General features: G+C 39.6%; 2 protein-coding genes across 2 annotated transcripts in view; one reads left to right on the forward strand and one right to left on the reverse strand.

Annotated features, from left to right (window-relative positions):
• Positions 1-33,306: 33,306 nt before the first annotated feature.
• LOC122158066 (toll interacting protein) lies at positions 33,307-59,494 on the forward strand. The gene is made up of 6 exons (XM_042814419.1): positions 33,307-33,384; positions 40,998-41,147; positions 44,370-44,552; positions 46,645-46,797; positions 47,975-48,065; positions 56,001-59,494. The coding sequence occupies exons 1-6, from the start codon at positions 33,352-33,354 to the stop codon at positions 56,213-56,215; spliced, it is 825 nt and encodes a 274-aa protein (XP_042670353.1). The 5' UTR covers positions 33,307-33,351; the 3' UTR covers positions 56,216-59,494.
• Positions 59,495-65,033: 5,539 nt separating this feature from the next.
• LOC122158391 (mucin-5AC-like) overlaps positions 65,034-70,478 on the reverse strand; it is a 43,579-nt gene continuing 38,134 nt past the window's right edge. Inside the window, exons 32-41 of the mRNA XM_042815063.1 lie at positions 69,802-69,936; positions 69,376-69,593; positions 68,738-68,909; positions 67,705-67,748; positions 67,203-67,310; positions 66,993-67,088; positions 66,442-66,564; positions 66,049-66,094; positions 65,463-65,574; positions 65,034-65,247 (exon numbers count right to left, since the gene is read on the reverse strand). Of these exons, the coding sequence (XP_042670997.1) occupies positions 65,034-65,247; positions 65,463-65,574; positions 66,049-66,094; positions 66,442-66,564; positions 66,993-67,088; positions 67,203-67,310; positions 67,705-67,748; positions 68,738-68,909; positions 69,376-69,593; positions 69,802-69,936 (1,268 nt within the window). The remainder of the gene's footprint in view (positions 65,248-65,462; positions 65,575-66,048; positions 66,095-66,441; positions 66,565-66,992; positions 67,089-67,202; positions 67,311-67,704; positions 67,749-68,737; positions 68,910-69,375; positions 69,594-69,801; positions 69,937-70,478) is intronic.

The following is a 70,478-nucleotide window of genomic DNA, read 5'->3' on the forward strand; positions in this document are numbered from 1 at the left end:
TCCTAAGAAGCCTAAATAGCCTCTAATAAAAAAAAAGGGATTTCAGTAGTGCAAGTAGATGTTTTAAACTTTTACAATACTCTCACATTTCAGGCATGTTGCAGTATGTATTATGTACTGGAGAACTTAAACTACTTAGCACTGGTTGTTGAAAGATTCCATCTTTAACAGCTCCTTGTGCAAAGATTCCATCTTTAACAGCTCCTACACTAGTCCACTGCGGTTGAACCTGATGATCTTCGAGGTCTTTTCCAACCTGAGAAATTCTGTGATTCTATGATTGTTGTTATATTTATTTTGCATATAACAGTTTTCAGCAGTCTATATATTCTAGTACATCATTTCAACTTTCACCCAAGAAATGAAAAAAATGGAGCGTTAGCTCCTTATCTACATGTGATCTTTCCTTCGTGCAAGGCTGAGGTAAAAGCATATAAAATGTTTAATAATAAAACAGATAAAAGCATTACTAAGACTTTAAAAGGATGCTGGAGAGATAGAGAGGCATTTATATTTAATCTAAGCACTACACACGAGTGACCAATTTTGCCTTTTCTTTACGTAAATAACAAGCTATCAACACTTAAGTACTATACCTAACAGCCATTTAATATGTCCTTACCTTTCATTGCCTACAGATCCTTTTCTCAGAAAAGTCCCGCAATTTGGGGGCCCATCCTCTGCATATTGACACACTTTAGGCTTTCCTGGGTGACAAATTCAAATTCACTTCTTGAGACATTAAACCACTGATAAATGCTCAAGAACTTCAAAAATAAAGAAAACTGAATGAGACACCAGTTTTAAAAATCCTGGAGTTGCATGGATCAGTTCCAGTTGCAAAGTCACTATTCAGGAAGAAGCCTAGAAACAGTAGAGCTCAGCGACCAGAGCATTTGGTGCTTGAGGAATAGAAAATAGGTATATGAAAACAAGAACACTTTCTGGCCATTGTTTTGTGCTTTGGAGCAATTCCATCCATTCAGCTTCCACCATAAAATGTCATCAGCCCAACTGCAAGCTGATGGACTCTTCTGAGTGACTGTTGAGCAGCTATTGTGAATGCTATATTAGCACTCTAACAATATGCAGCAAATTTGTATGACGTCAGATACTATGAAAAAAAGCAAATTTTCTATAGTTTAAAACAGACATTTCAGTGAAGTAGTCAATCAGCCCAGGTTTAGCCAATAGAAAGGCTGAAGATGCATTTCAAGCAGACAGACGCATATGAAATGCATGTTTACATTGCACAGATATATGCTGTGTGTCTACTTGCCTAGCCATGCAGTTAATAGGCAGACACTCAGAGTACTTGCATGAATGTAGACAACACCAACAGCCTCATCCTACTCCTCTCCATGGCTGGAAGTCTAGTAAGGGGAATACATATTTGTAAGGACCGCGTAGCTCCCCAGCTCACATGCAGCCTCTGGATCCTAATCTCCTCAGTTGCTGGCACCTTAACATATAAGCCCACCTGGCTGCAATCCTTCTCCGGTTTCAGGTATAGACTATTACACGTGCATCTGGCCAGGATTTTACAGATCCTAATAGCTGGACCTCCACGCTCACTCTCCCAGTCTCAAGCTAATCTCACTGGAATTTACATGAGACTGAATTTTAACCTCCAACAGCCTATGATTTGCTACATATAATATACACATGCTATAGTGATATGCTATGAATCCATTACATGTATGTAATGCTATAATGACATGATAATAGCAGGGTAGTAAAGTCTTTGGCTACAACAAATGAGAACAAGCCCAAATGCAGCAGCCACAGTTACAAAAACAAAAGAAAAGAGATGCTTACCTTTGAAAGACATCAGGTACACAGGGATCTCCAGCAAGAAATAACTTCACCTCCACTGCCAACCCTAAAATGAGGTCTGGGAAGGGGTGGATCCTGGCCCACCCCTTCTGGTCACTCAGGAACATTGCATACAGCTGAGATCCCCTGGGTTGGCCCTGCCTTCCAGCCAGGTGCTCAATCACTGCCTCAGGCTATAAGTTAGTATTTCTGCTACAGCATATCAAACGTTTTTATAGACAGAAGATTTATACTCTCACGTGAAAAAAAAACATGAAGCCCTTACTCAAGGCAGTGTTAGAAAGGAATTTAGTAACAGGTCCAGCTGCACCAATCATGGACAGGGCATATCCATACATGAGTTAGAATGAGCCAACAACAATTTGTATGCAACTGGTCCTTTTTATCTACTTACACTTTTATTTTCCCACTCTTGCTCTCTTGCTTCTCTCCAAATCACCCAACCCCATTTTTTCCCACCATCTTTGATTCCTTCCCTAGACTTCCCATAGTCCGTCCAGTGCAATCCCAGTCTGCTTTTTCCTTGCATCCCATACTGTTTCCCCACAATGAAACTAAACCACAACCACCTCAGACCATACGGTGATTGGAGAGTCCTTGATTTGAGTTTCTGCCCTCCCTTCGTTTTACCACATAACCTAACATTGAGAACATTACTGTGTAGGGTAACTTGTCTTTTAATTACAAGAAGCACATGTTTCTCGGTTACAATAGCCTGCCATTTTTACTACTTCTTACATAGTTGTAGAAATGACACTTACAGAAAGTACCCTAAGGTGTGCCATACCTCTTCAAAAATATCCTGTGCCTGGCACTTGACACGTAGCAGGAGCTAGCAAAGTGCAGAGATCTGTAGCTATTTAGCACACCTGAAGATTAAGGAGAGTACATCCAGCCCCAGGTTCCTGCAAAATGTGAAAAGAAGTTAAAGGTAAATACAGACCAGAGATTGATGGCAATGGCGAGATGATTAAAGGATCCCTCACTCCATAGAAACGTATATTCCCAGGTATTTGGTATAAGAAGAGCAAAGAGATTGATGAGAAGAGAAAGTGAGACTTTGCTTTTTGTATTCACAGCAGTCTCTCAGAAAACAAAAGACATTACTCAAAAAAAGAGTGCCAAACTATACAGTAGGCAAATAGAACAAAAGAGCCAAGAACCTGAGGCCACTATGCACCAGTGAGCAGATCTCTATCTATTCATCACATTGCCACACTTAGCAGTGGCAAGTGCAAATGATAAGCTTTTAAGGAAAACAGCCCACATGAGGTTGTTTCCTGACTTACAAAAAAAGCTGGGGTGAAAACTGCAAGGCAGATGAAGGTTGGCAACAGCCAGCACACCTGACAGCTGAGCGTAAAGCAAAAGGAAGAGTTTCGATGGTAAGGAAAAGTACAGAAACAAAGAACAATTTGAAGGGTAAGAAGAATGTTGCTCATCAGAAGGCAAGGAGCTACAGGACTCTTCTACCACCAATTGCACAGAAAAGATGTGAGAGGTTGTTTTGAAGATTTGCATGCTGAACCTTATTTATTATTGCATGATTGGTCAAAATACCAGTTTCATATCACAAATGAAAAGCAACATTAGCAAGTATTAGCAAGTATTTCCTAACTATGTCAATAATTTGTTTAGTTGAAAAAACAAACAACAACAGCAACAACAGAAAAAAAAACCACCCAACAATAACAAAGGGAGAGGAAAAAGGAAAGGAAAGCAGAAAAGAGGAATTAAGAAAACAAAGTTTTGAAGTTTCCATGAAACCATTCAAGTATCAGAAGGTCACAGTTCCTAGCTCCATAGGTGATGCAGCTTTTCAGAGAAAAAGCCAGCCTGTTGGGAAAGCCTTCAGCAAAATAAAGCAGTGCACAGATGAAAGTTACCAGGATGACCAAAAGTGAAAAGTGAAGATCTTTTTTTAAATCCCCACCCGCTGCTGATAAAAAAATGCTGAAACAAAACTACGACATCATAGCGATTAAATGATTCAGCTGGAACAGGAAGAAAGTGTTACAAACTGCTTGAATAAACAAACTTTAGAAAGTAGGACTCTGTCGCACAGGTTTTGCTTTTGATTTACAGGGGAAGCTTGGGCAAGTCACTCTGACCAGGAATTCCCAAACCAACTATTGAGTTTACATGTTATACATATTTGCTACTCTGCTGCCAGAGGCCCGTTACTAAAAACTTCAGAGCCCCTGCCCTTTTAAACATTGCACCTGTTTAAATTAGCTAAACTTAGATAGCCCAAAATTAGAAGATCTGAGGTCTCATCATTTGCCCTTAGTTTCATTTTATTCATTTTCTCCCTTTTCAGGAAATATTTCTAACTTGCCTACTGTAGTCTTTACAATGAGATCTTTAGAAAGGATCACTGAAAAGTTTGAGCTCTTCAAATAGTTTCTCAGAAATTATTTTCTACGTTTGTTTTTCACCTACCTGGAAATGGGAGCAAAACCCACTCCAATGGCTGAACTGAAGAATGGTCCTTGCTGATATGGTCAGTTCTCTGCTGAACTTCTGAACGTTTTTGCTGAAAAACCAGTAAGTTTTTCAGTAAGTAACCATGAAGAATGGTCCACAAAACCCATGCAAGTAGCAGCACGTGCATTAGAATGAGTGCTGCCTTGAAATTTCTAGTACTAAGGTGAAAGTTATTCTCTTAGAGAAGCAGTAAATCAGATCACCTGCTCTTTTTTCACTGTAGTTAGTAGGTCACACACACTTAAGGATAGATTGTGCCCACTAGGCATGGGCCTGCTGCAGACACAGCACAGTGTGTACTGTAACAAGAGAGTCACATAAGTTTTGGTTTTTTGTGATTTTTTTTTCCTCTATCTTTCCTACCATGAACTTCTTACATCTGCTCTCTACATCACTTCTTTTTGTGTGTTCAGAACTTTGAGAAATGCTGAGAATATGGGTAAGAATAAGGATGCAATGCTATACCTTTGAGAGCTTTTTAGAAGGAAATTTCCAAATATCTTCCCTACTTTCTATATATCAGAATATGATTTAAAGTTCCTAGATAGGGATTCACTATTAAAACCTCAAACAAAAAACCTGCAGGATTCCCATGTGGTTTGCCATTGCTTAGGAAAATTTCTTTTCCTCTACCTTTTTTCTTTTCATAACTCCTAAGATAGAACTAGTTGATTTCAGAATGGCAAATATATTGTAGCAGAAATGCTAAATCATAGCTTAAACCAATAATTGAGGACATGGTGGGAAGGCAGGGCCAATACAGGGGAGCTCAAGTGCATGCAATGCAATTGAGTGACTGGAAGGGGTGGGGCCAGGAGGCACCAATTCCAAGAGCTCATTTAAGGGTTGGTAGGGAAGGTTAGTGGATTTTGCTGGAGATCTTTGTGTACCTCTGAGGCTTGCTGAAGGTAAGTTGTTTGTTTGTTTGTTTCCTTTTTTTTCCTGTGCATATAGCTGTTGTACTTGAGTCTTTATTTTCTGTAGTTTGGGACCCTGCTATTCTTGTGTTACACATGTGAAATGCAAAATTAAATGATTATATATATTCTGGGAAAGTTCTGCTAAATTTACATTTATTGCAAGGCGAAGTCTCCTGAGCTTCCCTATGGCAACAATTGCATGACACTTGTTAATAAAAAGATTTGGTAATTCAATTTGTGCCTTCATAAGGTTGTAAACATCAGTGTTAATGAAAATTATGTGGATATTCCAATGAGTAACGTGACCCCTGATCAAATTAAAAGTGTCTGTAAGAACAGGAACAAAACAGTGTCTGTACAGTGTCTCTTTCCACAGAGCTTCAAAAGGTGTTCCTAAATACTAAGAGTAGTTTCATAGCTTTACAACACTGGGTGTTTTCAAACCCCAAGTATTTCATTAGGTAACACCATCTGTATTTAAAATGTTAGACTCAAGCTATGTTTTCCAGTGTGAAAGCTGAATACCAGTGCCTGAAGGAAAGCTTTATAGCATCGATTAACTGCAACCATTTGTAGAATTGACAAAGAGCTGCATAAAAGGTTTATTCTGATTTTCAGATGCAAGTATTGTGCATCATTTTTATAACATGCGAGTCAACAATGACGTACTTCATTACTGCAGGTCAGAACAACTTCACCCCTGTAGATAAATCATAGCAACTGGTACTAGTAGTCCTAGGACTTGCAATGCACAGGAGAAGAGAGAACATAGAGGAGATATGTTATTGGTTTTTCCATTTTTCCCACTTCTAATAAGAAAAAAAAAGCCTTAAATGAAGAGTATGAAAATTGCATGAAAATAATTAGTAATGAAAGTTGAAATGCAGGAAGTGTGCAAAATACCTGAAATGAACTTCGATAGGGATAGTGTTATGTATCTCTTGAAAGTCTGAGGACTAGGTCTGATTGTGTATAAACAGGCTTTTAAAAAATATTTCAAGTAAAGTAACATCAGTGGTGGTACAGTTGTGACCTGATCTTAAAATTGTTTCAGTTTTGATTAACATTTTTAATTAAAAGTACACTTTAAAAAAGGGAATTCTTACTGCATATATGTTTTCATGTCAGCAATTTACAGATCATTAACTTTTATGGTACAACTTGATATAGGGGTCCAAACCTGACTAAGAGCTGAACACACATGAAATGATCCTTCACCTAGCAATGACTCTCTCCAGTTTTCAAAGGTAAAGATGTGGTAAGAAGAGAGAGAATTATTTACCTATCTACAATTGAAACAGGGGTTTTTTTTTGTTTGTGTTTTCTTTTCTTGATTTATTCTCAAAAACTATGAAGTCTTGGAACGTACAAGGGGAAAAAAAAAACTTTCTCCTAAAATTTTGTGACTTAGTGTAGGTTCTAAAGTCAATACGATGTATCAGTGATGTGAAAGCAAGCCTGACTCTCGAAGGAGGCAAGAAACCAATTTGCTGTAAAACAAAGTCAGGAGGAAGCTGAAAGCCAAAAAGGTGAAGATGCTGTCCTTATTCTCACAATGGAAAAAATGTGCTGGCTATTGCAACAGTTGAAGCTGCTTCTTACTTGTAAGCACTCTGCAGAGAGCCCAAGGTGACAGACGCAGGGGTGCATAGTAAGCCAAAGGAGAATATGACTTACAAAGATAGGGAAATATTTAGATCTGTTGACAAACTACTCTGAATCCTACTGTTTGAGAGATTCTTCTGCAATATGTACCTATTTATATATGACAGACTTCTGGCTAGCTTTTTGACAGCTCAACTCTGTGTATGATCTTAAGTCAGATGTCTGAATATTAAGATCACTTTAAAAAAAATTTCCATCCCACCTGTAAAGATTTGTGTAATTACATGTCAAAAACTTCCTGCCTTCTCATGCAGAAATCATGTCAGTAGCTCTGCCAGCATTAGTGATGGTACAGTGCATTTAAGCTATTCCCAGCTTCCCTTACAACTGCAGAAAAGAATATGCCATGTTACCTTTGTGTTCTGAATTTTCAAAAGCATGGTCTTAAAAACAAATACACATGACAAACTTGAGACATGGAGTCTCTTAGGTGGTTCTCTTGGCTGGCCAATAGTTTTGGATCTCACAAGAAAATAGCAAATGATCCCTCATACAGTGGCACCTGATTTAGTTTCTGGAGAGTGCAACACATTCATGAAGTCTGGTGCTTCCTCTATGTACATCAGACTGCTTTTTTCCTTCTTTTGCATCTTAATCCACTCCCTTATTCATAAGGCACCTAGTGCAAATGTATATGACCTCCCTCTAGTGGTCACCGTGGCAAAGTTTTAAGTCTGCTGAAAGCAGATGGGGCAGGTGGGTTCTCATCTCAAACTGCAGGCAGGTTTTACAGCAGGTAACATTGGGAAGCTGGCCTTTGCCTGACTGCAAATGACTGACACTGACTGTGTTCTCCTAGCCTACAAGGGTAGGGTATGTGCAGAGGAGATACAGGCAATGACTCCAGTACTAAAACAGGACAGAACGTCCTCTGGCTTATGCCTGTGACACTCAGGGAGTGGAGCCTCTTCAAATGACACCTTCAAAATTCTTCTGGGTCTTCTCTGTTGATTGCTAAGGTGTTTGCACAACATATTCCTGTGGCTACAGAACTCGCTGTCAATCACATTGCTGCACTGGCAATGTGAAACTGGCAGCTTTTATCGATTCTAACTCCTTTCAGTATATGTGTAATGTATAGCTCTAGATGAATTCTGTGAAAGTCTAGAAATATACACAGACAAGCTCAGTTCTTCAGCTAGTGTAAGTTAGTATCAGTACCACTGACCTCACAGACCACATTATTAGAAGTGAGAACTTATTAAGCTTTCTGTGTCCCTTTGCTGAAAGAAACTCCTCTGTCCAGTAAAAACATAGAGTTCTTAGAGCAAAGTCACCAGTAAATTCACACATTAGTATACTTTGTTTTACAATTTGAATGGCTATTACCCACAGTTCCCTGAAATATTTCAGAAGAACGTGTAAGTGTTCTTTCATGGTGAGTTTGTTAATCGTGTGGTAACGCGTGGCAGAAGACTTGAACAGAGGCAGTTCAGCTTTCCTGGTGGGGCTAATGCCAAAGCTGTAAGCCAGTATCTTGGTCCTGATGCTGTAAACAAGTAACTTAGTGACTACATCTTATGAACAGTTTGTATGCATTATTCTGTGTAACTCTACATCTGTGACGAAACATGGTGCATGAACAGGCACAGGCAGGATTACAGACAATACACTCAGCTAATCACTATCGAAGCTTTTGCAGTTCCCTGTAACAGCTGGACTAAGCTGGTACAAGAAAAAGCTGTAATGGCCTTCTAGCACAGATGAGAAGTCAAAACTGGGTTTACCATTTTTGGGAAGAACGGGTCAAGGCTATGGGACAGAATTGCATCTGAGGGTTTTCTTACTTCCCTTCAACTTCTATAGTCTGCAAATAACGAGGCTTTAGCTTTCTTATATCTGTCACTGTGGAGACCGTAGTTCTTTTAACTGTACTATGCAGCTCACTACCCAACTTCGTGATCTAAGGGGAAATATCCCTTTCAGCCTACCAAAGACACAGTGTGGTTGGCAACACAAGGACAAGGAACCAAAATGAGAATTAATCACCAGAAATAACTGCAGTGAAACTTTTTTTTTTCTCTGGTGGTGTCCATTCACAGTAGGGTTCCCCTTGCTAAAAGAGGTATTTTTTTGTCCATAGTAATATCAATTTCTGAGAAACTTGGATTGTTCTAGAGCTAAAAGTTCTGCTTACAATGCATGCAGACATTTCATGGGAAGCGTTGTGCTGTGGAAGTCAGATTGAGAGATGAAAACAGAAAAAAAATTTCCTTTAAAAGAATTGTTAATTCTTTTATTTTTTTTCCACATCAAGCTCTTAAGGTAATGAAAATTAACATTACATTGTATATTTTCAAAAGAAGTCTGTGACTTTTAGGTGTAATGACATCTTGTGTCCAATGATGTTTTTAGGATAGGACAGAGAGAGGTGCAGCTAGTATATGGTGCAGAGTCTGATGTTTGGGCTGTAGATGGTGGTGTTGCTTTATGGGAGTAGAAGTTCAGTGAAAATGGATGACTTAAAGGGGTGTAACCTAATACCCAATACAATCAGCTTGGCTGAGTTTTGCATTTGTGGAAATTCCACTGATTTTTTTGTATACAAATTGAAGGATTAGAACGTACAGTTCTAGTCTCTCCATGAACCTGTGCAGCCACTGATCTCACTTAAGGGAATTTTGACATGCTTTCGGGATTAGAACTGGTCTGTAAAAATGTCTGACTTCATCAGTAACCACTGATCTATGTGGCAGAAAGAGGCAAGCACTGAAGCATCTGGGTTTGCTATGTGAAAGAAATGGCATTTCCAGCTCCAGTCCACAAACTGGTACTAAAGTGGCTTCCTTGTATGCAGTCAAATGGGAAAATTCCAGGGTAGACCGGAGTCCTTTAGTCTTTCTAGGAAGATTATCACCTTCACTGTGCGTTAGTCTGAAGGCGCCTTAAAGAGAAACTGTGTGAGAAGGGTGAAGTTAGAGATTTTGAGGGTGAGAAAGTGCTTGGAATCCAGAGAATCAGGGATACAATTTCAGTAATGTATTTAAGGATGAACTTTGAATGAAGTGGTTAGAGCAATTTCTTAGAGCAATTTCCAGACAGGGACAGTACTTAGATGCCACTCCAGGGACATTCATTTCAGATGTGGTGCTTAACCTAGGTTTTACCTCCTCCAACATGCTCTGAGGATGCCTGCATTGCTCCCAGCTCTTCTGGGGATACAGAAAAGAAAATATGAGGATATCCGTACGAGGAGCTGTCAGTCTTTTAGGCTGTGATTTTGTTTCTTTTCCCCTGATGACAGAGCTTGCTGTGTCCTCCTGGCAGTCACTATTCAGCTTAATCATCACTTAAATTGCAAGTTTGTTACTCTCCTGAGTCTTCATGCCAATGAACAGTTTTATAGTTGCTTTTCCCTGCTCAGGCTAAGACATTTAAACTCCTTCATTTTCCTTTGATTGATCTCCTCAGATGCTGACACATACTAACTCGACTCAGGCTTGTCACCAGCCTAAATAATCATAACAATTGCTGACCTTCATTTAATGTCTTCAAAGGGGGGATTTTGGTAATTTTTTGCTATCTGAAAAGTTGGAAGTATCTGTTATTTGTTAGGAAGGTTATTCAAGTCCATTTCAGAAGTGTTGCAGATGATAGATCTCTAGTAGAATCCTGTTTTTAATTAATTTAACTTAATCTACTTAATGGATTTACTTGTAAGTTACCAGAAAATTCATTCAGGGCTTATGTGCTGTAAGTTTGGGGATGATACATGGAGTCTTTTTACACAGTGCATAGAGGCTGAGTTCTCATTTTTTAAAAATAGCAGTGTCTGAAGATTGTACTGAGCAATGTATTTGCAGTGTTTCCCACAAATAGCACTAGATCCATCATAATGTTGAGAAGCCAGACAACTTAAATTTGGGAAGTTTTGGGAATTTAAGCTGATTATAGTGTAACACAATCCCGATTCAGTTTTTCCAGGTAACCATAACACTTTTAGTGCTTGAGTACTTTGTTAGCTAACAAACATTAATTTTATTCTCATTGCTCATAGGCCATAAAGTTGGGTATTTACTGAATATTAATCAAATCCTTATAAAAATACAATTATTTCCCTTTAGGTTTTGCTGACTATGGCACCCATTACAGTACCATGCCAGTACTTCATGCTTTTCTCCAGCAGCATTTATTTTTATTTGCGTTCTCCAGATGGAAATTGAGACAGTGATTTAGATGCAAATTGTTTATTCATTTTGTGTTGGGCTTTATAAATTAAATAGTTTTCACTGATGCTAATTTTAGCTGCTAGTACTTAGCACATCTGATCAGATACTTAAGAAGTAGGAAGTAATTTATGAACCCATATCAAACATGTGACTTCTTATCTTGCAGCATGCTATCTGAGGACTGTCACAGGGAAAAAATATGGTTTTCTGGGGTATTCTTGATTTCCTTAGGCATGAACCCATTCCCTCTTCTTCATAACATCCACTACTTACCTTCTAGCCTAGGCAGCAAATGGGGGAACATTTTGAGGAACCAGGTAAAAGCCATGAGATTCAAACTGACACATATATAACGAACAAAGAATTGCTGTTTACTTATAAAGAACATAGAGGGGTTATTTATTAAAGATATTAAAACAAGACAGATCTCTTAACTCCCCTGCCACTATAGTGAAGGGTTCCAGTTGATGGCAACTTGAATGAGAACCAGCAGTGTGCGTTGGCAGCCCATAAAGCCAACTGTACCCTGGATGCACCAGGCTCAGCCCTGCCACCAGGGAAGGGAAGGGATTGTCCCACTTTGCTCTGAGCAGTGTGGCCTCACCTCCAGCACTGGCTGCAGTTTGGGTGCCAGAATATGAAAAGGGTATAAAACTGTTAAAGAACTTCCAAAGGAGGGCTACAAAGATGGTGAAGCTGCTAGAGTTCAAGGAGTGTTTGGACAATGCTGTCACACATATGGTTTGAATTTTGGGTGGTCCTGTGTGGAGCTGGTGGTTGGACTCAGTGTTCCTTGGGAGTCCCCTGCAACTCAGGGTATTCTGTGGCTGATCAGCTGCATTGCCAAAAAGGGTCCAAAGTCTACTTGAATTTGTATAAAATATTCTTTGAAGTAAAATTAATTGATTTGCTTAATGTGGCTTTGTTCTGTCAGTGAGAACTTAGCCCAGGAATACTCAACTCTTGACTACCATGATGTTCAGAGGAGCATTGAATGTCCAGGTAGACAATAGGTGAGATTAAGGCTAATTAGAGAAGAAAGTTGGAACAGTTTCTGTGTTGCTGTGAAAACGGGAACTATGTTTTAGTGGAAAAATAGGATAGATCTAAGTAAAGTATGCTTGAATTAAAGAAGCAACAGCAACAAAATGCCAAGCAGTAAGTTCAAGTACCAAGTACTTGAATGTTGGTGTGGAGGGGGCTGCTTGTTTTCTTTTCCATTTTGCATGTGAGTTCAACAAGGAAGAGTTGATGAAGAAAACTAAGACAAAAGTTGTTGTGTATGAAATAAATGGCACTGTGCATACTCATCTGATTGCTAGTGGTTTATATCAAAGCCTAATATTGTTTATTCTCAAGCGAGATGTGGCTTAATATTGCATGCAATTTTAGTATGACTGTCTTTGTATTTATTTGTTTAATGAAACATGAATCTTGAGACCTTTTCCAATGTTTCTTCTGAAGAAGAAACTCTGTGAAGTGGAAGGTGAATATTCCCACTGATATAATGGGATCACTTATTTGTTAAATTTTTTCAGAATTAGAAGTATTACATATCAAACGCCATATCAAAGACAACGTGGGGGTGCAAGTAGTCATAATAAAAAGCTCTTCAGATGGAAGTAATAGGCAAACATTGAGCAATTATGCAAAACATTCAAGATCTGTGTAATTCATTGCATGGAAATCATGCTTCCTTAACTCTACCTGCTTCATCAGAATATTATTCTATACTGAAATTGTCAACATCTAGCCAGTTTGAATTTTGCTATGGCTGTCCTTTTCAGCGGATGTGATCTGGATCCACAGAAGTTAAATGGGTATTTTTTGGGTGAAAATGGATTGGGCCCAGTGTACTGATTGGACCCATTGCTTGCTCATTTCAATACAAGCAAGCCAAACAGAGCAGTTTGTATACCCCATTCTCCTGTTTATCATCTATAAGCGTGGTGCTTTCATCATGGCATGATTCATAACTCCCTAGAGTAGGTCTAAAGAATATATCAAGGTTACAGCATGCCACTGTAAGAAACAAGTTTGGCCACCCTTCATTTGCAGCAATTGCAGAATGCCCCCAGTGTTGTAGCTGATGGCTAGAAATTGTAGTGGGGCAAGCCATACTTGTTTTCCACGAGGAGAGGGACTCAGGATGGAGCTGAGGCAGTTGTGGCAACCAGCTGTTTGTGTATATGGAATGAGATCCCATGATGCTGTATGAAACCCACTGCAACTGCTTTGTGCCAGAGAAGCATTACGTTTCCTCTTGCCCTAATGCATGAAACACACAGCAGAAATGACAGGGATATAAGTTCATAAAAGTTGCTGCACAGAGAGGCTTATGCTTTGCTGTTCATTTCTACCCTGTGCACTACAGGTATTTATAAGTTGTAGTAAAACTGCTCTAACAAATTCCCTTTTCTTCTACAAAATGCAGACACTGTCCAGGTATCTGCAGCCCTCACCCTATCTCTGTGAAAGACATTCAATCCATGACCTCTTTTATTTATAGTCTGACAATTCCCTCTGAAGCACCCCTAGAAATCTCCATCAGGACAGCTGCAAAAGAATCAAGGGGCAGTCCCTCTGGTAACCATATCTCATAAATTTAGAGATTTTTAGATTGATTCTAGCATTTTTAAATTCCATCTAAAAACCTAGTAGCAGCTGCTACAGATCCAGAATTATTGGTATAATACTTTTATCATGATGCTACTTTAAAAATTGCTTGTAGACTTCTTTCTCTGCTTCAGTTTCCCAGGGGCATTAAGGTAAAGCCCCATGCAAAGGGTAACGCAGCTAAATAATCTGGAAGTGATGGAAGCAGGGATTACTATGACAGGGGTTACCTCTGAAAGAGTCACACTCTTCGTCATGTGATGTAGAGGAAAATATGGATAATAAATCTGATTGAGGAAAGCTTTAGCATCTTTCTATTTTACCTATGCAGTAGAATTCAGCTGGCATCTTTCCACGCTAATGAGGCCATCATGTGGGACACTTTCATGGTGGCTATGCTGTGCTAGGAATCTGGCCCAGCCCTTAACTGGCGTAAATCAGCTCTGTTGTCTTGGCAAGTACTGTCGTTCTCAAAGCCTCTCATAGCTTCAGGAATCAAACTACCATCCTCAAATTTATATGTATGTTTCGGGACAAAATGAAAGTGCTTCTCTTAATGCCTATAAATCCCCTGTCCTTACCCTGCTCATTATTACAATGTCTTGAAATTCAGCCAGAATGCTTAAGTAACTGAAGAATAATCTCCAGAGTTTAAGAGATCTGCAGCAAAAACAATAGGCAAGTGATCCCTAGAGTAAGAGGCTTTGTGATTCTTCTTTTACTTATGTAAGTCCACAGCAGCTTCATAGAAGTTACAACAGCTGAAGAATCAACAGAGAAATTACTGCTAATTGCATCTTATAAAATGAGGTTTTTTAAATGTAGAGAATTTGAATGTGGATGGAAAGAACTGAGTTTTCTCACATAAGGCTGGCTTATCCTTCCTGTTACCTGTTGATCTGCCCTTGTATTTTGTTGCTTTCTTTTCCTCTGCTCTCTTCCTACATAGGGAAAAGATTTGGGCATTAGTCTTTCAACGAGGGCACTGTAAAATCTAGAAATGATAGGTACAGACTTTTTTTTCCCCTTTAAAATGAGAGCTTTTTCAATTTCATCAAGTGTTAAACAGACAGCTTCAGAGCTACCAGCACTATTTCTACAGACAGCAACTTGTTGCCCCTTTCTTGGCTGTTAGCTGCTTCACTATTTCTCTGCTGAGCTGAGCAGATCCGTAAGTCCTGGATTTGCCCAGGCTAAAGATTACATCACACTTAAGTGGTACTACAGTTACAACATTTTCTTCTCCTCCCTTCTCAGCTTTCACGCGCGCTTTCTACACAACCTCCTTTAGCTTTCAAAGTCTGCTGATTTCTTGCTTCTGTTTTAAGTAGAGCAGCCCTAAGCATCTTTCTTTCCATAACTCATTTATTTCTTAAGCAGTCAGATTTCTTTCCCCCTGGATCTTTTCCAGTCTTCATTTTTGGTCTGTCATGGCTTTCAGACAGTCTACGTGACAAATCCTCTCTCACTTTGCTCCCCTAAAATCTGGCTTTTGATGCAGTTCTCAGCCATGTCACCTCTGGGCTTCCAGTCCTGTAACTTAGAAGATATAGCATGCAGCAAGCACAACTGAGAATAATCCCTAAAATGGACTAGATAATACTTCTCACTATTTCCTCCCAAGGCAAACACATTGATATCTTAAGTCATATTCTGAAAAAAATATATACATATATAAATTTATTTTAAAAATATACTGAAGCTCACCTATAAAGTTTCGGATGGCTAGTATTATATACTATAATATATATATATATAATTATATTATTGCCTCAGAGAGCAAAAACTGGGGCAGGATTTGCTCCTGTTGCTGAAAATTTACAATGATTTTTTTTCTGAGCAATGGCAGGGAAAATCATTCTTCAACTACATAACAAAACTTAACTGCACTCAAAGGAAAGCTATTAATCCTGGAACATGCTAGTCTTATGCTGGTGTAAGTAACTAGCATAAAGATGCCTTCTCAGGTCAGAGGATTTACAAAAACGCATTAAAAACCCCAACCTTTTCTTATTGCTAAGGCAGGGATCCCCAGTAATAATTTGAAAATAGGGGCTAGGAGTCTGCCTCCATGCATCACACAGTTGGCATTTCTAAACTTGTTAACTTGAGGAGCAATGAGAACTAAGAAGCAAAGGAGCTGGGAGGACTCTGCTGTATTTCTGGCTCTGGCAATGACATAGTATGTGACAATGAGGAGACTTTTACTTCCATGAGCCAACATTTCCCTTTTTACCTTTGGTCTTGTTGGTCTTTATAATCTTTGGTCTCAATGGAGCCTTCTAAGTAGTGTCATAATGTAAGTTATAGCAAACTAAATCCTAGGGAAGTCTAACTCCAAAAAAAATTAAATGGGGTTTACACACGCAGGAATTACATCAGAGAAATACAAATTATTAAGGCATGGTTTATTAGCACTGGGGCTACACGACTACAGAGCAATGAGGCTGTTTTGTTACCCCAGGACTCATTTGTCACCAACAGTCACAATGGTTTCTTAAGATGACAAGAGATCAGTCTATCTAACTTGCAATTAAGGATTAAAAAAAAAAGAAGCTTGATGAAAGTATTTGACCTTAATTTAAAAAATTAGCACTGTGGCAAAAAGCAAACGAAGTGCATTTTCAGTTTAATTAAAATGCCACAATTACAATGTAAATAATTATGTTTTATTAATCATCAGCATTCATGCTTGAGACTGCAGTGATATAAAGATAATTAAGTTGCTGGTGCTGAGGTTGGTGCCTTAATAATTACATAGTAGTTAATATAGAATGCTAACTAAAACTGGGAACTTCTGCATAGCAATTATGTTATCTAAGGCTGCTAATTAGTCACATTAATTTAGAATTACTTTAGTTTCCTGCGTAGACTAGGCTTGCTAAACTGCAAGTGCCCATTGTCGCTCCTGTCTGATGTAACAGAACTGGTCCTCTCTTAGTCTTTCTGTTGAAATTTATGCAGAGATGTTTCTCATCACAGTGGTCTGTACACGAGACAGATCTGACAGCATCTTTTTCTGAGACTGTTATTTGTCTGGGATGTGCACTTGCCAGTGTGTTCATAGCTCAGGATGTGTAATCGGTACAAGAATCCTTCCGCTTGTTAATGTCAAGGCAGAGTCCACTTTTTCTAAGTTATTCCTGTTAGTCCTATTTCACAGAAGGAAAAAATAAGGTTATTTTAAGGAGCATAGCAAGAATGATGACGTGAAACTATGCTGAGCTAGGGATAGACCAGAGACAGAATATAAAACAGGTAATTCCTGTGTGAACTCATAATTTTTAGGCCAGTGTTCTAAGTCTGGACTCCTGAGTCAGGATATGGGCAAGGAGCTGTGAAGCCTGAAATGCCGAATCAGTTGAGCTGACTGTAGTGTGAAGCAGACATTGAAAATAGCTTGAGTGCACAAGGCCTCAAAGGCAAAAAGGAACTGAGAAAATACGCTGCAAGGGAAAGTGAACTGGTCAAAAGGCCACACTTGTCAATTTATAATTCTCCAGAAATGTGGAAATACAGTTGAGAAGATCAACAAGTGTTTTTCCTGTTTATGTAAACAAAGACTGCCAGGAATAAAATGGGTGTGAGATGGAAGAAAACAGAGGTGCAGCCTTCTTTCAGATGATTCATAATATGGTTTAACTGTCTTCGCTAAAATCAGACAGAAGATTTTAACTGTGAAATGGCACTGTTTATTAAAACAAGGTATACCAGGGAGATGTTCTAATCAGGGAGTTTAAAAAAAAAAAAAAAGGTATGTAAAGGAAGAACAGTAAATTGTTTTTTGATTGGGCTCTGGCAGATAAGTCAACTTTTAACTTTGAAAGCTCCCTGGAAAGGAATCAGGTTACAGTGGGGAACTTAAATTTTGCTGGACACTTCTCACATAGAGGAGACACAGGATTGCAGTCCCTTTGGGATGCCTCTAGACAGAGGCTGGATAGAGATCTTGGGGTGTGCTTTGGAGAAGGTGGCCAGGGCAATGGAGGAACTGGATGTTCATCTGTGTTGGATGATGAGAGAGAACTGGGCTATGTAGGTGGAGGAGCACAGTAAAACCATGGTTGCAGGGACCCATATTGGCAAATGCCAGCACGGGAGGCAACTGCAGCAGAAAGTGCTGGAAGATGGCAAGCTGATGTCCTCAACATCTTTTATATCATGACAGGGTTGCTGTCTCCCAGTTTGAGAATGGAGGACATACTTTCTTTAATCCTTCCCATTAGGTTTTTGCAGATACTAAGATTTCCTCTTTGCTTCCACTTCCTCTGACTGACAAACTCTTTTATGAGTTTAACAATTTAACAATTTAACATTTAACAATTTAATGAGTTAACAATTAAACATAAATTCACATTTATTTATCTGCCAAGATCAACAACAGCGTTCAGCCAGCCTGCTCCACTACATCAGCTAAAAGCCTTTGAGGATTATAGTCTGATTTCCAAACACCAAACAATTTCCTCACATCTGTAGAGAAACAATCTGAGCTTGGCCAATGCAAAGCTGCAGGGGAACATGTCTTTTCTCCTTTCAGAATAAGGGACGTGAATCAGGACTTTACAGTAATACTATTGCAATATCAAAAACTTTAAATATTGATTCATTTCTTTTTTTTATTTTAACAAAAGTTCATATTTTATGTTGAGTACTTCTAGTGTGAGAATAAGTTTTTAAAATGTTGCTCAGAGTTTGTTTGAAAAGGCACTGTGGTTGTGGGAGGTCTCCAGAGATGATAGAACAAAAAAGAAAAATGCCTCCCTCTTCACTCAGCCCTTATGCATGCAGGAGCTACTTTCAATATCAAATTAATGCAAATGGAGAAACAGAGTTCACTTTAGAAGTCATCAGAACTTGGAAATCATGTTTTGTCTTTCTCAGAAAGCTACCTGGGTGGAAACATGGAACTCAATACTGGCATTTTATTTGTGGATCTGCCTCTGAACTTGTTTTTTTTTTTTTTTTTTTTTTTTTTTCCACAGAAGCAGAAGTACTTTTCAAGGAGCAGACTCTGTTCAGAGGGGTGAACTTCTGTTTGCCGTGGACCATCTCAGATCTCAGTTTAACTTTTCCTGAGTATTCATAGCTCCAGAGGCAGTGAGACCCCTCATTTGAGCTGCTCAGTAATTATTATTATCCCAATTTTGCAGAACGTGCAGATAACAAAACAGCCTGAAAAACTCACTTATGCTGTTGTCTGGATCTGATTCACCTCTAGTGTTCCATGAAAACTGGAATGAAGTATCCCACATTCTCAGATATGCAGAAAATGCTCCTGGTCACTATTAATTTCCCTTACAGCACCAAAAATCGTTTTGTAAATGTAAGCTAATTACATCACCCTAGGAAGATGGGTGACACAGCTGCAGATTCACCAACAAGGAAAACAAGGTCTGGAAAAGTTAAATAAATCTGTTAATGAGAAGTTTGTGGTTAAGATATAGACTTTAGGAATCTTTAACAAGTTTCTCATACTCTAATTGCTGGGCTGCTCCTCTGAAGGAAATCTTCCCTGAAGCATTGCTGTTTCACAACAGCTGTCCTAGCTATCTGCTGCAGACCTTTGGGTCTCTTGACTTTGTGTGGTTATTTTCACTATCTGTGGCAATGTCATCAGATCTAGTCCATACCTTTGTTGTTCATGTACAAGCAGAAGGGTCTCTTTTAGGAAACTTGCCTGTCATTTGCTAGTTGTGTGTGTACTATCACAGATCTCAGCTGAGAAATTTCCAGGTGAGCCACTAAAAATCAGCCCCTGTGTGGGAGCTCTGTCTAGAAATTCGGAGTGCAAAGCATTCCAAGGCCTGAACTGCCCTGATAGATAGGGCATTTTCAAATGTCTGTGATATACCACTGGGTAAGAGCAATTAGCAGAATTCAGCTGATGTGCCACAAGGTCCTGCCTAGCTTGGTTCAGTGCATTCAGCTCTGAAGTCCCAGCAGAACACACACTGGGTCATTTTGAAAATTGGGTCTTTTTTCTGAAGACAGGTCAGCTTGCATCTGCTTCCCCTTCAAATCTCCCCCGAAGTAGAGACATCTGGACTTTTTCAAAGGCAATTTGGCATCCAGCTCCAAACATTTCTCAAAATCTTCTCCACAAACCCTTAGAAATACAGACTCTTGTGCTCATGCTGTTCTCTGTATACTGAAATCAGTGGAATTACACCACTGTAAGATAGAAGCGAGGGGAGGAAATGGCCCTGTGAGAGGCTCTTCTGGATAGCAATGGTGAAAATGAAGCCGTTAATCATCATACTGCATGGTGATGAGACTCTGCTGCCAGGCTATTAAATACTCTGATCCAGCACGGTGTGGATGCAAAACCAGATGTGTTCTTGTCTGCAGAGACAGCAGAGGGATTTCAAGGTCTACAGTGGGTCTGCTGGAGACAGAGGAACTATTAGCAGTGTTAGCAATTTGAATAGTCAAATTGATGAGGGGCTCAGGGAAAATGTCAGTAAATTAGAAAGCATTAGAGGCGTTTTGAAGAGCATTAAGGTTGAGAATTTTGTTAAAGGACGTGTTGTTACAAAGATGACTGAACCGTGTTAGAAATTGAAAGACATTTTATAATATCACTCGATAGAAAGAACAAGGTCATAAGTATATCTGTAAGTGCACACACACTCGCGTGCACTGACAAGCTCTTTAAAGAGCAAAGTTTCAGACAAACAAAATGAGAACAAGAATTTGAGCAGGATGGGGAGTTGAAACAGAAGCTTTTAATTGCTTCCTGATTGCTTGGGTCAAGTGTTGAATGTGATAAAAGGGAAAGCAGAACAATGCGATTTTTCTGTTTGATTCTCTCTCCTGCTGTTCTCTGAATGAATATAGTGAAGCACTGAGGAGGTGGGCAGAGGAGAAATGGGTCTGGAGACAGGAGAAAGAAATGCCTCCTCAAGGCTTTCTACTTTTGTGGATAAGAAGTTTGAAATGTTTTAAAACTAAATATTTTTGGAAAAAAAAATTCTGTACTGTTTATGTTTATTTATTTATTTTTTTTTTTTACTATAATCAGCAGAAATTATCCATCTCTATAATGTTGTTAGCTCTTGATGAGCACAAAGTTGATTTGGTGCTTATCTGAAGAAAGTGGAGCAAGAAATGAATGCAGGGACAAATTTTGGTTTCCCTCCCTTAACTTCTTCCTTTTGACATAAGCAGTCATTTTGTTGAATAAGAGATGAGTTTAAAGTATGTGTTTCCTTAATATTCCTCCATGCATTTTATTTCAGAATTTTATTTCTGAATACTCCTGTGAACGTACCAGGCCCAGTTTGGCTCTGGTGGTATTCTCTGGCTTTACAATTTTTTTTTCAAATAGCAGATTAGAATTTTAGTTTTCTGTTCTAGCAATTCCAATAGATGAACTGATATTGAGTTTAAATATTTCTTTTCCAATATTATGACAAGTCGCTGTGGTCCAAGGAGCACCTCCTTTCTGTTCTGAAAGCTGAACCTTTTCATCCGCTGTAAAATTCACCCATTGCTGTCTTATAGGAGTTTGTCTTACTCTCCTGCATCAGTATACAATGCAGGCAGGGAGGAGGCTGCACTTCTGAAACAGCCACATGGAGTTTTCAAGAGGCATCAATCCTAAAGCCATGTGAGGAGTCATTAGCAGGGTTTTTCAGTGATTATCACTCTCCTTAGTCTCCCTTGGGTTTTATGTAGCTGGTGGAGTGCCACTTTAGCGAACCTTAGCTGTGATGAGCAAATCCTGTACGAGTTAAAATGAGCTGGGACATGACCTCATGTCCTCCTAACTATGTTTTCTTTCCATAGATATTCACTGCACGTTTCTGGAACTCCTCTCTCCCTGCAGCCGTCTTAGTGAGATGCTTTAAAGGACCATTGTTCAAAGATATTTTAATAGAAGTGAGTCACTTTACATGCAGAGTTGCTGCATATCCCAAACTTATTGAAAACAATAAGGATTTTGCACACTGAAAACAAGGCTGACAAGTTCAGTCTTCACAGTGCAAAACATGCCACAGTCTTCTATGTCCCTGTTGCCTCATTTCCCCTACAGGATGAATGGACAGTCTCATTCAGGAGGCAGTTTTCTGTAGCATTTAGGAAGACAGTTTTTTTTTAGGGCAGTTGAAGTTGCCTTTACTGATACATCTGATATCCCTACAGGGATCTAATTTGCAGCATGGGGCTTTGTAATTTCATGCTAGAACAGCATGAAATGGAAGAATAACTCATCCAAAAGGAGGGGATTATGTAACAGTAGTGAAGGAGAATCTGCAGAGACAGTGAAGATCTTTGGACAGTCATGTTGCTGGTTCTGCAGTGCTGTACACCTGCTAATTGGTTTCAAACAACATGGAGATAGGTTACCAGCAAGCAGAAAGAAAGAGAAGCAGGAAAGTAGCGCAGCATCAGTACTGTTCATCTTCTAAACTCAATCAGACAAAAACATATTACAGCTGAGTAAAATTCTCCTGTTTTACTCAGGCTCATTAATGTCTGCTTTTTCTTCTCCTTTTCTTTTCCATAGTGTTGTAACCAAACAGCAACAAAATCAGGATCTTTGATATCACTGGAGTACCTCAGCAACTGAGAATGAAGAGTGAGATGCTTGGCATGGGTGTGCACACACCTTGTTACAAGTCTTTTCACACAGGGGCAGTACATTTGTGGAGGTACAACACACTGGATTTATGTGTGTGTTGATTTAATGGAAGCTCTGCCCTGGATATGACATTTGGTAGCAATAGCAAAAGAAAACAAAAGCTTTGAGCTGGATTGGGAAACCTCATCAATCATTCCAATACATGGATTCTCTAAAATTGTCACAAACTGGTGAGAAGGTTCAATATCTGCCATGCCACCAACATGCACCTCTGATGTCATGGGCCAACACAACAAAAAGGGAGGCATTGTTTTTGGAGCAGCCCTCGTAGATCACCATGTGTAGCAAAAGCTCAACAGAGAATTTTCTGATTCAGACAAATGAGACAAAAAAAAAATAATTGTGGTTTATGCTGAACTGAGTGAAAGTGGTAATGCGTGCAGTACTTGATCCTGGAATGTCCATCCCTGCTAGTCTGCCAGCTTCTTTTTCCACTTTTCCACCTGTGAATCTCACTGCATCCATCTTTTCTCTGGACTTTGAGGAAGAGATTGGAGGAATTTAAATAAGTAGGAGAGTTTAGTACCTTTTCTTAAGTTGGTTATGGAGGGCTTTCGTTATTGGACATTAATTCAGACAGTGCATATTTACACTTGGCTGAAATCTTCTGTTCGTACATTGAGAGACAACAGCCACAGGAACTTTTTAAAAATACAAATAAATAAATAAATGCCAGTTTGTGGATGGAAAATTAAATCCTAAAGACCAATGTGGCAGCTGGCCAACTGGTAATCATGCTGAGCCTTCAGAATTATCCCTGGCATTTATGCACAAAGCAAGCAGATGATGCTTGCCAGGCAGGAGCTAGCAAACAAGCAGTACGCTGAGCAAATACGATACAGGGAGGAAAAAAAATCTACAGCAGCAAAGGGAAAGCTGTAATTCCAGGACATCATTTTCAGCAGTGATGTATGCAGCAGCTTGCAGTAGTGGCAGTGAAGAAAAATTCCAGAGATGAAAAGGCTAGAACAACCCCTTAATCTCCTTCAGGTACTGCCCTGTGTGACAAGAAAGTCTCCCTTTGAAATGAGAAGAGATACAGCCTGTAAGAGGAAAGTTTGAGCATAAAGAGATTGGGCAACACTCAGAGGTAAGGTGAAGTCGGAACAAAGAAGGTTTCTGTTTAAGATGCTGAACTGCGACTCAGAGGAACTGAATTTTCTTCCTGCATCCTTCCTCCTTTTCCTCTGGCAACTCACTTAATCTTTGTATGTCAGCTCCCCAACTGAATAACAAAGCAGTAATACTAAAAAAGCATTTCTTTTGATACTTGAGAGCATTTATTTGGTTTTGGTGGTGGTTTGTTGTTGTGTTTTTTGCCTTGAATCCTTTTTCAGAACAGAGGGGGGGAAATGATACTGTGTATAGCTATAAGAGTAGGGTGGAGGTGGAGAATATACCCTTGCAAAAAAGAATTGGTGACAAAAGGCTAGGAGTAGGGATTTCTTATCCAGGATCAACACCATGCATCAGAACACTTAACGCACACATAAAAAGGGCTTAGTCAGAGAAAATGCTTTGTACAATTAAGAGCTAATCTAAATAGAGACCCTGAGGTAATATTGTAATTAGATAACGCTGAGAGGTGAAGTGCCTGTATGGGGGCACTTGTGTCAAAGTGATTTGAACCGTGTTACCTTGTGGTTCCTTGAGTACTGAGGCTGTGCCATGCCAGACTGATAGTCTTTCATTTTTCTTGCCCAGTGCCACAGGTAAAGTCAGGAGAGAAGCAACTGTTCACTGCGGACAAAGGTGAAAATGAAACATGACCACAAAAATCCATGGGGAAGGGTCAGTTGGGGTAGCTTTTCAGTGGGGTAGATAGCTCTGTTGCTCTTATTTTTCATCGGATCTTTTCCATCAGCTTCAGCTGCTGTCCTACGTAGCACACTCCAAGTCTGAGGGTGGCATATGTAAAACTTTAGAGGCTTCTGTAGGAGCCAGTGGCAGCATAACAGCTTGCAAAACCGTTTTTAATAAAAATTTTGACTTCATACAACACCTAAAAATGTGGTAAACTCTTCACAGAATGGAAACATTTCACTGTTTTTGATAAATTGTTTCAATAATAGCATTTACAAGTGATACAGATACAAGGTTTGTCTGTTAGACTCTGGTTAAAGAATCAGAACAAGCCAAAAAATAACATACGCAGAACTGCCCCTTTTATACTTTGCTGCCGTTACAAATGATATATATAAGGCTCAGATAAACCTACGTTTCCATTTTTCCTATCTTCATTTTAGGAAAATAAAAGAAAATTATATGCTTAATTTTCACACACATAAAAGCAACATTGTATTTTTAACTCGCACATTTTTTCATGCTCTGAATGTAGCTACAAGACTGAATTCCTGCCTGGAAAGCCTCTGCAATTACAGTCAAGTGATAACACCTTTCTATTGAAGATACCACGTGCACCAGAACCTGCTACACAATGCCATGAGCAGCAAAGAAGCTGAGCAGGAGGTGACTTGAGACAGGGGTGTGTGTGTGTGTGTGTGTGTGTGTGTGTGTTACACTGACATGTTCTAACTGTACATTATATAATCCTTTCCTTTATTTGCAATTCAGTATCACTTCAACTAAAACCACATTTAAAACAGCTACTTTTGAACATTAATTTGAATCATCTGAAAATTTTACATGTAATGATGAAGACTGGCTTTTTAAATCCTCCTTGTTTCTTTTGTACCCTGATTCTGTTCGTTCTTGTTCTTATTCATTCTTTCCAGGTACATTCTTGCAGACAACTTGAGGCATATATGAGGTCTCATGAGCATTCATGTGCACACCTACTTCTGCTCTGATCCTAACCAGAAGGCCAGTGCTTTAATGAGTTAGTGATCGATGTGACTGTTAACCTGAGAAAGTGCTGGCCTGTGCTGTGCTGTGCTATCCTGTACATACAGCTTGGTATTTGGTATTTCGTGTTGTGTTGTGCATATACTTTGGCAGCAGGGAAAACTTACTCTGCCAATTGTAATGAAGGTGCCTGTTGGCAGCTCCCACTCGACATCAGTGATTAAGCCACCTGCACATCACACATTTACCTTATAGTGAAGCAACATGTTCGTATGTGAATCTCCTTTATTTCACAGTAAAAAATATGAATGTAATTGTTTTCTTCTACAGTAGTCTTAGAAAATATCGAGAAAATTGTACCAAATTGCCATCAAACTTCCCTTTGAGTAGGGTCTATAACATATATAATGTCCTCACTGGATATCTATACAATGCTGAATGACTCATGGGTATGATAGCGATGGGACAAAGGGGAGCAGATTTAAACTGAAAGTGGATATTTAGATCGGATGTTAGGAGGAAATTCTTTACTCGGAGACCGATGAGGCAGTGGCATAGACTGCCTAGGCAAGCTGTGGACACCCTGTTCCTGGAGGTGTGCAAGGCCAGGCAGGATGGGGCCCTGGGCATTCTCATCTGGTGGGTGGTGATGCTGCCCACAATAGTGGGTTGAAGGTCCTTTTCAACCTAAGCCATTCTGTGATTCTATGACACTCAGCCTTTCAAGGGATACAAGTTTATTTACAATATCCTCTTTTTTCCTACAGTGCCAACTCAATAAAAAGGAATTCAAGTTAATACACGAGAGTCCCGAATTACATTCTTACTTAAGAAAATGCTTTCATTGCTCTAACTTTCTCCCATCTGCTAAATGATAGAAAGCAGTGAGGTACACTCCCTCAATATCTGGTTTGTAATTTCTTCCTTAAACTGCAGAATGTGTTTTACATCCTGCAGAAAGCACTGAAGGGTTTGACCATGCTCTGACCTTTTGTGCTGAACGCTCGGTGCATGCTTATTGTCACAGAGACCTTGCCCTTAGAGGTGCAGATTTGTAATGTGCCACAGGTATGTTCGTATCACCATGTCCAGAAGTGAAGAGGATGCACAGTGGGATCAGCTTACTTAGCAAAATCACACAACCTAAAGAAAGTGAACTTGGATCTTCAGCAAGTCCAAGATGAATGCTGCTCTTCCTCTTCCAGCAATTAGCTCTAATCACAAAACCAGTACTTTATTAGAAGTCTCCTTCGTACAGAGAAAATAAGCTGCTTCTTCACCCAGATACTCAAGTGACTGAACACTGAGATGGCACCTTGTAGGGTGACACCAAACGATCAGTGAACACAAGAAGGCATCCAAAGCTATTTAGCTATTTGAAATATTCAGCTACAGATGCAGGCTCATCTAGTCCAGATGTTTGAGAACACTGAAGCTGCAGCCAACCCAGAATCTGCTCTTCTTCAAGACAGCCTCTGGTACCAAAACTGATTTGTGGCTGTTGGAAGACCATCTGTGTGTGTTGGTGCTAAACTTCAAAGAAGGCTGAGATGTGATCCCAGAGAAACCAGAACCAGTATGTACAAGAATTCAACTTCAGGCACAAAGTGTATTTGTGTCCCCAAACCTGTCACATTCAATAAGAAAGGCTCTTGAGGAAACATGGAAATAGCACAAGAGGCCATTGTATCATCTGAAAACAGACTTTTCCTAAGAGAATATTGGCTAGGGCCTTTTTTGAGTAGATGGGACTTTAGAGCTGACAAACATAACTAGTGTGTCAATGTGCTAATGAAGTTAGTTTTGCGTTGTTTGGAAAACAGTAAATTTTCTCACAGGATTTGCAATTAAACATCTAACAGAAAATAATGGTTTCCTTGCAGGCACTTAGGCACCAAATATAAAGACACAGAGGGAGAGCTAACCATAGAAAGTACCTTCTAAATAACACCATTGAAAGCCACAGCTATCTATGAGTCTTAGCATTCACTGTTGGTTTTAAGAACTAATATCTACAAAATGAAAGTACCCAGTGGGAAAAAGTATGATGTTTAACTTGCAGAATTCCTTTCACATACAAAACTGGTGCTTCCTTTTATATAAAGAGCAGGAGTTGGGAAGATAAGAAAGATAGCATGTTGATTTGCATGTGTATCATCTTACTGAGGAGGAACCAGACATTAGCTAAATTACGAAGGTGGAAAACTATATTTTGCTGCATATAAGCAAAGATTTCTATAATGAGCTTGAATAAGCAGGAGAGCGGTGTTAGCTTCCATGTGGATTTCTGTCCACTGCAAACAGCATGGACAACTGTACCTCTCACCTGAATCAGCTGCAGAGTTTTATTATGTTGAGCAGAGATTCCATTTGCACTGTTTAAGCTCATACAAACTATCAGAAAGAAACTGGGAAATGTGACAACAAATCAAGTGTGAAGGGTTTTGAAGACATCCGGTCAAACTTTTTTCTTTTTTTTTTCTTTTTTTTTTGAGGAAGTTATTGCTTCTTCCTGCAGCATTTCACTCTTGTTTTTCATTGTTCTTCTTCATCTCAGTTTATATATTGATGAGGCAAGGCAAGAAAAAAAAAAAAAAAAGGACAATGGTCACAGACAGGATTCCTACAATAATATTTACCTACACACTGGCATGGTAGTAGTTACAAATTTGGATATCACAGCCTAGAAGGCTGTCTGTGCTTCTGTGAGACTAGAATGCCAAAATCTATGTGCTCTAGTGTCTACTTTCAAATAAAGACTTCTGAACTCTTCTTTTCTTTTTTAAGAAATGAGGCTGCAGGGAATTCTCCTATTTAAGAGATAATCTAGATAAAAAAAAAAAAAGAAAAAAGAAAAAGAAAAGAAAAAGGATAATCTAATTCAATAAGAAGATGTGAAGATTTCATTTGCAAGACTTCTCCCTTGAGAAGAGAGCAGCTTCTCTTTACATAAACAAACATGTTGATTTATTCATAATTACTCTGGGTAGATATTTTTGCCAATCAAACATAACAGGTATACATTGCAGAACAATTCCATGATGAATTCAGAGGATGCAACCGAATAAAAACAAGCAGGTCATCACATTTAGGCTAGAATAATGAACTGCAAAAATAAAAGGTGAGGAAGGACAAGCTAAGTAACTGCATGGCAGAAAATAATTTGCATGTTAACATAAATAATAGGCTGAAAGAGAGTAAACAATGTTAAGTAGCTGTAAAAACAACAACAACAACAACAACAACAACAACAACAACAACAACCATACCCAAGGCAAATGCTGCAATTTATAGTCAGTGTTATCACCTACAAAACAATTAGTAACTCCTCAGCTATTCTTTGAATTGCTTATTCCCAAGCCTTTGGATGCTGCGTCCAGTTTTAGGTACTTCAAGAAAGGTATGACCTATTGAAAAAAATCAGAGGAAGACAACAGTAATTATCAGGCTTCATCTAAGTATAATCATAAGGAAAGGTTGAAGTAATTGTCTTGCATTTAGTTTCAGCTTCATTTGCACTGCTACCATTTTCCTGGTGCATTATAAATGCACCCTGGGAAAGGCAGGGGGGAACAGGAGAAAATGGGAAAAAATTCTTCCCTATGATTGCAGATTGCTCTCCTGCTCTGAAGCAGCTGCCATCAGAAATTGTTTTCAAAGAACCTTCGCCTCACTTCTGTGCTGAATGAGCCTACAGAAGAAGCTGGCACGAGTTTGATTTGAAATGAAATAACTCCCATTTTAGAGTGAACCGTGTGATGAAGATGTAGTTATAAAATAAATAATGATTCAGCTCTTTCAGCTCTAACTTTCAATTTTGTCCTTATTAAGTTGCTCAACCAGGTGTTGAAGCCAATAGAATTTGCTTTTTCCCCTGCTGGAAAGCTATTTTGAGTGCAGTGTGACTGAAGAACAGCCACTTATTAGCTGCTTGGCTGTGCTTTCGGCTTTTCTGCTAGAATCCCCCGCAATTGCTTGAACAACACATTTGCCAATACTCATCTAGCTCAATCGGTACCTATAAGGCTGCAGTATGAAATTATGTGGTGGTTGCAGTGGTGGTAAGTCGCCTGCTGTTTAACATCTTTGTTTCGTGGCATGGTGCTGGGAGGGATGCAATGCCAACTCCGAGCTTCAGTTTGTATTCAAATCTTTCTCTCCTTACTCCATCCACTTGAATTCCCCTGTAGTTTCTGTACAGTATGCATCCTGGCAGAAATTCCTGAATGATGTTTTGGAGTTGCTGTGGTTCATGTTGGAGCTATCCCTGCTTTGGTGACGACGGATGTAATCCATCTGCATCCCAACTGGACTGCGAGAATTAATTAATGTTCACAATGCGCTATGAGTTCCTTGCATGCTATTGAAGTGGAAATTATTATTTGTTACAGCCAGTCTGAATGCCATATGGGATTTCCACGTTAGGGTTTCAGCTTTGTTGTGCATCAACAAACTTGAACTGGTATCATGAAGAAAAGATTAGCATTACACTCCATTGTTGTGCATTTGGTGCTGTGTCTACCTAAGGACAAACATTTCCCAAGAAGCAGAGCTCTGCACAATTGAACTCCATGGTCTTTTCTGTAGCTCAAAGCTTGCAATGTCCCTTTCCATCTGCTGCACTTACACTCTGGAATAGGTTGAATCCACAGAGTAGTGGATCCCTTGGAACTTCTCAGCCATGTTTGCTTATTTTTGCATGATATGGTTTAGTGCTAGTTGTGGCAATGGTGATGAGGAGACGGTTGGACTAGATGATCTTGTAGGTCGTTTCCAACCTTGTGATTCTATGTGATTCTATGATTCTATGATTATTGCCTTCAAGTCAGCTTTGGGAGAGACTGTTCAAGAAGTAAAGGTAGAATCTGGCTCTGCGTTTTGCAACAGATGCTTTTCCCCATGTAGTAGATTTGTACTTTTGTGCCTCCTCTAGATCTTTCAGAGACTGAGTAAAATGAACTGATCATGCCTGAAACTCAAGCCAGAGACACACAGTGCATGGCCATTCCACAATATTCTTGTATGCTTGCAACACCTACAAAACAGAACCTAAAACTTACTTTGCTAGTTTGCAGGGCCAAATGAATTCGTTACTCTGGTTTTATTCATCAGCTTTAGTTTAGCTTAGAGCACATTTTAAAACACTCCTTTGACATCAGTCCTTGCAAACCCATACAAACAAACTAGTTTTAAATGAGTGTGGGAACTCCCGTGGTATTATGACAGACACTCATCACTGACAGAGGAAACAAATAAAATCTAATCACCCAGTTTGCTTGTGTGGGTTCCCTGAAAAAGATCAGCCATCAAACAGCTTGAAATTAGCTTCATAGCAGAAGGGTTCTCTTTTGTTTCTCACACAAATAGATGCAAATGCTTGGATTTCCAAAACAGGCGCCGTTAAAGAGATACAAATAGAAAGTTCTCACCACACAAATTATTATCGTTTATATTAACAGTCTTACAGGTGAGACTCCAATGCTGAGTACTAAACACTTGCCAAAAGTTAGATGCTGTCCCAAAGAGCTTCCTGCACACCCACACCCCTGTAGCATTATTCTTCTCAATCTTTCAAGTATCCCCTCTGATTCTGTGAACAACCACAAACCATATTTGGCAGTAGCTCTGCTGTGAGTGTTCTCCAGTGAGGGTGTTACAACAAGTCTGTTGAAAGCAAATTTAAATACAAAGAAAGTAAATACAAAACAATATCAAAGTAAAAGATGTAGGGGTACGTAGGAAAAAAGCAAACAAACATAGTGATAGAAAAAAAGGCAGGTTTGGAGAGGAGAGATTGTGGGAGAGACATGAGAAGAACAGAAAAGGACAGAGAAGGGACTAGGAATGAAAATAAAAGAATGACACAGGAGAAATTGACATCAACTTTTTTTTATTACAAGGTAAGTGCAAGTTATTGTCATTATACCTTCTCTAATTACCTTTCAACCTTTTTTTTAATATACACGATGTCCATATGTTGCAAATAAGAGGGTTTTATGACTTTTGTTCTCTCACCTTTCCCATAGCTTACATTCCATTTTAATTGCTACACTGATATCAGATGTTTTCACTTAACGCTCTTGCACCAGTGCTCCCTATTTGTGGTGATAATGCTCTTGGGGAAGCAAAACCACCTGCCTCGCAGTTGTGTATTTGCTGTTCTCGTGCATGTCCACTAGATGGCAAAGCCGGTATTTCTGTTGAGTTTACAGTCCACCTTCAGCTAATAACTAACCCCAGGGTAAGTGCATAGGTTAAAAATGGCCATTAAAAGACACTGAGTAGTGTCTCCGTGGAAAAGCGTGCATTTCCCAGGACTACCAACAAAACAGGAAAATAAAAGATTCTGTTAGAAAATGGTGATGCTCTCAGGAAAGCACAGTGCTCTGTCTAGTCTGCCAATCTCTGTAGGAGTAATCTCTGAGATAGAATTATTAATTTTCCAGTGAAAATAAATTTCATGGAGGTAATAATATTTTCTCATGCCTAAGCTTCTTGAATTACTTGTAACTAGCCCAGGAGTCCTCAGTTTAAATGAAATCCAGGGTGAATAGCCTAACCAGGGGCAGTTACAGTGAGCTCTAACTTCCTAGCTTGTGTACTTGCAGATGTAAGAAGTGTGATGAGGTTTGATACCACTTTTTCCCTTCAACACGCCTTTAGGACAAAGACTGTAATTATGAAGACTAGCACTGATTTTCTTCCTTTTCCTCTGTGGGGTTTACATACTCTTTCAACAGCATTACTTCAAGAAACTTCTGTCATTCCCTCACTGCACCTTGGTTGCACACATACAATTATGCAGTACAAAGAAACGCATAGGAGCTAATCTCCTCACAGGGGTTGTATCTACACAACATTCGTTACCAGCTACTCCATCAGTATACAAGCTTTGTGCACGCAGACCATGTACCCAACGTTGTAAGATGCATTTATTTCCAGATTTAGTTTCTTTTCTACCAGCAGAAACAAGGGAAAGATGGTTTGCTTCTTTATCAATTCTGTGGACTGACTTCTGCTTCCAGTAGAGGAAGTGGTGATAGTGGTAACGGAACATGAGAGCCTTTCTCTTCTGCTGGCTGGTTAGCTTGCATCTGGCATCAACTATATTTGTTCAATGGCTCCCAATCAATTATATCCTGTAGTACTCATTTTTCTGACTATCAAGACAAGCAAGAAGATGAGGCCGTTCCCACTCCATGTAGATGAGATGGTAGTGTGAAAAAAAAAGTCAGCGCTATATTTGGAGTGTTCCTAATTGCACTGTTCTATTTCCAGCTGCCGAAATTCACACTAGAATTTTAATTAAGGGCTAAAATCTTGCAGCAGATTCTAACAACAGGAAACAGTTATGTTACTGAAATTGGCTTTGGAACGATCAGATTTTATCTCCCAAAGCGGCACTCGGATGAATATTAAAGCCGCTTTGTTCTTCTGGAAAGAACTGCAGTTGCACATGGCTTGATAAGGAGGTCACCTCCTCAGCCGCGTCGGCCACTAAGGCAGGGCCGGCTGTCCAGCCGATGGAGAGGCTGAGACAAAAGCCATTCTGCACACACCGTACCGATGCTCAGGCTCCGCGCTCCCATACGCGGCAGGACCCGGCAGAGGCGCTGCTTGGAGCTCACACTGCAAGACGCTTCACCGCCAGCACGAGGGCAGCCCGCCCAGCTCTCTTCCCAGCATTCTCAATGGGGGCTCCTATCCCAGGCCTTGCCCACGGCCCACCCCGCTGCTCACACCGCGGCCCCAGGGCACAGCGTCACCACCCGCAAGATGGCGGCCCCGAAGCTTCGTTCCCAGCGCAGCAGCGCCCGCTAGCGGCGCCCCGCGCGGTGCCGCGCTGCGGAGCCCGCAGAGCGCAAGTGCGCACGCGCGAGACTAGTACCGCTCTGACGCCTCTCCCCTCACTGGTCGGCCGGCGCGTGCGCAGACGGGAAGCACCGCGCCCCCCAAGCAGCAACAGGGCTTCTGGCCCGTCGGCGCACGCGCGTGGTCCCGCACGGCTTTGGAAACAGCCAGAAGGGGCGGGGAGCGCGTCGCCGCAGGCCTGCGCGGCGGCGGGGGCGGGGCCGGGGCCGGGGCCGGGGTCGGGGTCAGCTGACGCGGGCGCCTGGCGCTGCGTGACGGTCGGCGGCGGGCGTTGGAGCGGTTAACGGGAGCGGCGGGGCGGCCCGGCGGGGCGGAAGCTCGGCCCGAGGGAGGCGCCATGGCGACCACCGTCAGCACCCAGCGGGGCCCGGTGAGTGTCTCCGGCCGGGCCGCCGCGTTCGCACTCGGGGCGCCGGAAGAGACTCCCCTCGCGGTCGTTGGTTGGGCGACCGCGGCCCGGTGCGGACCCCTCCATCCCGCGTGCTGCCGGCTCCCGCGCCTCCCGGGCGGCCCGCCTTTCTCCTCTCCTCCCCTGCTCGCCGTCCGCGGGAGAGAGGAGAGCGAACGCGTCCGCCGCGGCACCGTGGACCGAGGCTGCCTGTGCTCTCGGGTCCCCGCCCGGCAGAGAGCCCCGCGGACGGACGGCCGAGCGGCCCTCGTCTGCGTGCGAGCCTGCCGCGGGCTCTCGTGCCGCCCGCCATCCGCAGAGCGGCGTGAACCAAACCGAAGCCTGACGCATTTCTCCTCAGAGTAGCGTAGAGCTTCCTGTGGTCGTAGTTGGAGCGGGCGGCTTCAGACAGCTGTCCCTGGAAGCTGCAGCATGGGACGTGCTGAGGTACGGTGCGGCCGCGGGGCTGGAAACCGAGCAGTCCGGTTTAACAGTCCTGTGAGGCTTTGCGTTGAGGGTGAGCTGGGAAGCTTTCAGTGCCGAGGTACGCTGTGGGATAAACCTCCCTAATGCCCGGTGCTATTGCTGGCTGGAAGAACTGAGCAATAGCTGAAAGCACTTATTGCTCAGCAGATTAAGTCTTTTTCTTCCCCTAATTATTATGTACTCCTATGTTTTATTTCTTAGAAACACTTGTGTTAGGTTCTTTGCGGCTGCTGTCTGTGCAGTCTCTCTGAGAGACTGGAAGATGGGATTATTAAATTACTGATCTTGAAAAGCTGAATCTCCGTAATTATCTTATGCTAGTAATGCTATTTGGCTATCAGTTTAATTCCTTGAAGTGCCATATTTGGAAGATCGTTAAGAATTGATTCCTTTTACAATTATTTTTTTATGATTGTTGTATTCTTGGAATAAGTTTTCGGTGGAGAACTAAAGTCAAAACAGTGAATTAAGTTTTTTATTTTCTCTTTGACACTATTACTGATGGACAGCTGCTATTCTGTTACTTAGGAATTTGTCAATCGTCCCCATAGGCTTGTTGTTTGAGAATGATGGTGTGATTGCACCCAAATGCTGTTCTTTTAATATGTAACAGTTTTTACTAATAAGTATCTGGCAAAACAGTTTTAAAATAACTTCCAGTCAGGCCTTGATTGATGTTTGGTAAAGATTGGGGAATTTGTAGGGAATCAATGTGGGAGGAGGGGAAGGAAGTGGTAACCAGCTGGATTGGATAAAGCTGGACAACAGGCCTGGTTGCAGACCTGATTTGCTGAGACAATGTTGTGTTGGTAGCAATACCTCCACAAAATGGAACGGCATTTCTTTTTGAGGAAGGTTTTACTTGTGCTAAATATCTTGTTGGTATTTAGTTTATTACATTTCATCTTGACTTGTTTCAGCTTGATGTAGTCCTTTTGGGTTGAGCTGAGATTTTAGCAAGAACTTTTTTGGAGTTGCCTTTGGCTTTTTCTTTCTTTCTTTCTTATATGCTCCCAGCATTGTGTGTGCTTTCTTTCTTTGTCTTAGCATTTTAGAGACTGGGGTAATTAAGAAGCTGTCATTCACAGGTGAGAATGCTGATACAGTACATACTGGCTTCCTTAATTCTCTGAAGAGCAGAAGATAGAGTTGTATTTGTTCCTCTATGTATAGTTGCATTACAAATGGATAGCCACTAAATGGTGCTAAAAGACTGGGAAACCTTTTCCCTTTGGTGCTGTAGAACATTTCTGTCTCTGAACAGGCAAGCAAACATTCAAGATTGTTTCATGCAGCTAAGAAAGCAGTGTATGCTCTATACTGCTGCCAGTCTTTTTCATATAACCATGCTTTCTAGTTTGATGCCGTTTATTTGGTGAGTAATTAAAGTGCTGATTGCCCTTGAGTTTTTCAGACGAAACAGAGCTGGAATTCTGTTTGCTGATGGTAAATATCCTGCTAGAATGTAGATTTCCTGGGTTGCCTTTAGGATGATAGGGAATTAGTGTGTTTTTGTGTTTTGTGATATTGTAAGGACAGTACAGCTTTTGAAATCCATGCTGCAGCTGAATACAGAAGGGCTGCTGAAGGGTTACCTTTTTTTAAGTGATAGGTATCACTGAACAGTCTGGTCAGGCTTCAGATTAAGTCTTGAGTTTGAGACCCCAGCGCTGCGTGTTGGTGATCCTTCAGCTAGCCTAGCATGCCTAGAATGGATGTCTGTCATTATTCACTGTGCTGACAACTATGTCAGGTCCTCCGAAATTAGATTGAATGCCAAACTAGGATTACTTAGGTTTCTGCTCCTTTGGCTTCCCTGTTCGTTTCTGTTTTGCTCTGAACTCTTCCATTGGACAGCCTGAATGAATGCTTGGTTCTTTTCCTGTTCTAATACTGTCATTTAACTGCATGAATATTGTCATCTCTGATTTTAAGTTTTGTCTTGAAATGTAGCTCAGGACCTCTGTAAACATGGCTTGAATTTAAGATGTTCATTCATTCTTTGTTACGTAACTCATTTTTGAATATGATTATTAGCCCTCAAATTACAAAATATTCACCTCCTTACTAAAATAGTGTAGGCTTGTCATAGTTTCTTCTTCCCTAAAACCAGTGTTTTTATTAATGGCTGTGCTTTTTCACTATGGAATGTATTTTGTAGATCTGAAGTGTCAATGTCCGGGGCAAATTTAGATGTACTGGGAAAATCCAGGGGCAACGGCTTGTGGCAAAATATTCTGTTGGGACTAAATTTGGTAGGTGTGTCTGGGAAGGGGAAAATACTCAGTAATGACTGTACTCACGGAGTGCTTACAGATACACATATGAAAGCAAGGTTGGTGATAAATTTCTAGCAAAGAGAATCATGAGAGCAAGTTAATGAATGCCTGATTGCTTGCGATTTGCTAGCCTTTTTATTTTGCCTTATTATTAAAGCTTATTATTAATTTTTAAAGCTTATTAAATGTAGTTCTTTCCTTTGTTTATCTCTAAATTGAGAAGCCTGAATAGAGTCTTTGACTACAGTTCTAGAGAAGTTGAAGTGGAGATGTCGTGCAGTAATACAAGTTGTACAGAATAAGAATTGCTGAGGCTAGAAGTGATACTGGTAGGCCATGTAAACCAACCGTTCCTAAAAGCATGGCCAGTGTTGAGTTCAGGCTAGGTTGCTCAGAACTTGGTCCAGCAGGATCTTCAAAACTGGCAAAAGCCATTTTTATGATCTCCATGTGACTTTTTTTTGTTGTTTCATGTGAATCCTCCCATTTCAGTTGAACAATTTAAGTTTATTCCTGCCTTGCATCTCAGAAGAGAACTTGGTCTGTTTTCTGAACAACCTTCTCATAGTCACTGGAAAGTCTGTGTGAAGTACATCCTAAAATTCCTCTGCTTTAGATGAATCCAGAGCTTCTCTTCACAGACCTTGTGCTGCTCATGGGCCACCTTGGTGCATCTCTGCGGAGCTTTTGATTATTTTTTGTGTACTGCTGGGCCCCAAACTAGATGCACTATTGCAATATGTTGCCTTAAGTATTGCAAGAAAAGGGAAATAATGACTCTCTTCAGTCTACTGGCTTTTGAGTCTATGGTATAGTATGCTGCTTGACCATAGCTTGCATTCCAGCAGGCTTCCCCTTGCTGTTCTGCCAGATGTTCTCTAGGCTGTACAGATGCTGGGGAATTTTCTGTCCAAAGTGCAGGACTTTGTACTTGTTACTGAATCTCATGGGGCTCCCATCAGTGTATTTTTCCAGCTCTGGTTGTTGGCCATGTTCTCAAACAAGCCTCTGTTTATTCCATATATTAGGCACACGTGTTAGGTCTCATACAGACTTCTGAGAAACGTACAGGTTAGCCAACCTGCAGTGTCACTGGCAGCTCAACTTCAGTTTCTGAGCTCAGTAATCCAGTTTTCCTCCATCCCCATTAAGACTGCAGTGACCAACCTTGGATACCAAGATGTGGTGGGAACTTTCTGAAAGCTTTGTTTGAAAATCAAGGCAAACAGTCGTCCCTTCTCTCCTTACAGGTTTGCAAAGATGAATGTGACACTTAACTATCTTTCTCCAATTTTTGAGGACTGCTTCTGTTATCCATGAGCTTTCAAAGATGAGAGAGCTGCCTTGGAAAATGATATCTAGCTTATTTAGCTCTTTTGGATGCATCTCATGATCCCAATTTTTCAAAGTATAAGCCATATAATAATAGCACAAAATTCTTATTTTGTGCTAAATTAAATTATTAATTATTAGTTTTTTTATATAAATTATTAGTTTTTTTTTTTTAAACAGTGGAAGCATCTAAGGGTTAAGTAAGTACAACTTATTTTAGTAACTAGGTGTTTTTTAGCTCTGTAGTGTGAGATTTCTCTGAGAATTAGTTTTGGATCTATTTGCCAGTTTGGAATCCTTAGACATGAGAGCATTTTTGCTTGTTCTTGGTGATGCTTTTTTTTTCCCTCCCTGATGAAGGTAATGTAGTAATCACCTAATTGCTCAGTGAGCCATGTAAAGCTCCTGATGACACATTCCTCTCCTTTACCTTCAACCCTTGTTTTGTTTTCTTTTGTTCAGCTTCCTTTATAGTTGCCACTTAGTGTTGCATGGTAGGTGAGGGTGAGAGGTAACAGGAAGATGAGACTAAGACAGCCCAGGCCTGAATTAGCCCTGCAGAGCCATTGGTTTGAAGAGATAACTTGATTGTGAGTGGCTTGTTTCACCTGCTGCATTTTTGCTCTAAAGCACCTCAAAATGAGGTATGAGATGTTTCTAGCAGACAGAAATTATGTTTCTAGCTAGTTCATATTCTTGATTTGCAGTGCCGTCAGTAAAGTTTATTAAGAAGTGATGATGAGGCAGACCTATTGTTGTGAATGCCTGCTCATCATCTGCCTGAAGAATTAAGTTTTATGGTGACACTGTTATAATTGTCTGGCTTGAAAAAGGCATCTATTAAATTCACATGTTAGATGGAATGTTTATGGTGCTGTTAATGGCTGGGTGGAGTTGAATTTCACCACTTTCCTGGACTGTTATGGTAGTAGAGGGAATGCTGTGTGAAGTGGGTGCTGAGTGGGATACCAGCTCATTGCCCCTGTTCTCCTGGCTTTAAAACTGTTTGTATTTGTTCGAGTTTGTATTTGATTGAGATTTGGAGGTGGCAATTGCTTAACTGTTTTTGAGTGCTTTGAAGGGAGAATTTAGTCTGTTTCCTTTACAAAGTTTGCACAGTGCTGATTTGCCTCCATCTCTATGGAATCAACTGATAATCAGCATAAGGACTTACTGATTAATGTTCTTTCCTCAATGAGGTTCTCTGCTAGCTGCTTACTGAATACATCACCACGACTCTTACGCCAGATCTCATACACAGCTAAACACTGAAGTTGAGAGTGACTGCCTCTCCTGTGCCTTGCTTTTGAGGGGCTTACTACTGATATCTTTTGAGAATTTAGTTATGCTAGCTGCTGGCAGTTTCTTAGAATATCTGTTCTGCAATTCCAGTGTAAAAATATAGCTTTGTGTGAGACAGTGCAATGACTAAAAATCCTTCTTGGATTTGTCTCTTTTGGATCTCAGTGGCTGGTTTATTTTTTTTTTTTTATGTTGGACCAGTATTTGAATGACTTAATAATAAAAAAAGGATGAAATTTTTTCACTTCTAACCATGATGAATGAATGAGTGAAGGTTTCCAGCATTAAGATGGTTGTACCAAATGCTGTATGATACCCTGATTTCTGATGAGCTGGCAGAGGGAGTTTGCACGTATGGGGATGTGATTTAGAGTTGCAGCTCTCACTTCTGACTATGTGAAGTCTTTATGATATGTACTCTTAGATGCTAAAAGTTCTGAATTTCAAACTTTCTGGAGGTTGTCAAGGGTTGAAAGGAGCCAGCTGTGTTGCAAATTCCTTTGCTTTGTTAATTCTAGGGCTAGTGCAGATCTTTCCTAAATGGCCGGTTCTACTTTAAAACTACTAATTGTTCACAGCATTGAAGCTGTGAAAATAACTGATTAGTTTTCTGTATATGGTGCATGTAAGAACTATACAAGTAAATTAAAAGCTATTTCCTTCAGGAAGCAAGCTATTATGAGGAACCTGATTGTGAAATTTAAATGGTTGTGAAAAAATAATATTCAGGGCGCATGTTCTCTGGTCACACTCTTGAGAAATGTATTTTCAGCATTGTGGCAGTGCATGATGAATGCCTGCAAAGAGAAGTGTTGCTGTGTGAAAAAGGAGCTCGATGTTTCAATAGAACAGTAGTCTAATTGTCACCATTAAAGCATTCACTTTCAGGTCTTTATATAGATATTGTCAGTTAACCATCTTTGGGGGGCACATTAAAATGTTTCCCTTCTGTAAAATTACTTTTTCAGTGTGAAATTTTAAGACTCTTATGAGCAGAACTGCATCTCTTTCCCATCTCTCCCAGCAGCAAGCAGCCAGCACTTCTTTAGCTTTGATACACCTCCTCTCTGGTATGTGACACCTCCTGCTGCCAGGATCCCTGAGGCTCTTGAACACAGCCAAATGCATCTCTTGCCAAATTGCATTTTGTATGACTGTTGCTATCTCAAGGATGCAATCTTGGCGTGTAAGTGCTGTCTAATCTTCAAAAGCAATGTCCTAGGGGCCTTTTCTTCCTGCAGATGTTGTTCTGTAGGCATGTGTTTGCTGGAGAACACTGTTAAGTAATCTTGTCTGAGACAGTAATGTAAGAAATGCAGTGTCTTTTGTCTTCATATGCTAGACGTGTTGTTATTAAATATGGAAGCAGCTCTATAGGCAGTAGAGATGAGCTTAATTCTTCTTCTCCCCTACTGTGTGAGAGACGCTTTCAAATTTTTCTATTTTAATTTTTTCCTCATTTCTTAATTTGTGATTATTTGAAGTTGGAATCTCTCCACTGGGTCTAGTATGGTAGTATCTGATCCCAAACTTGACAAGGTTATTTGCAGGCTGTGTTTAAAAACTGAAAAGGCATTAGGGCATCCTAGTTCTCCTGAAAGGTTTGTCGTTATGTCTTGAGGATTAATTTTGAAAGCAACACTTCCGAATGCTACCATGTGTTTTATTTATGCAGCTTTCAAGTTTGCTTTAACCTCTGCTGCAAGTGTGTCAAAATACTGGCAACTTCAATTGAGCAATAGCTTTTATTAATGGTAATGGCAGCGTATTGGACCTTGCAGCCTCTGCTTCAGTGCACTTTTTTCTTGAAAGCAGGGTGCTATGTACTGTGACAGGAATGATTGGGTGAGTGGTGAATAAGTGGAGGAGCTGGGCAGCATCGGATGTCACGTGGAAATGGGGTGTGGAACTTGGTAGATCTGATGTTTGTATGGATTACTTGAATGTTCAGTTGTAGAACAGCCTTGGCTTTGTGTGTTCCCATTGTTATTTTTCACAGAGGCTTGTGTTGGATTTTAGTATTTTAGAAAGTGAGTATGGCAGTTCTGTCATTATTTACTTGCTGATGCTGTCGGAACTAGAGTAAAATGCTGAATGTCTTTGCTGAGGTTCTTGGGTTTTCTGTTCCTTTCCATTGTTCATTATGGAAGTGGGAGATGTAAATCTAAAGTTTTTTCTTTTTTTTTTTTTTTCCAGGTGTATGTTGGTGAGCTTCCTCAAGACTTTCTTCGTATTACACCAACCCAGCAGCAACAGCAAATCCAACTGGATGCCCAGGCAGCTCAGCAGCTGCAGTATGGAGGACCAATGAGTACAGTGGGCAGACTGAGCATTACTGTAGTACAGGTATAAATTGTACCTACATGAACTTTAGTCATTTTTCATTAGTGGACACAAAAGACTTTGTGTGGAATTTTTTATTCAACTGCTTGGTTTTTAGGGAGTGAGTAGTTTTCAAAGTTTTTGTTGCTTAATTTTCTTGTACGTCAGTATTTTTTCTGGTTCTGTTTCTTAACTGTGACATGCATGGGGCAGCAATTTCCTATAAACCTTGCTATCACAGAAGAAGGTGCTGATACAGAAGAATTCCTGTAGAAGCTCTGAATACTGGGAAACATCTGTGATTTTGAGACTGTTACAAGGAACTGCACTTAGCTTACATATTTCTCCTTAAGTGTTGTACTGAGCCACTTCTTTAATACATGTTGCTACTTTTTCTGGTGCTTTCTGCAGGCTTTCTTCAAGTACATAGTCCTAGCTTTTTAACTTCTGCTTGCTCTTTCCCTTTGTTACCCCTAAATTGATCTTTTGGCAATACTAAGTTATTGCCTTCATGGTGTGTAAGATTTCAGCACAGTTCTGTTTATCTGCATCAGCAAAATAGGTGTTCTTCATGTTAACATCTCATGTATTTACAAGTATTTTTCTAAAAACACACTAAAGATGTATTTAGTGACTAGCCAGGTGTTCTGTGGTTAAAGCTTTAATGGTGAGGTGAGGCCCTTTACTAGGGGGAGAACTATAGGATCTCTCAGGAAAAGAGGTACTGATCTTTTTTTCCTGTGTCTTTTGCTGGTCAGTTTATTCCTTCACAACCTATATTCCTTATACTCTGAAGACTGGAGGCAATGCTTTTTCAATACTTGTTACATCTAAGGTTTGTTGAATGCAGCTGCAAACCTTTCTCTGTTTCTAACCAATTCCCCAATCTTTGTTCAGAGACACAATGGTATGGATCTCTTGCAACTTTGAATAGCAGAAGAATGTTACTGTTCTTTGTAGTGGTAGAGGCTTCAGTGACTTTTTTCTCATAGTTGGGTATAGATGATTTGGGTTGAACCTTAGGCCTACAAGGAAACAACGTGTATATTAGATGACATGCTGTGTTACTGTTAGCTCTCTAGTTTCTAGCCATTTATACGTTAGTAAGTTGTTCATCTTTATTTGTTTTGACAGCTGAAAGTGCTTTATTTTCCTCACGGTATTTTGATCCTATCATGTATAGAAACTCATTAAGAGCTCAGGCAATGAGATATTCAAGGAGCTGTTACGTCTCGCTTTCTGTGTACAGAAACATTCAGATGATTCCTGTTTGTGCAGGTGTACTCGTGTTTATTGTGTTGAGTGCTAACTTACATTTTGGAGGTTGTGAAGACAAAAAAAAATGATAAAAATTACATATGTACTTTCTTCAAGAGCGACGTCTGATGGCTGTTCTCGATGCCATGGCTGTGTGTAACTACTTGGTACAGAACTGTAAGTTGAGGTTAAGGGAACCTCTAGGGATTTAGTCCAAGAAGATTCCCCTGATCAAGGATTAAGGACATTGGACTTCTAAGGAAAGGCTGAGGAAGCTGGGGACACCTAGAAGATCAGGCTTGGGCAGGAGTATTATCAGTATGTAATTAATTCCACAGACTATTTCTAGAGATTAGTTATCTCTGGTGACTGAAAAGACCACAAGAGGTGCAAGGAGCTCATATTGCAATAAAAAATTATAAAACACAAACTTTTTACTGTGGGAGTTGTCAGATAGTTAAACAGGCTGCCTGGAGAGGTTGTGGAGCCTCCATCCTTCAAAATGTTCAGAACTTGCTTGACCACAGCACTGAGCATTTGACCCTGCTTTGAGGAGGTGGTAGCACTGGCTCTCTGGAAGTCCCACCCAAATTCAGCCATTCTGTGGTTTTGTGAAACTCTTAATAATTTCAGTGGCCCTTTACTGAACTAGCTTCAGTATGTCCATGTCTTATGCTGGGCAGCCCAGAATTGCACAGAAAAGTACTCCAAATGTGGGTCTTGCCAGCACTGACTTCCTGAAACTGCTGGCTGAGTTCCTGTTGCAGCCTAGGAATCAGCTGTGTGTGCTGCAGGGGTCAGTTGCTGAATTATATCTAACTTGATGTCCACCAGATCCTTCTCCGAAAAGCTGTTCTCCAGTCTGAGCAGGAGTGCTGCTGGAATCTTGGCTGCATATGGAGGCACGTGGTACTTGGATAGGAGGCTTACCGTGGCGTAGTTGAACTGTGGAATGCAGAGATCTAGTTAAGTCCTTTGTATTTAAATGCCTGTTGATAAAGTACACAGAGCACTGTGTGCTATTTCTGCTACTAATAAAATGTTGGGAGATAATTTAATTTGCAAAGCCCACATTTACAAGAAACGGTGTAAGATAATTCTCACCAGTTCAGATACATAATTGTCAAACCAGTGTATGTCTTGAAGGATTAAAGGACTTTCCAGGCCAGAGCTGCAGCTGCTGTGCCTAAGTCTGTTGCAAGTCTCAGCAGTTTGAACTCCTTGTATCTCCTGCAGGTGAGAGGCATCAAAGCCACCATTTTTCTTTTCTTAAATGTAAAAAGAATTCTATGTCATTTCTTACAGGTCACAGCTGTAAGTCATATGAACCTGTTTTCTACTTGGCATAGCTGTGCAGCAGTACTCAGTGTTTTCTTTAGGACTGTCACAAACTTGTTTTTTTTCTGCTCCCCTGATGTTATAGTGAAAGTATGTTGGGTTACTTCAGATTACGTGCTGTATCTGTCCTTCCAGTACCACTGTGCTTACACTGCCCACCTCATTATGTGACATCAAATGCACGCTCTTATATCTGAAAAGTATGAGTAACTGGATTTTACTCGAATTGAATTCTTTTTACTGCAAACATTGTGTGATATTCTTGAAACTAAGTTATTTCATCCTTCTAAATATTTCAGTAAAAGAGGATAGGCTACTTATAATACTGAGTTTCATTGGAGGGCAGAAATCAAGGCAAAAATTGAACATAAAGCAATTTCCTAATCATGTTTCTGCTGGTTTTATTATTTTAGCTTTGGTGAAGATGTGTGTCTTCTGTAGAAGACTCTTTAAAAAGAGAATCTTGTCAGGTTTTTCCAGGCACTTCCAGCCTTCTCTGTGTCTAATCTGAATGATGTTCTTATTAAATTTTTGCTCTACCTCAAGCTAATATATCTGTTTGATGACTGATTCTTTGTGATCTAATCATAACCACAAGTTATTGTACGTATTACACACTTAAAGGGCTTTCATTTCTCTTTTTTTTCCCAGGCAAAATTGGCAAAGAACTATGGAATGACCCGCATGGATCCCTACTGCCGGATACGGCTGGGGTATGCTGTGTATGAAACCCCCACAGCACATAATGGAGCCAAGAACCCTCGCTGGAACAAAGTGATTCAGTGCACTGTTCCTCCGGGCGTGGACTCTTTTTACCTAGAGATATTTGATGAGGTCAGAATGTTGATACTGCTTTCATTTCCTCATCCCTTACTTGGACTAAGGTTTAGGTGGAATCCTGCAAGATAGAGTTGAGTTAGCAGAGGCTGTCTCTTAGCTGCACTCTCTGGGAGATAATACTAACTTCTCAGATTCTCAAGATCAGCAATATATGAAGCTTTGCTCAGCTCCAAGAATGTCAGCCCAAGAATGCCAGAGCTTGTTACCTCACAAGGGGTACCAGAGCATTAGCAGAGCTCCTTGCAAATAAAGAGAAGCAGAAATGTTTGAGTGGCATCGAAGCCCTTCTTTATTATCAAGATGTGCTGCAGCCTTATATTCTGTACTGTCCCTATTAAAAATAGCATGTTTTTACATTGCTGGGTTAGCCCAGGAATTCTTCGTTGTTCCAATGCAGGAAGAGGTTAACTGCAAGCCCAGAAATACTGAGAATAAACCAATCCTATATAGGACGTGTAGTTCACTGGGAATAATTTGCAGAAACATAACTTTATCTATGCCTGAACTTAATGGCGAGTCCCCACATGTCTGCTTAGGTACGTTTTACTTAACGTGCAGAACTGATAAACTGTTCACAGGTTATGAATTTCAGTTTCTCAGATTAAGTACATCTGATTAACAGCTCAGTTAAGTAACCTGCTCTGCAAACATTGCTTATAGGAGTAGCACTGTCACAAATTCTGATGTGTTATTCTACTTGATGTTGTTATTGGCAGCAGGGATTATGTGCCTACATGTTAACTGTTCCATTTTGGGATGTTGACTTTGACTTAGAACAAACTTGTTCTCAGGCATAGCAAGAGGCTATAACTGAGGCAAATGTCTGTGACTTGCCCTTCTTTGCTGCCCCTCTTACTGAGTGAGTTTAACTTGACACTGCAGTAGCTGTGTACTTGTTACACAAATGAGGCTTTTGAATGCTGTTTGGTGATAATTGGTTGAAGTTTCATTACTGCAAGATGGGAGGCACATCAATGCTTATTGCTACTCCTGAATTACTGGAGTTATATTTAAAATGTAAACTGATTCTTAGTAGTGTGACTGCTGATGAGTGATTGCTATCTACGGATATACACCTGTTTAAATACTTTCTGCCTTATGGATAGGACCTCCTGCATTCTGGTTGTTTAATCAGGTGGAGTCTGGAAATATGGCATAGAATGAACAAAAAAAACATGAAATATTTTCTGTCAATATTTTTTAATGTTCATGCAACAAAAAAAGCTTTCAGTACTGTTTCTCACAGTATCCTCCTCAGGTGCATACAGCTAGACAAGTGCATAATACAGTGGGTGAAGAGCTAGCTGACAAGTCAGGCTCAAAGAGTTATAGCGAATAGATTGGGCTGACAGATCTGTCACTAGTGGGATTCCACAGGACTCTGTTTTGGGGTCAATTCTCTTTAATGTTTTTATAAGTAATCTTGACACAGGAGCCAAACGCATATTAAGAAAGCTTGCAAATATATGAAGTAAGGGGAAGTTATTGACTCCCTCATGTCTAGAGAGCCCTTGCAGAGATGTTGACAGACTAGAGGGCTGGACAATTTCCAACCACATAAAGAAGAGCAGTGTCAGGTTTCTCACCTGGGATGGGGAAGCTCTGGATACATGTATGGAAAAGGGGACGAGAGACTTGGGAGAAGGCCTGCAGGAAAAGGATCTGGGGGTTCTTGGTGACAGCAAGATGAATGTGAGCCAGCAGTGTGCCCTGGCAGCCTAAAGGGGCATCTGTACATCTGTACTTCGGGTGCACCAGGCCCAGCGCTGCCTGCTGGGTGAGGGGAAGGGCTGGACCATTGAGCTGTGTGGCCTCACCTCCAGCACTGTGTGCAGTTCTGGATGCCACACTATCGGGAGGGCATAGGACTGTGGTGTGTTAGAGAGCACGTGAAGGAGAGCAACAGAGATAGTAAAGAGTTTAGAGGGCAAGACTTAGGAGGAGTGGCTGAGGTCACTTGATTTGTTCAGCCTAGATACAAGAAGGCTGAGAGGTGATTTCCTGGCAGTCTGTACGCTGTGACTCTTCATGTGTACAGGTAGATTGCAGTAAGGTAAAATGGAGACTTCTGTTGTTTCTCCTCTAGCGTGCCTTTTCAATGGATGATCGCATTGCTTGGACACACATTACGATTCCTGAATCTCTAAAACAAGGAAATGTGGAGGACGAATGGTACAGCCTGAGTGGAAGGCAGGGTGACGACAAAGAGGGAATGATTAACCTGGTGATGTCATACACGGTAAGTCAAGTTTAGGATGAGAATGAGAGGTAATGAAAGAAGATATTTTAGGCTAAAGCAGGAGTATTTCCATTGTATCTTACTATTGTGTGTGTTAGCATTTAAAATATTTGTACTTTATTTTGCGGTTAGCAGCCAAAAATGTTAAGTTAGTAAATCCTTCTTGGCGAGGTAGTAAATGAATACTTATTTGGCTAATCCTCAGTCAAATAATCTGTTTTGATTTCTCGTTTGTTTAAAACTGCAACAAACAAAGATTCCACTGCATATTTAGAAGGTCATGTCAATTTAAAAGTAATGGCAGCTCTTTGGTCTTTTTGGAAAGTTTGAATGATCTGATGACTTGAATTCTTATTTCCATTTTTATTTAGTGCTTGTTATTTTGAACTGCTGACTTTGGTCTATTTAGCAGCTTCTGGACTGTTCTCTAGTCTATTATCTTTGCCATAAGTACCTGTTGGATAGCCTGATAATTCCTCAGTGCTTCCTAGTGTGCTTGTGGATCAGAAGTTCCAAGTTGTTGCTGAGTACACAACTATGAACAGGTGCTTCTGCTATTTGAATTTCCTATTTGGCTCCACAACTGAACATTTAATTGTTCCTTTAACCCCTAGGGCAAAAGAATTTTTATTAACCTTTAAAATGTGTACCAATGGATGTGTCGCACACAGAATCTGACCTTCTAATGTCTTTCAGGATGAAAGTGAACAGGAATTGTGGTAGTATAAAGGAATGGACTTGGACACTTCTAAAAGTAGTAATTTACCTGAAAAAAATGATATGGACTAATCTCTACTCTTAATAAAATTCAGGTTTGCTTTAGCTTTTCACTTTGGATGAATGTGAATGTATTCATTTTCCCAAGAATAAAGTATGAAAACTTAGAAAGCCAGGTTTCAAAACAATTTGTTTCAATAACAAAACTTCAGTGGCCAGTTGTGTCAAGCTGATGGGGAAGGATAATTAGCATGATGTGCTTATTCTGATTTACACTCAATTGTCATTTCAAAGAGTAGTATTTCAATTAACTTGCCAAAAATTCTGCTTAATACAAATTGCATAGGTCTTATTGGGCATGCAGTGCAGATTTTCTGTATTACAGTGTGGTGACTTCTTGCAAGCATTGTTTTAATTGGCATTTCTTGAATTGTTTTAATGTGTTGTGCTTTGTGTCTAGTCTTTGCCAGCTGCCATGGTGATGCAGCCCCAGCCAGTGGTTCTGATGCCCACTGTATACCAGCAAGGCGTGGGATATGTGCCTATAGCAGGTATGTTGTCTTTCATTGAAGACTAAAGCTGCCACGTAAAGGGGTGGTGCAGAGATATCTACCAAGTTTCTCTTCATTTATGGAATGCAAAGGGAACTTATAAGTGATTTCATCCTTGACTTTTTTCCACGATACCAAAGAAGAGAAAATGAATTAAATGTAGACCTGATTTCAGCCTTTGACTTCTGAGTTTGAGTAAGATATGTAAGTTCGAATTAAAATGGCTATGAAGTCAGAACAAGTAGCTTTTATTTGAAATCTAGACTAATGTCAAGTCATTAAATAAGTAAATATACTGGAATATAGTTTGTCAGATGTTGTGTGCTGTGAAGATGGTGGCAACCTAGGTGAGAAAATGCTCAGACTTCAGAAAGCACATCAGATTTGTGTGGTCAGACCTCTAGCTAAAATTGACTACAAAGGGATTATCTTTCTTGTGGACCTTGAAGATGCTCTGTTGGAAACTTGCTGCGCAGCACATGAACTGATTAATATTGTTAATGGAAAGTATTAGGGAGCTCTGAGATAAATCAATAGAACTATATAAAAAAAGCTAAAAGAAAGCAGTTGTCAGTTGCCTTGGTCTGTGCAAAGTAAATTTTGGACTTGTACAGGTGGATGTGTTAAGTTAGGTTGTGTAGTTTCACTGTCAAAAGTGAAAAGCTTCAGGTATGTAAACAACCATGTATTTGCTCTTCAATAATTGGTAAGCAAAGTTTGGTTTTTTGTTTTTTCTATTTTACTTTCAGCTCTTAAAAGCTCTAGTTTGAATATGAATTCAGCGAGATAGTGCACTTCATGGAAAATAATCTCACTGATGTATTTTGGGTTTCTTTGCGTATATTTGTATGAATGAGCGGTAGAGTATATGGGACACAGTTGCCGTACTGAGGACTGGCACAATATATTTTTCTCTTAGGCTCAATTCTTGATTGAATTTAAATTTCATTTGCTGAAAAAGCAGATTTTGCAATAGAAGTCTGGATACTTGACTTAAGAACATTTGCCTCCTGCTTCATTTTTAGAGTTAAAGCAAAGCATAGGAAAGTTTGGTTACATACTGAACTCCCTGATGAAAATTTATAGAATGCTTCATTTGAAGTGCTTTTATCTCTAGAGCTTCATTCTCAGGGTTGAAGTCTTGCTTGCTTTGCCAGCAAACTAGTCTAAACTATTGTGTATATTCTGAAGTGTCATTCCATTGTGGTAAGCTTCTGTGGCTTTTCTGTTCTTGTGTTAGATATGCCTTTTTACTTCTGGATTCATCACGTCCTGATACACTGAAGCAGTTAGTAAACCTCAGATTTAGTATCTTGTGTGGGGTTAAATAGCTGGTTAAATAGTTAAATAGGTGGTTAGATGTTTAACAAAAAAAAAAGCTGTAGAATTTCTTGAACATATCAAAACAGTGATATTCACGCTGTGCTAGTGAGACTGCAAACTGAAAATGAAGCAGAGGTTAATTTCAGATAAATTCAGTAACTGAAAGCAGACATCTGGCTGAACAGGTAAAACTGAAAGTGGAAGATCTTCAGTAGTAGAGTTAGAAAAAAAAATACAGTGGTGTATCTTGAGATTAATATCTCGGTGTTCTGTGAGTTTTGTGTTGACCTTGAGTATATTTTCAGAAATACTTTATTTAAAAAAAAAAAAATAGTTTGGACAGGTGAACAAACAATTGGTGTTTTGGTGCATGTGATTGTAATGCCTGACGTTTTATCATATGAGTATTTATATGTTGGTCTTATTGGTGTGTCTCCCTTCTGTGAAGATGCTGCATGCTTGTTCTACGTACTGCTACTATAATCTTCTTTATTAAAAGTTCTTCCTGATGACAGAACTTTTATTTTTAAGATGTTGTGGAGTCCCACCGTTCCATTTAAACTTTTTTGTTCCAAGAAAATTTGAATGTACTTTGCTAATTTCTAAATGCCAAACTAGCTTATTATAACCCAGCCTTCACCTGTTTGTATTTTTCACAATTTTTGAGGAGTTTTTGAATATTACTCTGCCACGTGTTTACTTTCACAGAATTTGTGGGCACTGTGGGAATTTCTCAAAGCACTGTGAGTTTTGAAGCCTTTGCCTATTCACTAATCTAATGACCCACTCATAATAATTGGAAGAATGCTGAAGTCTCTTTGCAAGTGACTCCAGAGTACTTCTACTGTTTGAGGCATGATTATGTAGCTTAAAGAAAGGCAGCAGTGTGTTCCACAGGAGTATGTTTATCTTGTTCCGTCTCTTCAGTTTGTTTTCCTTCTACCTGGCCACTTAAATGAGTGTGGATGGTAAAGTCCTATTAGGTTTTTGAGGAAACTGGAAGAGCAGCGCTGATTCCTTTATTGCCTCGGTAAGGGACAAGATTTTGCTGTTGGACAAGACAGAATTTAAGTGTTGTCAAGGTGGAAAATAGGTTCAGTAGGTGGACTGGAATATGCTTATCCAATCCAGTTCACAGTTATTTGTGGGAACTGTCCAAAATAACTGAGCTATACAGTGAGATGATAGTAAGTCAAATTTAGTTGTGTCTAGAAGGACCAAACAGTTTTTGTTTTGTTTTGTTTTTTTTTGTGGATAACAAAATTCTGTTTAAAAACTTGGCATACATAACTAACCTCCTAATTAAGGTCAAAGCAACTGATATTGCTCATACAGCATTGCACTGCGTGAAATTGCTTTGAAGGTTTTAAAAATTAAAGAATCCTGATGATAGTACTAGTTGCTACAAACGATGGTCACATAAATTGGGTTTGAGAATACTGAACTTCTGTGTCAGAAGTTCTTCTAAAACTTGGCTTTGCTCGTATCCTTTCACTTGTGTCTTCTAAACCTCAGCCAGTTTAGTGCCGTTGAATAAGTAGTGTGATACATAGGTTGCCAATCAAAGCTGGTCTTTGAGAAGGATATGGAAGGCAGTAGTTTAGCACAGGTAGTTCAGTGAAGCTGTATTTCTTTACAGCTAAGTTGTCACTGGATAAAGTGCATTTGCACTTGATTCAACAACACCTTTATGGCAAGTAGGTTCAAAAATAAAAATTTCCAAGGCTCATTCAGAGAGGAATATTAGTTTCCTTAGAGGCAAACTTGTATGTATGTGTATGTTACTCCTTTAGGTCTCCATATGGGGTACGTTGGGTTAGTTTATGAAAGTTGTGGTTTATTCAGAACAGTATGGATGTTTGTTGTCCTTTCTGGGCTATAAAATATAATCCTTGCTATAAATGCCTAGTTGCTTATTTTGGAAGCTTTTCTTATTATTTGAATAAAAACAGCACATCTAGAAGGCTTTTTCTGAGTGCTGGAACAAAAATAGCTGTGAGACTGAATCCTAGCAGCATTTCATTTTTGCTATTAGGTAGTGTAGTTTTTGTGCAGTTACTTCAGTTTATCTAGCTTTCACCTTTAGAAACTAAATGTTTCATTTTCTTTTAAATATAGATTAATGTTTCTTTCCCATGTCTTATTCCTTTTCCCTTGCCCCTTCATTTCCACCTATCTTTAGGGCTTGAATACTTTGCTCTGGGTAAGTTTCCAAGCTCTCTACTCACTCCCATTGTCACCGATTCAAGTCTATGCATGAATTCATATGACAGCTTTATTTACATTACAGCAGACTGTACCACAAGGTATTTCCACTCGGATGTCACAATAAAATAATGCATCTCTTGAAATTGCTGAAGTCCTTCTAATCTGTGGGAGATTTCTTAATCTTTTGCTCAACTTCAGTATGTAAGAATTAAAGTAATTGGTGATGGGTTGGTCAAATGTGATGCTGATTTTCTTCTGAAACTGTTCTGTGTCACTGAGCTGTTTTTGCTGGCAGCACTGGTTTCTTGGAAGACGAACTTTAATCTTGCAGTTGTTCTACTGCAAGATTTGGGGAGAATGAGGTAATGTCATGACTGTGAACTTTGAAGTGAAGAACTCAGCTCTGCAATGATATTCTGACAAGACAGCCTGTCACCTACCTTCTGTTACTTCTTAAATTAGCCTTTTTTTGTAAAAGGTAACACTTCATCACTTATTTTGCATCTTACACAGACCATTTTAGATTCATGTGAAGTCAAGTATCTGACATGATTCTAAAGGTGAGTTCTGTTGAAAACCATTTTTCTTCAATTTAAGCTTAATTTAATGTGGCACGTTTGACTTTTGAACTGTGCAAAGACATTGTGACATCCTTACCTTCAATATTAGCATTGGTGTTCAATCAAGTATGTTCAGAAAATTGTAGATTTATGCATAATGAGATAAAAATTTACTCCTTGATGCTCTGAATCTCAGAAACACACTGTAAATGCAAGAGAGGTGTGCCACAGTGTATTTAGTTTCATCAGAGCAATGGAGCTGTAAAACTCCTGGAGGTTCATATTCTTCATGTCACCTAGCTGCTTGGCAGGTTAAAAATCAACATTAAAGAAAAAGTGGTGGCATCTGTACTTCTAGAACTGACTCTCTTTCTGAGGCAAGTGTCAATAGGACCTACTGGAATACAAAACTTGAGTCTTAAGATAAAAAAAAGAGTGATACTGATGTTTGTCTTTCTTTTAAAGAACTTGTGCTGAAGAGGCTCATGAGTTAATTTTGGAAGGATCATCCCTGTACATAAGACAGAAGAGTAATGAATTAATAAATGTAGGGTGCTTGACTGAACAGTAAAATAAGTGTGGTAATGCCTTGTGTGCAGCTGGAAAATGTTTACACTCAAGGCTTTGGTGCTTCCTTGCTGCTTTTAGCAACTGACTGCTGTTGTACTTGCTTCACTTACTGGAATGCCATTGCTTATGCCAGCATGTTTGCCATTGCCATCTCACTGAATTAGAAAACAGTGCTCCGTTCTTCTGATGTGTGACACCTATTATCACCTATTAATCTGAGAGCAACACAGGAGTGTTCCATTATGCTTAGAGGATGCTTATGTGGTTTAGTTTCAGTCTTCACCTGTTCGTGAAAGGAGCTGCTTAATATGTAAAGCAGATTTTATTCAACAAAGAAAAAGCTGAGGTTTATTACAGCTACTCTGGTAACAACTGTTACACACATGTATGTCATACATTCCATATATATGTATGTTAAAATACATAGTGTGTAAATTTATGCTTAAGTCTTAAGTTATGCTTGCTATTTTGTAGTTCAGAAATAATAGATACTTTTGGTCCGGGGGGGGCACAACAACAAAGCCAAGAAAAATGTACTCTTGAAACTGGTGATGTTGACTTTCATGGGAAATAAACATTTATTCTGGAAATGCTTATTAAATATCACTGATACCACTTCTTCTAATATAGTCTGAATGTGGGGAGAACAACACTGGCAAGAAATATCTCCTCTCTAAAATCAGATATTTACATTGAAAGTGCTTAGGTTGCCTGTGCAGATATCTGGCCTCATAATTATCATTTTGATGTAAGCAATAAGGAAATTGTCACCCTCATTTTTTTGCAGAGGCAGGCTTACTGGTACGCTATAGGATGCTGTGACACTTCGGAAGTGAGCTGATGCTTCATTTGTCTTAATGTTTTAAACTGGTCTTTTTTTACAGACAGATCTTAAATAGCTAAGCTGGTAGCTGGATAGTCTCATGGTGCTGATAACTTATTAAAGAAAGTTAGGAAACTTCACTTCAAAGTGAAGCATAACTTGTCTTGCTCTGTTCTTTCACTTTATGCCTTCAAACTTGCATGGTTTCAAAGTTACGTATATTTTGTAAATGCAGTGTTTGAGGAAGTGTGAGAAGGAGTTGAAGTGTGTTGAAGCTTAGAAGAAGTAATGTGAAATGCTGCTGCTGGATGTGGTTATTGTGTAAGGAGTTACATTTGCAGCATTGGTGAGGATTACTTTGTGGTTTACTTCTGGGGCTCAACCATAATCTGATTTGACAGATGGTCGAAGAATCTGATAGTGCTAAGCAGACTCTGAGGGGACATGATCCAAATGGCTTAAGAAGCTCCAGAGCCCAAGTTTAGGTGGTTGTGGAGGGGGCTTTAATGTCCTTGTGAGGGAGTGTGGTACATATGGCTGGCAGCGATAGTTTGAGTGTGTGGGTAACAAAATTATGTTGAGAAGAGGCTTTTATTTAGATACCAGTGTGAACGTTTTTAAATAGGTGCAGCCTGTGCTACCTAGACTTAGAGCTCCTGGGTTCCTTTTTTGCTTCTAATAAAGCTGAAGAAGAGGAGAATTTTAAGATTGGAGAAGACTGATAAGCATTCAGACACTTACAATTCAGTAATGCACTCCAGCATGAAATTGAATAGGACTGAAGTCCAAGTTGAAGGAAGAAATACCAAAGAATGTTAAGTAAAACAACAGTTGCAGTGCAGTCAGATTGTATTCAATTAGAGGGCATTGTCAACTAGAGTTTGATATAAGTCAAGGTGGGTTTTGGTGATCCAACCATGAGTATCAATTTTAGTTCATTACTTTTAAGGTTGAAAGAATTGTACAAGTTAGAAAGCGTAAACAATGTGGTTCTGTAGAAGAAGCTCGTACCTCAGGAACTGTAGGTGTCTTAGGGACATGTGGGTAAGGATGATGTGCTCACCTTAGCTGCAGTTCTTATGTTGTCATTTGTAAAGGAGTCTTTTCTATGAAATCGTGAAAATGTCATCTTTTTTTTAGTAGCTATTTTGAAGATCTGCTGAACAAATGAAAATAAGTGTGTGATCACCTCATGAAAGAGGTTTTTAGTGGAGTCCATCATATAAGAAAGTAATCAAGTGAAGATAGTTTGTCACTTCAAAAGCTCTTTGCAGTTTTCTAAGTCTGCACAAGTTGTGGAACTCTCTGATGTCACTGAGTGAGACACAATGTGACATTCCTAGGTAACTGTTAAACCAGGTATTACATGTAAAGATAAAATACATATTTGGTGGTGCTTTGATCATTACTACGCGTACGGATGTATGAGTTACTGTGGACTGCTCTTTGAAAACATCAGGTGAATAGTGTACTGAAAAGTGGATAAACCATCTGAAAGGGAATGAATGACTTTACTGAGCTGCTGTGTGAAGCACTGGCACAGTTGCATCGTGATGCAGACAGTTCTCCATGCCCTGTGTTAGAAACAGTACAGCAGAAATGAAAAAACTAATGTATAAACATGGGAGACTAAGATAATCGGGGAATGGCTTGTAGTGAAACAGGCTATTTTCAGAAGAGGTAACAGCCTCTGGATGTTCTGTATGTGCTTTTAGTTCTTCAAAAACAAATGGTAGTTTTTCAGCAGCAGATGTAGGCCAAGTTAATAATAAAAGTCAAATGATGTGAATTCTAATACTAATTCTGTTTAAGAGTAATTTAAGAACTCGCATTCTGAAACTTTCTAATCTGACAGTGCTTTAATTATGCACAGCAATGCAAAAGGTTCATTAAAAATATCAAATGATTTTGTACTGAAGCAGAGGTACTTGGAGAAGTAATGTGCACCCTTGTGGGCTTAATGGGAATTGTACTTTGCTACTCTGGGGCTCTGCAGGAGGATCTGGAAGGCACTTGAACCAGGAAAGACCATTTGCTTGAGATTCATTTATGTATGTAGTTGAGTCCTTTCATGGACATGATTTCCTTTTAATGTGATGAAGATCACACTTTTTGAATGTCTACTTCTTGGTTATGTATATTTTTGGTTTAAAAAGCAGTTTATCACAGTATAAATACAATAGGGCCTAAAATACACTTAGTATCTGATGACTTACATGAAAGCCAGGTTGATACGGGTTGTATCTTAATTCTGAGCTGTACCTATGGCCATATTGCTTACTGCTTCTGAAACCTAACTTGGGCAGAGAACCAGGTCTAGGAAAGTGCTTTTGGTTGTAGCAATCTTTGCTGTCTCTGAGGTAGGTGGGTTGGTGGTAAGGGATGGAACACTTCCTTCTTCATGCTCATTCGTTAACTTTTCTCTCGTGTTTTTTTTTTTCCTGCATGCAGGAATGCCTGCAGTCTGTAATCCTGACATGGTCCCTGTGGCAATACCACCTCCTGCAGTCAATCCTCAGCACCTGTGTAATGAAGAGGACCTGAAATCTATCCAGGACATGTTTCCCAACATGGACAGAGAAGTAATCCGCTCAGTGCTAGAAGCTCAGAGAGGGAACAAGAATGCAGCTATCAACTCCTTGCTTCAGATGACTGAAGAATCATAGAATCACTTCCTGCGTTGTCCCTTTCCTCAATGCCACTTATTTTTACTTGCCAAGCCAGGGATTTAGCTAGAGGAAGAATTTCCTGACAGTTTGCTGTTAGTGCATCCTGTATTCAAGAATATATCCCCTTTTCTCCTTGAGCATTTGGATCTTTTCACTTTCCTATGCTAAACTGAGTATGTGCAGGTAGAGAATGTCCTACAATACAGCGCTGAAACACCTTTGATATCATCTGTGCCCTGTTTGGCTGTATTCTGAGGGAATAATGCTGCTTTTTTCCCTTTCTCTCCCTCTGTTCAAAAACTTGTTCTTACAGAATAACTCTATGCAGTACAGGATTTACTACTGTTTGGTAGAGTGGAAAAATAGCTTTTCCAGTGGAGGGTTTGCTTTTTGAACAATTTATTTGCTGAAGTGTTTAGGTTTAACCAAGCAACCTGTTTATAGCAGAAATTAAAAGAAGGTCCTGCTGCTTGTCCTGCAGTGGTCAGTTATTGCTGTGAGATATTCAACTGCTTGTGACTGATGGAAGACTTCTGGTTTAGTAAGTTATATTTCTAAGGTTGTGCTTGCTGGTATTTCTAATGAGATCTTCCCTTCAATCTAGTTATTGAGCACCAAAGCAGTATATTATCTCGTGTCCACTTGGGGCTTTTATCACACCATAGAACATGGTTATATATCTGTAAAATCTTAACAAATGACTTTTTAACTTGTGCAGTCTACTGCTGTAGCAGAGAACAGAGCCCTAATGTACTCCCACTGCAAATTGCACTCATTACTGCTTCTACATTCCCATGACTATTTCAAAGGACAAACACAGAAGCACAGGAGGAAAGATTTTGTGTCTAGAGAATAAATGAAGCTGTAAAAATTTAAGGTGTTGCTGTTGATCTAAAAAAAAAAAAAAGTAGAAATGTATGATCTGTTTAAGGCTTCTTTCTTCGCATCTATATTTCAGCAAAACTACCATTGTATGTGAGTAGACAAACTATTGTATTTCTTTGTGCAATTTGAAAGTAGAAGCATGGAAAACAGTCTCAGAATCTTTGAATGTCACTGAGCTGCCCAATGACTTGTTGATGGTGGTTGCTGTGGTCACAGTGGTTGAGGTTGGAGGGCATCTCTGAAGGTCAACTGGCCCAACCCAATTTATTTGATACAGGTGGAATTAATTCTTTGTGGGAGAAAATGTAACATATCTGACTTAGTCTGATTCTCAGAGGAGGTTAGAGGTTGCTTGTATTTATTATTAGTGTTGTTTTTTTTTCCAGAACAGTTCATCTTGGAGCTGCAGAATCTTACAGTAGGCACTGGGTATCCTGGTGGATAATTTCCTGCAGTGTCTGTGTAGATGATAAAGTAATGCACTTTAAGTAGTATGAACCAGGTAATTATTTCAGTGATGTGCAATGTTGCTGTTCTATCTTTTTTTAATGTTTGATTTCAGATACTTTCTACAATAGCCATAAACTGTTACATTTTCAAGAGTTGGAATGAATGTACACTTGAAATCCAGGCTCTTAACTGATTCATGAGAACTTTGCATTTAAAGCAGAGTCTGGAATAGGGAAAAGCGACTCTTATTCTCTTTTTCCTCAAACTCTGCTGCATGTCACACACTTAAAATATTCTTTCATATCTGCTGAAAAAGCTGATTTTTTTTTTTTTTTCCCTACCTACACATAAGAAATCTTTGGGTAGCACTGGTGGTAAAGTACGAATATTTATTTTTTTATAATGAAAAATGATGCTGAAACTTTTAAAATACAGTGCTTAAATCTATTCTGGTTCCTGATCTTTTAAAGCTGTTTTTTTTTCCATATTAAAGAATTTTACATTTTGTTACAAATCTCCCTACAGTTGTAAATTTACCCTTGAAAGCATAAATATGCTTAGACATCCTCCACGGTCTTAATGAAATCCAAGAGTACCTTTTTTGTGCTTTAGTAGTGGAGTCCCTGCATTTTGTTTTTCTAAAATAAAACAGGTGTTCATCAAGAAACTCCTCTTGTACCTTCCCTCCAGTTACTGTAGGTGTTGTGATTGAATAGGTGTGGAGGCATTTGGCCTTTGTCTTCATAGCACGGGGACTTGACATTGCCCATGAGGGTAAATATTCATGAAGTTTCAACTCTCAGCTGTGTCCAGGAAGACCTCCCCTGTGCTGACTCTTCCTCAGAGTGAATTGATAGAGATGTAATAATTCAGGAAAAATGTTTCGATTGGATTTTTTTATATTAAAATGCTGGGATCCACAATAACAGCTTTTTTATAAAAGCAGCAGTCACAGTTCAGTTAATGGCTGGTAAATTGTGCTGCATCCTGTGACAGCTCCTTTTCAAGGACAGAACAAACACTTCTCAACTCTAACCTTCAGAAGGAATCAGAATGCTAGGTTAGCTAGGCTTATTCATAAACTAGGTTCCAGGCCTCCGAGCAAGCTGTAGCTCCTGTTAAATATCTGTTGTTGTTATGTCTTTGTTTTATGCAAATGTTATGCAAAATAGGGTAGGTAGGAGCTGAAGACAGGAGATTCAGGAGCAGTGTGGCCAGTAGATGGGATTCAAGATGTTAGATTGTATTTAAATACTGTTCTTGGGATTTTTATCTTGATTTACTTATGCATTATAGCTGAAAATTTTATTTCAAGGTCGTCTTTTAAAAACAAACACTGACTGTGATCCTACTCAGCTTTTCAGCATAAATAGCCTCAGGCAATCTGCTCATTTAGGTCTGAATTGGAAAGAGGTGGGGAAAAAAGGTGGGGAGTAGGTTGGCTTTCCTGCAGTCTGTGAAATGAAAGCGTTGGAACCAAAAGTCTGATTCTTGGTGTAAATTGTCACTGTTGTCGTAGCTTTTGATGAAATGCTGGTGGGATGATACTGTTTGACACTGTTCTGCTCAGCAGCTTCAAGCAGCTCAGAGCCAAAGCCAGATGTAAAAGCCTGGCACCTGCTAGAAGTGAATGCTTTTAGTACTAATTTGAGTCCTGCCAAGAGCCTGAACTTGCTAAGAATAGGAACATTTTTTGTCTAGCTAGATCCTTGCTGCTTTCTTCTCTACTGCTGTTTGCATCTGTTGATGGTACCGAATGTTTTTTCCCTTACAAATGTTACTGCTTGTTTGGTTGATCTGTAATACAATACAGAGAATGTTCTTTGCTGTAATAATTCTGAAGACATTGTTTCTCTGTATTGAGGTCCAGTGTCCAAATGTTTCTTGCACTCTAGAATACATAAACTTTTTTGTTCTAATTTAATAAATGTATCATCTGAATGAAAGTGTATTATGTCTCTGTTGGAGAGCACCTCCGTTTATCTATAGACCAATACAGAATTCGTGTATCGGTTACGTTTGCTAAATGTAAATGTGATCTTCCAGTGGGACTGAATGCTCAGAAGTGTTTTAAGCATCTGTGTCTAGGTGTTTGCCTTTCTTTAACACTTCCAGGTCTGGAGGACAGGCTGAGGGGGTAGTGGTGCCCTGGGAAAAGGTCAGAAATAAAACTCATGTAATGTTTCAGCTACAAGACGAAACTGGCTTTACCTACTAGTTTTTAATTTATTGAGGAATATTAAGGATTTGATTTATCTTCTTAAAATTCTGTCCTTATCTAGAAGGCTGAGGTCCTTTTTCATGTTCAGCAGCATTGCCATGCTCAGTGAGAATTAATGAGCTGCTCGTGGTGCTTTCCTGCAGCTCTTGAGTGGCAGTGTCTATCCTGATGCATGTTCTAAAGCTTACCACTTGCTTTCACTTTGCTCCAGCATACTGTGAGCGTAGCAGAAATGCGAGTCACAGCTTGAAGCAGTGATTGAGCGCCTGGTGGGAAGGCGGGGCCAATTTGGGGGAGCTCAGCTGTATGCAATGTAGCTGAGTGACCAGAAGGGTGAAGCCAGGATCTGCCCCTTCCCTGACCTCATTTAAGGGTTGGCAGTGGAGACAAGGGGATCTTCTGGGGTTCTCTGTGTACCTGAAGCCTTCTGAAGGTAAGCATTGCCCCACTTGGTGCAGCCTGGGACTTTGCTGCTCTGCTATTATTGCTGTGCTTTCCATCATGTTACAGAGGGCAAGTGAGAATTAGTTTACATAAACAAATGTTGGCTTTCTTATGATGGCTGAAATATCTGCTTAGCATTTCATTGCTTATTAGTGTTCGCATTTCAATGCTGATTACCCAGCGATGGTCTTTGGGAACTAATGAGAAGTTGGATTATTTTGAATGATTAAGACATTTAAGTACATCAGTGGAAAGAGAACCTATGGGAAGAAACACAAAATTTTCTTTAAGTAGGAGAAATGAGAAGTCACAGTTGCAGTATTCTGTGTTGCACTTTTAAGTTGAGTGGGTTTCAGCTTTCTTAGGTCTTTTGTAAGCTTGCTCAGAAACTCAGGTTGGTCTGTTTTCGTACTACAGTTTGTATACATTAGGAGCATCTTGCCAATTCATGGAATTCTTTTGTAAGGAAAAATGTATTTAGTTGTGTATCATAACATTTGAAGTAAAAGCTGCGTATGAATTAGGAAAGTGAAGTAGTGGAAGCAAGCAGATGGATTTCAATCTTTGGTACATCCATGTGGGGAGAACTATGAAAACCCCGCTGTGGGCTTTTTGAAGAGTTCATTTAGAACAGATCTTCAAAAAGATTCAGTACTGATCTGGAGTATGAAGCAGAGCGTAAGCAACATCTGTACTTTTAGTACATTTGACATTGTAAGTGAATGAGGAATGTTCTAAATGTTTTTCCAGTTCAAAGTTCAGTGTCCTCTTCCACTCACAATGCTGTTACCTTCCACACCTGCACTATCCATCTCTTCCCAGATTGGCTTCAGTTATTTGGCGCCGTCATGTTTCCATTCCCTTGAAATATATGATTTATTAGTAATCAGCTTAATGTTGTAGTATTTCTTCAGACTCACCTCAGGAAAAGGAATTATTTTGTAAAATAGTTTTTATTGCATTTTCAATGAAGTGTGAATTAGCACATTAACGAACTTGCCTGTTACCACTGATTTTACTCACAAGTAAACTGGCAACAACTTGAGCTTAGTTTCAAGGCTGTGGTAACCAAGAGTCCTGAAGATACTTAATAGAGCATCAAGCAGATCATCTTGGAAATCAGTGTTTGGGCAATTAAAAGCTCAGATAGCTGGGAATGGTATCAGTTCTGATATCAGCAGGGATGTTTTCACTGAGTTGGGTGGCTGAAGTCCTCATATGGTTAAGTATTGTAGCATGAGAGGCTGTGGGCTGTTGTGTTTTCAGGTGTCTTTTGTTCGTCAGCTGAATTTATTGATTGGTAGTTAACAGCATATAAGCTTTAAGAAGCAGCTAAATGCTTCCTGGCAGCTTCAGGGCTTACATCCATGTGATACTGAATCTTGGGCCAGGGCTCTGCCTTCACAGTGAGTGTTTTGGAAGGATAAAACATGATCTGTGTCTTGTTTAAACACTGTGGAAGTGGTAAAATACCTTGAAAAGGGCTCAGGCCATAGAACTACTCTGCAGGATCCTGTTTGAAGGTGATCCATTACCATGATCTTCAGTGGAGGAAATCAAAGTGAAAGCAGCTGGGAGAGCTTAATTACGTCCATGTGGTGCTGTTGTCAGCTGTTGGCAAATTGTGTGACCATAAAGACTGTTGTGGCTGTGTGTAAGTGGCCTCAAATCTGCTGTGCTTCGCTAGATGCTAGAATGCAGTACTTGCAGTTTTTAATTGTTGTTTGTATGTTCTAAATTAAGATGTTTCTATGCTGTGAAGTTGGGAGGGGGTTGAGAAGAGGCAAGGAAGTTTATGGAAAAAATAAATCTCAATCTCTAATTTCTCTGTATGGGAAAAGGCAGGAGTTTATTTATTATTCCTTTCTGCAGGAAAGGAATAAATGAAAATTGATTCAAGGTTCATAATATTTTTTAAGACCTGAAACTATGACTTTTTTTTTTTTTTTTTTTTTACAAAAATAATGGATGAAATTGTGTAATTTGTTCTGTAAAGTTTTGCGTAGTTTGAGACCAACTCCACATGCTTTTAAATCCCAAGATCACGAAACTGTCACAGCTCTGTATGATGCTCATAGCCCTGGCAAGCACTTTTGCACATACCTCCTATTCCACAGAACTACAGTAAGTCTATTTCTGTAAGCTACTGGGGCAATATTTGGAGACTGGTAAGCCAAATGAATGGCTTATCCTCCTGCCAGCAACATAACCTTGAGGCTTGAGAAAAGAAAGTGTGAGAACAAGAAATGTGAAAGTGAATGAATCAGTAGCAATGTTCTGGTATAACTTGAGCTCCCTCTTTGAGCACATGTGTTCTGTGTAGAGGTAAAATTAACAATGCAGGAACTCCATGTGTCACTGGGAGACAAGTAGGGGACTTGAAGGAATACAGCAAACTCGTTACACGCAGTGGTATTGTACTATGAGCATGGATGTGCTACCAGTCGTCAACAAGCAAGGCAGGTGGATGGAACTCGTAAGTTAAAAAGCAATGAAATATTTCCTTAAATCACTGCTTGGAGAGTCTGCTTCAAAAGAAGAGGAAAAGGGAAAATGGCAGTGAAATGTGGTCAGGGAAGGGATGTTTGGTGTATGTCTTTGTTTTTAAAGGGAAATCAATTCTTGTGCCTTTTTTTTTCTCTGAAGCCCTGAGCAGAAGCAAATCCAGGGGACTTGTGCTTACAAGTAAGTAGAGTTCAGGAGACACATGGAGACTTCATGGAACAAATGCTGTACTGCTACTGCAAGTCCAGGGAATGTCTAAATAAAACCAGAAAACCAAATTAACTAATCATGTACTAATCATGTATGCTTGCTCTGGGCTTTCCAAAATGCAAACTATCAACAGTAGAAGACAGAAGACTGGGAATAGCCTAAGAGACTAGAAATAGTTTCAAAAGATTGGGTGAAAGTAGTTGCACTGTAAACTGAGAAGCAACGGCTCCAGTTTATTTTGGTGAATCACAGAATCACAGAATCAGCCGGGTTGGAAGGGACCTCAAGGATCATGTAGTTCCAACCCCCCTGCCTTGCAGGGCCACCAAACACACACATTCAGATCAGGCTGCCCAGGACCCTGTCCAACCTGGCCTTGAACACATCCAAGGACGGGGCATCCACAACCTCCCTGGGCAGCCCGTTCCAGGGCCTAACCACTCTCCTTGTAAAGAACTTCCCCCTAACATCCAACCTAAATCTTCCCTCCTTCAACTTGGATCCATATCCATGGATCCGTGAATGAAGAACAGTAAGTCCCTATTGCTCAATTTTTCCTGTAATCCCAAGCAAAATTTGAAAAAATTGCATGATCTAGCAATATCAGATAAGGAGGAATTTCCCTCTGGTGGGTGGTGATGTAAAGCTACCTGTCCACAGCAGAACTAAGGAGGTAGTTACTGTGTGTCAGTCGTCTTTAGAGAAGAAAACGACCGGTAGAGGGCAGCTTAAGGCTTAAACTGGAATATATAATGTGTTAATATGGCACTAAAGTTAGTTCAGGAGATCCAGCCCAGAAAAAGTTAAGGACAGTTTGTAGTTGGTTAGACAGTTAGTAAGGACAGCTTGTAGTTAGTGAGCATAGCACTAAATGCTCAAGAGTCCAGGGATTAGGGAGCTGGGGAGGAAGGAGGAAGTGCACACATCCCACTGGCTTCAGTACAAACCCAAAGGCAACATTGAAAGCATTTCAGATTTTGTTTGTGTTACTGTTTTTTTTGTGGTGTTTTTTTTTTTTCAGCCTGGACTGGGACCTGTCAGCTCTGCAGGCACCAGTTTACTCAGCTCAGGTTAATATTGCTATCTCAGCATTGTGATGCCAGGCCCCAAACAGCTGGTGAATGTGAGTGCCTCTTACATAGTGAGCCCTCATGCAGCTGAGAGCGCTGATTGCTTACCCAAGTACAGTGCTAGATCAAAACCCTCTCTGTTCTGGGTGCTGTGCCCAAAGTGCTAAATGCTGTGGAAGCCAGAAGTGTGAAAGTTGCACTGAAGTTGGCTGAGTGCTTCACATACTGGGCGCTCATCAGGACTGATGGGCTGTGTAATTGTAGCAATACCTGGTGTTCAGGTCAGAGTGGTGAATTTATGGAACTGATGGTGCCCAGCCTGTCTGGATTCAGCCTTTGTTCTTGACAAGAATGTGAATCAATGGATCAGAGATGGTACAGGAAGTGCACCACTGTCCTAGCTAGCAATCCTACCTGCAGACCTACAGCAGGCCTGGCAAAGTGTAGCTGTGATGCGGAATTCAACAGTAAAACATTTTTTAAGGAAAAAAAAAAACCAAAAACTCTGTCATTGAACTTCCCATTACTTAGACAGTGAAAACAGTATCAGTCACTGAAACTGGAAAATGCTGAAAGTTTTATTGATCACATAAGAGACAAGATGAACAGGGAAATAGTCTCTTCCCTGTCACCGAGTGATGTCTTTTAAGAGCATTATATCCATCCAATGCTATGCAATAAAACTTTCTCTAGTCATAAGAGTTGAGTGCAATGTAGCTACAATGCTTCCTAGTTTTGTTTTTGGAGCCATTACAACTTTTCCCAAAACGTTGGTTTTGTGATTGTGCTGGTACATATTGACATATTTGCGTAATGTACAGGAAGTTATTTTACATGGTTGCTGCTTTTTTACCTTGAAAACTGTATCACTTAAATAAAATATTATACTTAAGGGTTCTTTGGCTTTTATAAGCAAGAAAAAAGAAAAGGCGATGACAAACAAATATCAGTTAAAGAAGGAGCACAAGTTATCTTGAGGAAGATATGGTTCCAGCTTTCCTAGGGCCTATTTTTGTTGTTTTTGCAATGATCATGTCTGTTTTTGGCTGATTTTTGACTGGTAATCGTCTGCTGCAAGGCTTTGTGAGTTGCACCTGTTCATACACTGGCATTGATCCACGTAGACGTAGCTATAGTTTATGCTTGTTCCATTTTGGCAATTCAGGATCACGTCTCTTCTGTGGCTGCTGAGCTCTTGGCAGCAACTACAGTCATGTTGCATCTGGTTTGCTTTAAGAGAATACCTGCGTTCCAACAGAAAAAGAAGACTTTCTCATTAAACATCAACAAATAGGAGCATTGTGTGAATATGATTTTAATATAAGAAGAGTGAAACTCTTCTTGCTTCATCTGAGTCTGATTCTATTCATGAGACTCATACACACATTACTTTTGCTGTTGTTCTATGACCATTTAATATAAACTCAATAGAAATAAAGCTGAGGAGATTTCAACTTACATGGAGGAGCCAGGACAAGTCCCTTCACAGTATCCCAACTCAACAGCTTCAGGAGATTCACAGTCTTCGTATTGGATTACAGTTTTTGTGCTGTAAGCTTTGCAGTTAGTAGCTTCAAAAGAATAGGAAAAAAGATAAACGTGCTTCAAATCTCTAGTTCAGAACTGAACACTAAAACAATTTTGAAGTGCGTGATGACAATGGTGATGAGGAGACAGTTGGACTAGGTGATCTTATAGGTCATTTCCAACTTTGTGATTCTATGATTCTGTCTCATTACTGAGACTATGTACAACAGGCAACAGTAGATGCTATTGTATACTACAGCTGGAGATTTCAAGTGTTTTTTTTTTATCTTGGCTGTACAGTGTGTTTGGAAGATATAAGCTGAGGATTGAGTGTGAGGGTTTGTTTTGTGGTATTCACAGTCCAGGAAATTCACCATTGCTTCAAAAGGAAAAAGTATAGAAAGGGTTACTGAAAAGTGAAAGCTAGGTCAGTGAAGAATCTTTCCTTCCACTCAAATACAGATAGAAGTTTAATATAATTACCTGTAAGAGGAAAGCACCTGCTTGGTATTACTTACGTTTACATATCTTGCAGCAGCCATCAGAAGTAGTCTCTGCTTCATCCTTTGCAGAAATAAAGAAGGACACGTATTATAACACGGATGACAATACTGAGCGTGTTAACAAGTTAGCATTGCTAATGCTCAGCTGAAGGCTTCTCTGTGATGAACACTGAATGAAACCGTGGATGCCTTGCTGGCTGATTCATCGCAACAGAAATCTTGAATCGTTGTAAGCTCGTGTAAAAATACCAAGCTTCACTTTGATACTGCTGTTACAGCAATGTTATTTTCATCCTTAAAACATTTCTGCAACCTCAATGAAAATAACTTGTTGCATTCTTCCTGACTCTCTCACCCCCTTGTTCTTCTACATTACATTCAGTAAAAGCTGGAGCGATGAAAACTTACGGGATCGCACTCCAGTGGACCGTAGTCGGGACATACTCGTTTCGTTTGAACTGCAACGTATTGATCTTCAATTATTTCACATTTGTAGTGGCTGCACAGATCAAGTGGCAGAATCTTACCAACCTAAGATTTTAAGGGAAGAAAAAAATTATTTTTTTTCCATTGTAATCAGATACTGTATGATTACTTCAAAAATGTTTGACTTAAGTTCTCACACCTCAAAGATTTTTAGATGAATTTGAGTTCTTTGCCAAATGGGAGAAGCCTAATTTTTGTGAACTATGGCTGTCCTGAAAGTTCATATCGTAGATCTTGGGGTCAGATTCTTTCCAGGGGCATGCAGCAGTAGAATAGGGGGCAGTGGGCACAAACTGGCACACAGGAAGTTCCATACGAGGAACTCCATATGGAGGTATTCAGGAATTTCCAAGTAAGTCTTCAGAGACTTAAGTTTTACTCTGTATTAGTGTTTTCAGAGTACTTTCAGTGTTAAATAAATTCTGACTGGGAAGGGATATATTGGCTGGTGAGAGAAGGAAAAGATTACTTACTTCGAGCAGAACAGTCTCGTTATTTAGATGAATTCTGCAAGATGATACTTCACACTTCCCACAGCACTCTCCATCCTCAATCTTATATTGGTGACCCTACTCACAAGAGATGAAAGAGAAAGTATGTTGAGTTGATGATGGACGGTTCTGGTCTTACTACCGTACTACTGTTTGAAGGCTGATAGGGCATCCCATTGAATCTCAACTCACCGGTGGACAAGATGTTTCACATTTAAGTGCTTCACACTTCACAATGTTTTTCCCTTTCTCAGAAGAGCAGGTACAATTCTTACATGAATCTATTACAAATGCTCCACTCTGAAAAATTGGAAAGAAAAAATAACATCTGTTCATGAAGTGTCTTTATAACACACAGGTGAAGGTGGAAAACGTGCTGTATACTGTTAAGTTTTCTGAAGTGCAATTAAGCAAAAAATCTGGCTTTATTTTTGAAGGTTCGTAGGGTTATTTCAAACATTTGAGCTTTAACAATACATCAGCTTCTTTGGAAAAAAAAAAAATACTGAATTCCACAAATAGAAGAAAGAAACTGCTAAAAATGATGCACTCTCGTTTTAAGCTTCTTGAGGAACAGAGGTTAGGGTTGTAAATTGACATGGATTGGGAAAAGAATTTTCCAAAGGGCTTTTGTGGTAGAAAGGGTGTACATTTAATTTCTAGTAAAATGCCACTGTAATTATGCCATGCTCACCTCATATATTTTACCATTAATCTCACAGGTGTTTGGACGTTGCCCTGAAAAACAACCAAAATAAAAATCAGCAAACTCAAACAGTGAAAATACATAAGAAGTTAAGATGTTACCAACATTTGTTAATAGCATAGAGATTATGGAAAATTTGAATTCAAGCTCAAACCAGTTAAAAAACATCCATAGCTGGATGTTAAAGAATCTATCTTTTAATTGGCCAGAAGAGTTGAGTAGAAATGGCACCAAACTTGAGCTAAACACAAAAAAATTCCTTTCTTGCCCTTTCCATATTGGTTCTTTTCAAATTAAATGAGTTGTATTCTGTTTGAACACTTGAAGACCAGTAGCCTTCAAAAATGCCTTTGTATATTGATACCTTATGACTTCTCAGAATGGAACTTGGATGTGAGATCAACTGGAAAAGTGGTATTTTTTACTGAAGTAATACAGTTTGATAACATGCCAGATTCCATTTGTGGCTTTCACAGCATTACTTCAGACTTCGTAGTTCCTCTTGATTTTCCTCTTTCAGGCTTATTTGTAGCTAGTTTTCTTTTTGATTCTTTTATTTAAAAAAGTAAGTATATAAATAAACATATGGATTATAGATTTTATTAATGTTCTACAATACTGTAAGAGTAATTATTATTTTTTGTACATCAGCAATTCAGTTTCTAATTATGATTTACTTTGTTCCTTCATATTACCTGCTTTTCTAGTGAACTCTGAAGATTTCTGCTGCCTCACTATTATGTTTACGTATCTTTGGTTAGCTGTAGTTACATGAATGTTAATGAACTTGAAGTACTTGAACTATCCTGTTCTCTAAGCAGATATTAAGAATAATGTTTTTAGCTGAACTCATATTGCATATTTAGCTAGAAATTGATGTGCGTTCAATAAGTGAGAACAATTTAAAGAAGGTTTTGCTGTTACCATGATGGATGTAGGATCTGCCTAGATACTAACAGAAGCACAAAGGTAACTTCCCACAGCGTAGCCTGGTGCATACATTGGTATTTTTAGTACTTACGGCATTCAAGTTCAGGACAGCACGGGTCTGTTACTGGTATTACAGGAAAGGCAATGAATCCTACGTCACAAACTACTCCCTCTATTTCGCATGGGAGCAGCTGACATTCTGCCGTAGCAGTGTGTGGATCACAGACACACTCCTCGCACTGCTTTGTCCATCTCTCTCCAGGCTGAAAATACAAAAATGATGTATTTTGATGTGCCCTTTCGTTCTAGTTATTCGTGGCCAACTTGACTTAGACTCTCACACTTAGTAAGGATTCCAGATAAAAGTTTTGGTACCGTATGATTTCCAAACTTAAGAGCAAGCAAGCTGCGAACAATAAAATAACTGTCTTCTGTGTAGAAAACAAACAAACAAAAAAAAAGGCATTGTAACATTTTCATAGCTAGTCCACTTATTTTTGTGATGTTTGAATATTCTTAAAAGTTTCTGCTATTATATTACTGGACTTCTCTATCTCTAGATGCATTCAAAGCCTGATGGTGCAAGGTTTGAAATATGTTTTATCAGGATATTCTTCCATGACAAACTCTGTTATTGAAATACGTACAAGTTGATTTGAAATGAGGACAGATGATAGAAGTTGGGATGTTTTTGCAATGGTAATATATTAAAATAAAGAAGGGAATCACCTTTCGTGGAGGATTGACATCAGTACAGTTTCTTTCTGGTAAATCTGTGAGGGATGTTGCTGTGGATGAGGGGGCTTCTGTTGTAGCCTCTGAGGACACCGAAGTTAAAGCAGTTGTTACAGGACATGGCCCCTGAAATGGAGCAATTTCACATTCTTTGCTGCAAAGTGCATAAAAATTACATCCAGCCTTATCTGTTCTGTTGTATACAACTTCTCCTGCAGAAAAAAAATGAAAGAAAAGTTAAAAGACCAATGAAATTACTAAGAAAAAAAACCCCGAAACAAAAAATATTGTGAAAACATGAAGCATATTACTCTGTTGAAGTGATTATTCTATTTAAGATTTATTTGATTATCTTTAATACATTATCAAGGGATCACACTGCTTATGAAAGTGATTATAACTATCAAGCAAGAAGCTTACCGGGAGAAAACAAGCCACCAAACACGTGGCAAAAACATGGAGTTGTTCCACTTGCTTCTGTTGTGGAAGGTGTGGTGGGGGAAGAACTGGAGACTGCAGAAGTGCCTGTAGTGTGTCTTGGCTGTGAAGTACCAGCTGTTGAGAACAAAACAGTTTAACACAGCATTTGGTTCTCCTAATCGTTACGTATTATAGGAATCTATCAGAATCTGGGCAAACCAAACCAATGTTTGGTTGCATTCGACTATTTGACCCACTTTCTGTAGTAAATAGATATTGTTGAAATCTTACTGCTCTGTACCAAGTAACATTTGGGATTTTGCAAATATTAGGACTTCTAGCATTAATATATTTTAATGTCTCAGAGTCACCAATATCACCTTTATGGTAATAAATATGAAACCATGGAATCTGCTAAAAGATGTAGGATAAGCACAATGGCTGATAATTTTTTTTTCCGTTGAAAGAAGCACATGTAATGGTAGAAGTAACAGTAGAAAATTGTACCAATGATATTCTAATAAACTAACTGCAAAAAAATAGCTTTCTGATTTTGATGATGACCTACCAGAACGGCTTGAAGTAGGGGACTGAGCTGTAGTCTGTGTTACTAGAGTGGAGGACAAGGAGGTGATAGTACTGGTGGGGGAGCTGGGCACTGAGGTTGTGGTGGTGAG

The sequence above is a fragment of the Centrocercus urophasianus genome, unplaced genomic scaffold (assembly GCF_019232065.1).
Source record: "Centrocercus urophasianus isolate 14NV4802_14NV808 unplaced genomic scaffold, USGS_Curo_1.0 seq_14, whole genome shotgun sequence".
Classification (NCBI taxonomy): domain Eukaryota; kingdom Metazoa; phylum Chordata; class Aves; order Galliformes; family Phasianidae; genus Centrocercus; species Centrocercus urophasianus.

What these genes read in the sequence shown, in the direction of transcription:
- LOC122158066 (XM_042814419.1), top strand. Translation starts at nt 33,352, where the DNA reads ATGGCGACCACCGTCAGCACCCAGCGGGGCCCG. An exon ending in TCAGCACCCAGCGGGGCCCG is followed by an intron (nt 33,385 to 40,997) that starts GTGAGTGTCTCC and finishes TTTTTTTTCCAG; the next exon opens with GTGTATGTTGGTGAGCTTCC. An exon ending in ACCTAGAGATATTTGATGAG is followed by an intron (nt 44,553 to 46,644) that starts GTCAGAATGTTG and finishes TTTCTCCTCTAG; the next exon opens with CGTGCCTTTTCAATGGATGA.